The sequence below is a fragment of the Aedes aegypti genome, chromosome 3 (genome assembly GCF_002204515.2).
Source record: "Aedes aegypti strain LVP_AGWG chromosome 3, AaegL5.0 Primary Assembly, whole genome shotgun sequence".
Taxonomy (NCBI): Eukaryota; Metazoa; Arthropoda; class Insecta; order Diptera; family Culicidae; genus Aedes; species Aedes aegypti.
The window spans coordinates 204,205,095-204,277,183 of NC_035109.1; the positions used below are offsets into that span (position 1 = coordinate 204,205,095).

At 40.5% G+C, this 72,089-nt stretch overlaps 2 protein-coding genes across 2 annotated transcripts; one reads left to right on the plus strand and one right to left on the minus strand.

The window, feature by feature from the left end:
- Positions 1-12,923: 12,923 nt before the first annotated feature.
- LOC5565702 (uncharacterized protein CG16817) lies at positions 12,924-30,380 on the minus strand. The gene is made up of 4 exons (XM_001650009.2): positions 30,162-30,380; positions 29,625-29,708; positions 29,306-29,565; positions 12,924-13,455 (listed from the first exon to the last, which is right to left on the minus strand). Exons 1-4 carry the CDS (start codon positions 30,176-30,178, stop codon positions 13,292-13,294), a joined length of 525 nt encoding a protein of 174 aa, XP_001650059.1. The 5' UTR covers positions 30,179-30,380; the 3' UTR covers positions 12,924-13,291.
- Positions 30,381-49,508: 19,128 nt separating this feature from the next.
- LOC5565701 (cytochrome c oxidase subunit 5A, mitochondrial) lies at positions 49,509-50,406 on the plus strand. Its single transcript, XM_001650008.2, has 2 exons — positions 49,509-49,663; positions 49,760-50,406. Exon 2 carries the CDS (start codon positions 49,769-49,771, stop codon positions 50,225-50,227), a length of 459 nt encoding a protein of 152 aa, XP_001650058.1. The 5' UTR covers positions 49,509-49,663; positions 49,760-49,768; the 3' UTR covers positions 50,228-50,406.
- Positions 50,407-72,089: the final 21,683 nt, after the last annotated feature.

The window sequence follows — 72,089 nt, forward strand, 5'->3', positions numbered from 1 at the left end:
ACACTTCTTACATGGTGTCAGAAGTGGTGAGCTCGGAATCGTTAATAAATCGTCGCGAAAATCGTCGCGTGTTTGTTTAAATAAGTGCAATTTTGTGCTGTTCGCAAGCTTTGCGAAAAAAAGTTTCAAGCTCACAAGAACACGTTCAAGAAACTTCGAGTGAACGTTTGTGTATTGGTGAAGCAAGATTGAAGTGCACGAAAAAGCTCCAAACGTGAGAGATCGAATGTTGACTGCACGAAAGCTTTTGATCTTTACGTCAATCGACCAACTGAAGTAAACAAACGGTGAAGCGAAAGAGGAAGAGTGGAATGAGCTTTTTGTTGCTGTTTTATTGATACGGAAGCGAAAATGGATCAACGTTTACCGCAACCATTGGATTGTACGAACTTGGCCAGAGAGTGGCCGAAATGGAAGCAACAGTTCTATATATATATGATCGCAAGTAACAAGAATGCTGATGTGGAGCGTAATAAAATAGCAACATTCTTGTGGCTCATTGGTGAGCGTGGGGTGGAAATATACAACACACTCTTTCCGAACGCCGGTGATGTTGACAGTATGTTTGGTGGGGCGACCGTTGCTGCTGGAACTGTTGCTGCTGAGACTGTTGCTGCTGGGAATGCTGCTGCTGCTGTTGGTGCTACTGGGGTTTCGGCTGGTAACGTGAACGCAACTGGAACCGGACGACAAAATGTACAGCGTACATTAGCAGATGTTATCACGGCATTTGATGGCTATTGTCTACCGCGGAAGAATGTTGCCATGGAGGCATTTAAGTTTAATATGATTGTTCAAAAGGAGAAGCAATCATTTGCCGATTTTGAAACGGCTCTCCGAACTCAACTGGCGTACTGCGAATATGAATGTGCTACGTGTCATTCTTCATATGCCGATCGAATGCTTCGTGATCGTATTATAATTGGCGTTCAGGATAAGAAGCTTCAGTTGAAGCTACTGGATGGAAAAGATGAACCGTTGCGAAGTGTGGTGGAAACATGCAAGATATTTGAAGCGGCAACTGAGAATAAACAACTTCTCGATAACAAGGCGCACCATGAAATGCACGTCATCGTAGAAGAACCAGTCAAGGAAGATGTGGCAGTCGTCAAGAAAGCATTGTGTTACAACTGCGGGCAGAACTTCAACGAGAGACATCGCCTCTTTTGTCCAGCGAGAAAGGTGAACTGCGACGCTTGTGGCCGACGTGGTCATTTTAAACGATTCTGCAAGGCAACAAGATCGGGAGACAAAGGGAATCGGAACGTTCATCAGCTAGAGGAAAAGCATAAGCCCAACAGAGAGGCTGTGCACAATCTCAACTGGCGTGAATCAGGTAATTGGGAAACAAATAATGTTAATGCAAGTCAACCAAAGGTAACGTCACTTAGTACTTCTGATTTACGTTATAGAATGAATTCGAACAGTGGCAATGATAGGGTATCTCGCGTCAGGTGGACAAAGCGATATTTGATTGAAGACAATCCGGTGGATTTCAAGTTGGACACAGGAGCTGATGTGAATTGTATTCCAATGAAATGCGTAAAACGGTTGAAGGTCCCCTACATTCGCAATGCCTCTGTGTCTAACGTTGTAGATTACAGTTCGAATAAAGTTAATATTCATGGTCATATTTCTCTTCCCTGTTTCGATCCTGATAAAAAGGTTACCCATAATGCAAAATTCCTGGTTGTTGATGACTCATATGAGCCTATACTAGGTCTTGAGTCATGCATAGCTTTCGGTTTGGTTGAACGTCTAAATGCCGTGCGGTCTGATCCAGAATTCCCTGAAAGTAAAACTGATTTCGTCCAGCAAAATCGAATTGTTTTTGAAGGTCTAGGTAAGTTCCCAGGAACTTGTTCTATTGTTCTGAAAGAAAATTCCATACCTACGCTTCACTACAAGAAGAGAATTCCTTTAAGTCTTCATGATCGTTTGAAGGTTGAGCTAAAGTCTATGGTTGAACAGGAAGTTATTTGTCCAGTAGATTATCCGACTGACTGGGTAAATAATATGCAAATTGTTGAAAAGCCAAATGGTTCTCTCAGGATCTGTCTTGACCCTAAGCCTTTGAATGCCTGCATAAAACGAGAGCACTTCCTCATTCCCAAAATTGAAGATATACTATGTCGTTTGAATGGTAAGCAGGTATTCACAGTGTTGGATCTACGTAATGGATTTTGGCAAATGGAACTCGATCATCAAAGCTCAGATTTGACCGCTTTCATGACCCCATTTGGTCGTTTTCGTTGGAAGCGGGTTCCTTTTGGTATCAGCAGTGCGCCTGAGATGTTTCAAAAGCGGATGGTTCAGTTGTTTGGTGATATTCCCGGCGTTGAAGTATATTTTGATGACATGTTAATAGCCGGAAAGAATTACAAAGAACATGATGAGATTCTAGCAAAAGTCCTACAGCGAGCTCGGGATAATAATATCAGGTTTAATCCAACGAAAATTCAGTACCGAACCGATAAAGTTAAATTCATGGGCCACATTGCATCCAAGGATACGATTGCACCAGATTCATCGTATGTTCAGGCAATTATCGATATGCCTAAGCCCAGCAATAAATCAGACGTTCTTCGTATTCTTGGGCTTCTGAAATATCTCAGCAAATTTATTCCTAACTTCTCCCAGCGGACGGCGCATCTCCGGAATTTAACAAAAAATGACGTTGAATGGAACTGGACCGATGATCATGATCGAGAGCTGAAAGATGTTCTAGCATCTATCACTAAAGCACCTGTTTTGGCTATATTTGATGGTGATAAACAAGTCGTGTTACAAACAGATAGCTCAAAAGATGGTTTAGGCAGCGTGATTATGCAAGACGGAAAACCTATTGCGTATGCCTCTCGAACACTTTCAAAAAGCGAGCAGAAGTGGGCTCAAATCGAGAAAGAATTGTTAGCCATCGTCTTTGCGTGTGAGAGGTTCCACCACTACTTGTATGGTCGTCGGTTTGTTGTACAATCAGACCATAAACCATTAGAAACCTTAGTTAAGAGGGATATCGACGATGTTACTCCTCGGCTTCAGCGTATGTTTTTACATCTTTTGAAATATCCAGGCATGGAAATTGTGTACACCCCGGGTAAAAACTTACTTGTTGCTGATTGTCTTTCTAGGGCATCCCTTCCAGATGATGTTGATTTTAGTGAGGAGTTGAGTGGCATGATTCATGCAGTCTCTCAGCAAGCATGTATGTCTACTGATAATTATAATTACTACATCGAAAAGCTTGGAAATGATGATCGGTATCGTCGTATTGCTTATTATGTCGAAAATGGGTGGCAACCTTTTCATCAGTTAGATGACTTGAGCCAGGCCTTCTACAAATATCGAGACTTGTTACACTATGAAAATGGATTACTGTTTAAAGAACATCGGTTGATCATTCCGACTGCAATGCAGAGGTGTATTTCTAATTGGTTACATGCACCGCATTTGGGTATTGAAAAAACGTTGGCTCGTGCTCGATCGCAGTTTTTCTGGCCAGGTATGACAAATGACCAGGCGTTGCAGAATTCGCTCTCATTTGAGAATGAAGCACGATCAAAGCAAGCAAAGAAAAACATCCCATCTGTTGCGGTCCACGATCGTCATTGTATCGCAAGGTGTAACAAGTCTGATAAATGGAAGCAGCGAGCGAGAGCCCCAACGAGAGAGCGATGATAAAATCAATTTTTCTCGCTTGTTTACCGTTGGGGATAGGTGTTTTTCTTTACTGGCACGATAAACAATCCACAAACTTCCAATAACAACAGTGTCCCCCAGGCTTGGAGCATGTTTAGAGGGGTTTTATCATGCACTACTATCCCCCCAATCTGATCAAACTTGTAGCAGTATACGATAAACAGTCTCTCATAATGTGCAGCATGTTATGATAGTTACAGAGAGCGATACGTGAGAGATTCTCTCAATTTTCTCAGGATTCAATCCCTGCAAATGACATAACCGAACTTGTCAAAAGTTGCTCGATTTGTGAAAAGTTCACACGAAACCCGCAAAAGGAGCCATTAGTTCAACCTGTTTTGCCGGAGTATCCTTTCCATCGTGTTGGAAAAGATTTGTACGAATATGGGGGTCGTGATTATGTAGCTGTAATTGACGCGTACTCCGGATATGTATTCTCTGAAAGGCTTCGTGAAAAAACTGCTTCACATGTAATTGAGACTCTCGATCATATGTTTTGCTTGTACGGTTATCCAACCCAGGTTCGATGTGACAATGTCCCTTTTAATTCCTCAGCTTTTGACGCCTATGCCAATAAGTGCAACATTGAGTTCAAATTCTCAAGTCCAAGATATCCGCAGAGCAATGGTTTGTCAGAAAAAGGTGTGTCGATTGTTAAAAACATTTTGAAACGTTGTCACGAACTGCGTGAGGTTGAACAATTCCGATATCGTCTGCTGGAATACAACACTACTCCTTTATCGAGCATGGGTCTTTCTCCTGCACAATTGTTCTTTGGTCGTCAACTAAAAACTCGTCTACCGATAGCGAGCGAATTGCTTGTTCGTGCCAACTTAAACAATGACGATGTTAAAAGAAAGCTGATTCAGAAGCGCGCTAAACAGAAATTTTACTATGATCGATCAGCGAAAAATTTACCGTCCTTGATTCGAGGCGAAAAAGTGTTGTTTAAGAAAAATGGTAAGGAGTGGCATTATGGAGAAATAGTAAGGAGTGTGAACGGCAGGTCGTATGTTCTCAAAGATAAATTTGGTAATCATTTCCATCGGAACCGACGTTTCATCACTCAAACGATGAATGAGAATTTTGATCCAAGTGAACTGTTGTACGAAAAAGATCAACAAAGTCTGATGAACCGTTTTGAAAACCACCACAAACCTAATTTGCCATTGCAAGTAATTCCTGATTCTCCTGTGTCCCAGCCAAATGTTACGAGCTTTCCTCCCCATGCTGTAGAACAAGAACCAGTTTTGTCAGATTATGAGTCTTCTGGTTCATCGTCCTATTTTGATGCTGATCAAGGAAGTTTTGAAAGTGATTTTGAATCGGATGTGTACAACACCTCGGGCCAATCAAATCAATATTCAAATATTTTCGCCTGTCCACCGACGCAAGAAAATCCTCAGAATCTATATAAAACACGAAGTGGTCGAATTGTTCGGCCTCCACGAAGATATGATGAGTAGGTAGCAACCCGATCCTAATTATCCTTTCCTATTATTGTTGTATCCTACTAACCCCGAGTCGCCGCGGGTGTACGGCTGCCCTGTAACATTAGGTTTAACGAAAGGATTTTTTTTTAGTAACAGATGTAGCTTAAAAAGAAGAAGAAAGCGTGTAATAAGATTGTAAATATATCTAGCAACACTGTAGTATTCGGTATGAACTTCCTTCTAGAGCATTAGTCAGTAGTCATTGAGCAGTGGACGGATAATCACGTCGCAAATAAAGTCGTCGTATTGAACCGTGTAAATCCGTGTTTTATTACCGTTAAAGACACTTCTTACAAGTGCGCCTTTACGTGCCAAAGGTATTCAATTGTACCAACTGCAAACAGCTTGGTCATAGTGCTAGCTTTTGCGACAACAAGCCCCGTTGTGGCAAATGCAACCAAGCTCACTTGGAAGATGCTTGCACACAGGAAGCTGAAAAATGCAGCTACTGTCGTGAGGATCTTCATGACTTGCAGAAATGCCCGGCATACAAAAGGCGCATTCGAAATGAGAGTCGCTCCATTGTGAAGCGCTCCAAGAAGACATATGCGGAAATGGTTAAGTCTTTAAAAAAGTCTGCAGAAGAGTCTTCATCAGCCATCCCAGTTGGTAACTCTTTTCAAGAGTTGTCTTCCGATGAAGCGAACGACGACGAAACCGATGGGGGAGATTCTTCGGAGGTACACGCACCCGGAAAAAGGAAGTCTCCATCTTCTCCAGGACTGCGCCGTAAGGTAATGAAATCTTCCCTCAAAGGTTTGCCTAATCCCAAAGGAAGTGGGGCAAATTTGAAAATACCGAAAAACCAGGTCTTTGATGCTTCCGTCCCGTGTTGCAGCAAAGATCTGCCGCCCCTGCCTCCACCGACTAAATACACTTCGAAAAGAAGCTCTAGACAAGATAGCAAGAAAAAAGCTACCGAAGTCCCTCGCTCTTCCTCGAAAACCCCCCGGGCTAAGCGAGGACTGATAACATTTACGGCCCTTGTGGATCGCATATGTAATGCTCTCGGAGTTTCAGACTCATTCAGAGGCATACTCGACCTTTTTCTCCCCGCAATAGAAGAATATCTCAGGGAATTGACTATCTCGTGGCCCCTCCTTGCTTCGATCATATCTTTCGATGGCTAATTCATCAAGTGAGGTACAAGATATGATCACTGTGCTACAGTGGAACTGTCATAGTCTAAAACCTAAATTAGACACATTTAAGTTTTTGCTTCACAATTCCGATTGTGATATATTTGCACTTTGTGAAACATGGCTTTCTTCCGAAGATAATCTCAACTTCTACGATTTTAACATTATTCGCCAAGATCGAGATGATAATTACGGGGGTGTGCTTTTAGGGATCAAAAAGTGCCATTCATTCTACAGAATCCCCATCCCGACTCATCCAGGCATAGAAATCGTTGCTTGCCAAATAAACGTAAAGGGTAAAGATCTTTGCGTAGCTTCTGTTTATATTCCTCCAAGAGTTTCAATAAACCGCCGTCATCTTTGGAATACAGTCTCCAGGCTTTCATTCCCGGTTTTAATACTGGGTGATATGAACTCACATGGTACTGGATGGGGCGAATCTTATGACGATTATAGAGCGGCTATTTTCTATGACTTATGCGACGATTTCAACTTGAACATTTTGAACACAGGTGAAGTGACACGTATTTCATTCGACGGCAAAGAAAGTCGCATTGACCTATCTTTGGGTTCAAGTTCATTATCATTCGATTGCATGTGGAAGGTTATCGATGATCCCCATGGTAGTGATCACTTGCCCATAATAACCTCTATCAGAAATAATTGTGAAAGGTCAGAACAGTCAATTCAGGTTCCTTTTGACCTCACTAGGAATATCGATTGGCAAAAATTTGCATCAGCGGTAACTTTGGGTATCGAATCATTCAACACTCTCCCACCGTTGGATGAGTATCGATTCCTAACAGAATTGATTTATAAAAGTGCATTAGAATCACAAAAACAACGAGTTCCAAGTGCATCCTTCAAAAGACGACCAGCCACACCTGGTTGGGATGATGAATGCACTCAGTTGTATCGAGAAAAATCTAATGCCTTCAAAGCTTTTCGTAGATATGGTACCTCAGAACTTTATTTAGAGTACTCGAAGCTCGATAAAAGACTGAAGAATCTTATTAAAGCGAAGAAGCGTAGCTATTGGCGACGTTTCATCGATGGCCTCTCTCGAGAAACTTCAATGACGACGCTTTGGAGAGTGGCTCGCAACATGCGAAACCGCTCATCCTCAAATGAGAGTGACGAATACTCCAATCGTTGGATATTCAACTTCGCAAAAAAGGTCTGTCCAGACTCAGTTCCAGCTCATCCGCCTTTTTGGGAAACTCCAAGAGACGATTCTTTGGACAGACCATTCACTATGCTGGAATTTTCTATGGCTCTTCTTTCATCAAACAACTCCTCTCCGGGACGCGATATGATTAAGTTCAATCTTCTTAAAAATCTCCCTGATATCGCTAAAAGACGGTTGCTTGACCTGTTCAACTCATTCATGGAACACAACATTGTTCCACCTGAATGGAGACAGGTCAAAGTAATAGCTATTCAAAAGCCTGGGAAACCAGCGTCTGATCATAATTCGTACCGCCCGATTGCTATGTTATCATGTTTAAGGAAATTGTTAGAAAAAATGATCCTATCTCGACTTGACCACTGGGTCGAATCAAACAATATGCTTTCCAGTACTCAATTTGGCTTTCGCAAGGGCAAAGGAACAAATGATTGTCTAGCGTTGCTTTCATCAGATATTCAACTAGCCTTTGCTGACAAGGAGCAATTGGCTTCGGTTTTCTTGGATATTAAGGGCGCTTTTGATTCAGTTTCCATAGAAATATTGTCAGAAAACTTGCACAATAGTGGACTTCCTGGAACATTAAATAATTTCTTGTACAATCTGTTGTCAGAAAAACACATGAGCTTCACTCTCGGTCAACTGACAACTTCCAGAATTAGCTATATGGGCCTTCCCCAAGGCTCATGTTTAAGTCCCTTGCTTTATAATTTTTATGTTAAAGATATTGACAACTGTTTGGAAGAACCATGCACGCTAAGACAACTTGCAGATGATGCTGTGGTCTCTATGAAGGGCCCACGAGCGGAAATCCTGCAAAGACCATTGCAAAATTCCCTTGATAATCTATCCACTTGGGCTAGAAATTTAGGGATCGAGTTTGCGCCGCAAAAAACTCAACTGGTTGTATTTTCAAGGAAGCGGAATCCAGCCCAACTAAAGCTTAAGCTATTGGGAGCAGACATCGACCAGTCTTTGACTTCAAAATACCTTGGGGTCTGGTTTGATTCAAAAGGCACTTGGCGAACCCATATTAGGTATGTAACGGAAAAATGCCAACAAAGGATCAATTTTCTACGAACAATCACCGGAACATGGTGGGGTGCTCACCCGGATGACCTCATAAAACTCTATAAAACAACCATTCTCTCTGTTCTAGAGTATGGCTCTTTCTGTTTTCTCTCAGCAGCAAACTGCCACCTGAAAATTGGAACGAGTTCAATATCGTTGTTTGCGTATCGCCTTAGGGTGTATGCACTCGACACATAATGCGAGCCTAGAGGTTCTGGCAGGGGTTTTACCACTACAGAACCGATTCTGGGAGCTCTCGCTAAGAATACTTATTAAATGTGGTGTGAGCAACACACTCGTCATCGAAAACTTCGAAGAATTGCTTAAACTGAATACTCAGTCGAAATTCATGAGAGTTTATCTCTACTATATGTCATCTGACATTAGCCTTCCGTGTTATAACCCTCCACGTGTACGCTTCACCAATGACAGTTCCTCTGTTGAATACGATCTGACCATGAAACAAGCTATTCATGGAATTCCAGATCAACTTCGATGTATAACTATCCCACGTATTTTTAATGCAAAGTACCAGAATGTCGATTCCTACAGGAGATATTTCACTGACGGGTCCCGTATCAATGGATCCACTGGCTTCGGTGTCTTCAATGAAAACTCTTCCGCCTTCCGAAAACTTCAGGAACCTTGCACGGTTTATGTTGCTGAGCTGGCAGCAATCAACTTCGCTTTGGGGATGATCTCAAACATGCCCGCAGACCACTTCTTCATCTTCTCGGATAGTCTCAGTTCTATTGAGGCACTCCGATCGATGAAACCTGTTAAGCATGCATCTTACTTTCTTACAAAAATAAGAGAGCAGATGTGTGCACTGGTCGAAAGATCATATAAGATTACCTTTGTATGGGTCCCCTCACATTGCCTAATTTATGGCAATGAGAAGGCGGACTCTCTCGCAAAGGTGGGCGCTGAGGAAGATGAGATTTATGATAGACGAATTTCACGAGATGAATTTTTCCATTTAGTACGTCAAAGTTCTCTTCACGGTTGGCAAAGCGATTGGCTAAATGGCCAACTGGGACGGTGGTTACATTCCATAATTCCTAGAGTTTCCTTGCGAGCCTGGTGGAAAGGTTTGGACGTAAGTCGAGATTTCATTCGCGTGATGTCAAGACTTATGTCCAACCATTACTCGCTAGATGCACATCTACACAGGATTAACCTCGCGCTGAGCAATATTTGTAATAGGTGTGGTTCCGGTTATGATGACATCGACCACGTAGTTTGGCAGTGCCCGGATATGGACGCCTCCAGAGCGCAACTTTTGGATACCCTTGCGGCCCGAGGTAGACAACCCTATGTTTCAGTTAGAGATGTGTTGGGCACCCGCGATTTCATTTATATGGTCGCAATTTACGATTTCCTTCGCCTATCGTGTATAAAAGTTTAATTCTCTTGTCTTCTCTTCTCCAGTTTTTTTTTTTTTTTTGTGTGTTGTCCCCTTTGTGTTGGATTGAGGATCCTGGCCATCCGGCAGACGAAGACCGGCAAGAATTTGGTACCAACGCCATGATACGTTAATCGAGCTACCACAATATACCTCCCGGATGAGCAGCAGAGAACCCTGATCCCAATCCCTACCTTGTCCTTCCTCCAAAATTGTGACCACTAACCTCGAGTTGCCACGAGTACCCTGGCTCCATCCCGTACTAATTTTGGTACTAAAAAGTGAATAAATTGTAAATAGTACAAAAAATGAGTTTCGGCTCCGTAGAGCGTTAAACGCGATTGAGCCTCAAATAAATGAACTAGATAAAAAAAAAGCAATGTTGCTCAAATGGTCACTGTGTACGCTAGCAGCAATCAGCCCTTGCCGTAGTTTTGCAGTCTAGTAGTTAAAAATACTATCAAACTATGATAAGGCCTGAAATGCTACTAGAGTGGTTAAAGTGAAGAACGAAATAGTTTTATTAAAAGGTCCTCATTCCCCATTTCATTTCATCACTCACTATCGTCACTTTTATTTTCGACACTATCACGTATATCACCGATTATCACTCATCAACTTTCGTAATACACTTCAGATATACTTTCTATTATATCACTTTTCACATCACACCATTTTCATATAAATCTGTTAGCATTACTAAGTAATTTAAAAATATTCAATTTAAATGTGTCATTATTTTTGTTGCTGTAGAGTCATTACTATTCAAACTACGATTTAGCACTATTATCAAGAATGTTACATTTAGTAGAGTTCACATCATTATTATTATATTTTTAACAAAACTATCAGAATCACTTCACCTTAATTTTCAAATTTTCATCACTATAGATTTAATTATAAAATCACTATTAGCACCTTCACAATCACTAAATTTAATAACGACGAGTGTAACGCACAGTTCCACCAAACACCCATTCTTATGTTGCATTATAAAACGATTGATCACACGTTGGCTTCGAAACTTAACCACCATTGCTGATTAGTACAAAGGATGCTACAGCTCGTGTAAACGAATTGAAACATCAAACAACCAACACTGGTTTATAAGTAACTAATGAGCCCTGGCGGTCCCTCCGTTCGAAGAGGACCTGATAATATGCCGAAACATATTAACAGATCCTCCGCCTGAATGCAGCCGTTTCATGATAAATCATGAACCGTTGGAGGTGTGCCAAAGTATTGGGAAGGTGATATGTTTCACAGACGGGTATTATTATGGTGCATCTTCTACTTTGGCACCGTCAAACCCTGTGATCGTGGCCAGGGAGACCTCTTGAGCCCTTTTCAAATGTTTATTCAGATATACTCTATTTGGAAACTATGAATATAACTAGCAAAGCCCTGAATTTCCTCCATTTCCTGATTTCGCTTTTGTCCACTTTGGAATCGTAGATTTTGACGTAGGACGTTTGAATGTTTTTAAAGGGAAGTTTTGCCACTCCACTCCAATTTCCTCTTGGAGCAATATAAACGACCCTGAGGCCCAGGACAAAGCCTGGTTGGGAACAACAGTGGTTCCCAACCTATAACATTCTAATACACTCACTTTCACCGGTTGCACCAATCGTCGCATCTGGTTGAAGACTGTCTTCTTCACTGTTTCGATGGCTTTCTTGTGCCCTATTTTTCAACACCGGAAACACCTTAACCACAGACTCGAGTCTAGTACAGGACACTGAAGACGGCCTTACAGTTGAGGTCGAAACACGCTTATCTGTTAAAGCTTAGCTTAGCTTAGACTGACTACACATATCAATGGTTGCTATTCCGTGATTGACCGAAGTCAGTGAAAATGCACAAAGAATCAACTAGAAGTTCGGCTGGGATTGGCCATTATCTTCTTCAGTGTGCATAATTCAGTGCCTCTATTTTTACATGGTCAATAGCGGCGCCGGCCACGTCCTTGCAGTCAGGTGGGATTGGGGGAAGGAATGTTGTGTGTAACCTTTGCTATTTGGAGACCGTGTTTGCCTCTGCATCTCCACAAAGGTTACTGGGAGGGATGTTTGTTAATGGGGAGGATCGTTGGGTCACAGGATTCACTTTGATAAGCGATTAGACCATGATAAATATTTTTTTGTGAGATATAAACACTCTTATATGTAAATATAATATTTTCATTTGATATGAACAATATCTATGTAGAGAAAAAATATGCCGACACTTGAGGTGACGAACCTTTCAAAGTTTTTTATCAATTACAAAAAAAGGTAAAAATAAAGGTGTTTTGGAAAAAAAATTAGACATAAATAATTTATGAATCAGCGTTTATGTCGACACTCACAGGGACGAACCTTTCATAGTTTGTTGAAAAATCATATTTACGTCTCACCGTTGTAACGATTAAAGTTGCAGTCATACATATTTTATAGATCAGGAATAGTAGCATGAAACGAGCTCACCAGTTGATCCGTCATCCTTGAGCAGCAACAATCCACTTTCAGCTTCACTCGTTTGCTCGGCTATATAAAAGCACTCATAGAAAATAGGCGCGGGACCCGAGAGGGAAAACAACTGACGACTGCTCGGGCTTTCTTGACGCACTGCTCAGGAGCAAGCGTCAACGTCGAAAGATCAAAAAGGATCAATCGAAGGCGGCACTTTTTCACTTTATTCGACCGATGCGCGACATGTTTGATCCTGCCCTCATCGCCGGCCCCCGCAGGAGATAGCGTCAAGGTCGAAGGATCAAACACAACTCTCGAAATACGCGTATCTGTTAAAGGATACAAACTCTAGTGGAATCAAATGGTACAGTACTGAATTCTTTTTAATTTATTTATTTATAGGTATTCCACCAAACAGCTCAAAGATTTATTATCAAAGTAAAATATATTTCTTTCACATCAAGTGGTAATAGATAGCGATGAAATTGTAATGTATGTGTTTATTTCCTTATTAAGAATAAAACAGAAAACTAAACCAATGCAAATGAGAGAACGATTAAATGTAAGGTTCGAAAGAATCCCTCGTTCTTGTTATCTATTGTGTTTGTTAGAGACTTGCAATCTCTTAGTTTGTTACTTATTTGAAAATATTCCTTTCTACGAATTTCAATGGATGAACGCAACGCTCTCAAACATCACTTAACGGTCTAATTTTAGCTTTTATGTGTTCATACCTCCTTACATCTTAAATAAAATTACACACTTCAATGGTTATTTTTGACTGCTTGGCATTTTCCGAACGGTCCCGAGCGCTATCCTCTCTTGGAAGCTTGCAAAAAGAGTTTCCATTACTTCTTCTCTTCCTCTTCCTTGTCGTCCTTATCCTCGGTTAGACCAGGCATTGCTTCGTCGTCCGAATCTTCCTGGTCATCGTCGAGGTCGTCGAAGGAAAGCTTGCTGTCGTTCTTCATCCGCAACATGTCTTCCAATGACATGGCATTATCTCCTTCGTCTGAAAGTACAGATAAAAACGATAGTTAATTTTAGCGATTAGGAGATTTAAACAGGAGATAAATGCTAATATGGTTATCCCGGGATTTGCCAATTCAAGGATGGTACAGATATTATATTACGCTAAATTTGGGTCTTTTGGACCACCTGAATGTTCAAAGAATCCCCACGAAAATCAACTTAAGAAATCTGCTACAGTGTAAAACCCTGGATAGAGGCTAGTATTCAGTTGGAGCTGTCTGACAGCTTTACTTGTCAATGCTGAACCCTCGGTCTGGCTTTTGCCAAGTTTCTCCTCTACCAGGACCAATACTCAGACGAACTAGGCAATGGCGCCCTCATGAACACTGTTTTTTTTAGTATTGTGACGTAGTAGTTTTTGAAAAGCACCCATATTACCTTGCTTCTGCAAAAGAAAGCATTTTGAAAGTCAGCAACTCCAGCAAAATTTGTTTGAAAAAATAGTGTAGTAGTGTCATTACTAATACTGTCTAGTTGAAATGATTTTGAATAATTTGTCATTTAAGTGTCCTTTGTAGTCATGCTATTGTGATTACTTCTGTCTTTTATGTAAGATTCTAATCTTACATAAAAAACAGAAGTAATCACAATAGCATGACTTAAATGTCAATTGTCTTCAAGTCTCAACAAAATTATGCTGTTTAGTAGTAATAGTTAATTTCGTTGTTGAAAGTATTTATAGATCATTACGTTCATAAGTCCTTAAAGAAATGTGTCACTTTCCTTGTCTGTTCAACAATTTCTCGAAATTAGCATGGTTATCCCAATGACCGATCTCAGCGTTTTACTTTCCATAGTCATTATTCTAATATTGCAGAGTAAATTTAACTTTTTTTTTTTTTTTTGTATGGTATTCAGTTGGAGCTGCCTGACAGCTTAACTTGTCAAGGCTGAACCCTCGGTCTGGCTTTTGCCAAGTTTCCCCTCTACCAGGACCAATACTCAGACGGACTAGGCAATGGCGCCCACATGAACACTGTTTTTTTTTATTAATATTGTGACGTGGTAGTTTTTGAAAAGTACCCATATTTCCTTGCTTCTGAGAAAAGGAAGCATTGTGAAAATCAGCAGCTCCATCAGAATTTGTTTGAAATAGTAGTGTAGTAGTGTCATTACAATACTGTCTAGTCGAAATAGTTTTGAATAATTTGTCATTCAAGTGCTATTCTGATTACTCCTGTCTTTTACGTAAGATTAGAGTCTTAAATGTCAATTGTCGTCAAATCTTAACAAAATTAGGCTGTTTAGTAGTAGTTCTAGTTAATTTAATTTGTTGATGTTAAAAGTATTTATTGGTCATTACGTTCATATATCCTTGAAGAAAAAAGTCGCTTTCCTTGTCTGTTCAACAATTTATCGAAACTAGCAAGTGTACCCTAATGATCGATCTCAGCGTCTTACTTTCCATAGTCATTTTTATAGTGAATATTGAAGAGTAAAGTTACCTTAAGCTTCTATTACAGTCTCCTACAAGATTAACTTTGCGGTGGCAAATGCAATGCTTCACAACGCCTACTTTCTACTTGTAAATTTTGCGAAAATGAAGCTTGAGTTAGATTATTTATACCGCTGTTACAAAAGAGGTATTTCTTATTATGGCAATGTAAAAACCATATCAAAATAAGATTGTCGCCACTTATTTCTACTCAGTGAATCTACTAGTCATTTTCCTTAGAGTTCCTAAGTATTCTCTACGTCGTATATGATAACGATGTATCTAGCTAGCTAATAGTAAGAGTGGCTACGGATCATTCTGGTTAGCAAAAGGCAAACTGAACGTCACCAATAGTATTAATGCCCACTTCGAATAGATTAATTATTTGAAATGGGCATCAATTCTATCAATGACGCAGAATGTCCGTTGGATCACATCCGAGATATTATTGCGTCTATGCCATATAAATTATGACGCGGCTTTAAGCAAAAAATGCCAAAATGTGATACCACCACTACAGGTTACGCCTTTGGTTTCCATCATATGGGCTAATGGATTATGCCCTCCCATCGCGGCAAGGTCGCATAACCAAGGGGAGGGAATATTGCAGAGTAAATTTAACTTAGGCTTATATTACAGTCAAGGGGCGGGACAGCCTACTGATCTTGAGGTGGATCATGAGTTGCTTTTGAGCAACTCAGAGTAACTCGATTTCCCCGGTTTCATGTGGACATAGCAACCATAAGCGTTTAGTTGTTTGTTTCACAGAAAAAAAGAATCATATCATGTCATAGGTATGCGGAAGGCATTCCTTATCAGAGATCCAGTTTTGAATTAAAAACTGGAATCAAACACATTCTTTAAGTTTTGGGTGTGAAGTTAGCAACATCAAATTGGAACTGGGGCAAAAGTGAAGAAGCTTATAATTGTCCTAGCTCAATGGGCAATTTTTGCATTACATCTTCCTCAATCTGAAACGAACCTCTTAATGTTTACGTGTGGGGCGGCTTCGCCTGTCATGTACTGCAAGGACCATTTTTATACCATCGCGTTAAATAAAAACTACTGTAAGAAACATATAAGCAGATAATTAATTCTAAAATGGATCAAAAATTGCCTTCGATTTTGAGGAGTGTTCAATCAATAATTTGATTTAAGAGAGTATCGCTTTATTCCCTCTTAAAATGTAATGCATAGTTTGTTATTTTTACGAAGGCCACGATTCTCAGGAGTAGGTTAAAACTAGTAAAAGGTTAAGGTGAGAAAATTACAGCCACACTCCAGATCTTCCAGAGCACAAATCTGGAAAACCAGAGAGGCAGTCCTCTCAAGCTGAAAATTTAATCGATTGATTATCACCCGCAAGTGACTAACGATCGAAAATTCTGCTTGAACATTTGTGCTTCTGAAATTTCGAGGTTTGATTCATGTTTACTTTAAATTAGGCAAAAATATCTTCCAGTCCTAATATTTTCCATCCCCCGGACTTTTTCACAATTGGTATGACGGCGTTTTCTTCGTAACATTCTGAACTTCCAACATCGCAGAAAAACACTGTCCTATCCTACATTTGATAAACTTGATCACAGCAAAACTTACATCTGACTGAATTTTCTGCTTTCTGAGCAAAAGTGAGTAACTCAACGAGTTGCTCGATGCGCATAGCCTGCTCAGAGCAAAGCTGTCCTCCCCCTAGATTACAGTCTCCTACAAGATTCACTTTTCGGTGGCAAATGCAATGCATCACAACGCCTACTTTCTACTTGTAAATTTTGTGGAAATGTAGCTGGAATTAGATTTTTTTTATATCATTGTTATAAAAGAGGTATTCCTTATTATGGCAATCTAAAACCATATTGAAATAAGATTGTTGCCACTTATTTCCACTCAGTGAATATACTAGTCATTTTCCCTACGTCGTATATGATAACGATGTGTCTAGCTAATAGTAAGTGTGGCTACGGGTCATTCTGGTTAGCAGCATGCAAACTGATCGTCGCCAATAGTATTAATGTCCACTTCGAATAGATTCATTATTTAAAATGGGCATCAATGTTATCAACGACGCAGAACGTCCGTATGATCACATCCGAGATATTAGTGCCATATCTATGCCATATAAATTATGACGCGGCTTCAATCTCCACCTTAAAAAAGTTAGAGCAAAGGTAAAAAAAAATGTTAGCATTGACCACCGTGCTTCTAACGCTGGTTGTGAAAAGCAAGGTTTTTTTCACCTGTGTTGTACAAAAAAAAACTGCGTGGCGCGATTACTGAAGTGTTAAGTGTTGCAGAGAAAAAATTAAATCATGAATATATAATACATTCCAATAAAAGTATTTTTTCTCAAATCATAGATACTTGATGACAATACAGTGACCGGCGAAAATAAGATCATTTTACTGTTTTGTAATTTGTAATTGTAATTGCTCAATCCACACCCTGGCAGACAATTATCCGCCCATCTAGACACGGGCTGGGTGAGGACCTACCAAGCCTCCCCCGTTAACATGTCCTATACCGTTTAGCACACCGGGATCTTCCACAAGCAGGCGCCGGAATTAAAGCGGTCCCACAAGCTTCAGATACATTAAATAGATATAGTCCCTCTGGCACTAAACCGAATAGCGGCCTTCATATCATCACTAGCACTGCCTATCCCGCACGCCAAACAAAATGCCGGAAGTAGCGTGCCGTGTAGAACATCCGATGTTCTACACAGCACATCACCTCCGACACCATGCTCAACGTACAGCAAAGACATCGCTAATAAAAAGCGGAATGCGTCATTCGATTCAGTGCCAGAGGGACTATAAATGTAACGAAGAGGAAATGAAAAGATAGTAGAGATGGGTTGGTTGTTGGATTGCTGAAACGAGAAGAAATAAAGTCATTACGTTAAAACGTGGTTTTTATAGTTGAATAAATGTATCGATAGTTTCTCATCTGTTTCTTTTCCGTGTCGTAGTTGCGTCGATTCTATCCACCTCGAGTTTTGTCGTCTCCGCTCGAGCAATGAGGACCGCGATGAAATGAAAATATAAAAATATGACCATTAGTGTTTATGTATTATTTAATGTGGTTCTCATTTGCTTTTAAATACCTAAGTAACATGTGAACTCTGCCTCTATCAGAAAATTCTAATGAATTATATTTTATTCTCCTGCACTTTCCCTAACACAAAGTATTCCTATTTAGTAAGACATTTACAAGTGCAAAAGCGCAAATAAAAGTGTGGGACCTAATCGAATCATGTTGATGCCCTCAGAGCACTCATTCTTCGATTTGCGAAAAATGAGTCCGCTGAAAACACCGACCCGACTCGACGCAATCGCGCACCTCTACCAACGCCTCCGCACATGTAAAAACTTCTGCGATAAACCTGTGGTGTGAAAGAAATGCGCAATATTATTTTAATTTCAATCCTAACTGCATGACCCGTAGGCTCTATGCGTATGATTGTTCATTATTTTAGCTAAATATACCAGTTATTCGTGTACATCAGAAGAAAAGAAAAACGATTAAGAATATCTTGCAGCGTAAAGTTTAAGTGATCAAATTTTAATCCTTTCTTCGAACCTAATTTCATTATACATTGGGTTATGCTATGCTTCGCGTGTGATACGAACAATTAGATTTATCAATATAATGCATTAGCATCCAAACATATACCCTAGAAAATTTTCTTATTGTCCGACAAACATTTCAAAACAATTACGAACTGCAAAAATGAAACGGTAACTTTACTCAACAAAGCTTTCATTCGATCACCCTTAAAATACACAGTCATCAGTAGACCATGCACTATAATATCCTCCCAATATAACGCAGAGCTAAAAATCCTCTCTTGCGTTACCCAATCTGAACAAGAAAACATTTTCAAATACTTCCCATAATTTGTGCACGGCAAAACAGATTCCACTTTCTACGTAATGTAACCTAGTATGAACAGCTGCCCAACTCTCCAGACCTGCGCCCTCCAAGATCCAAGGTGCTGCTGCCTTACGTTCAAAACTTCTTTCCTCAAAGTCTGTCTATCAATTCCGAACTCTATTGCATACTACCATACCAATCAGACCCTATTCCTGACAAGACACAGAGTCATAACCCCAATGTGATGGATTTACCCAGTAAATCCACAACCTTGTCCTAACCCCTCTTACGTTTCGCTATCCTCGAAAGTCACCCATATTGATGCTTGGCAAAAAATATCAGTATTCAATCCACAAATCCCAAATTACACCACATTACGTTGGTCCGTTTGGCGTCGCCGGTGGATACCTGTTCTGACATTCGTTTCTTTTAAACTCCATTTCAACCATGTCCCTCCACTTTAACAATACGAATGTTGACGAATCACGATAATCTGAAGATCGTGACCAGAACGGAGGTAGGATAAATCACTAGGGACCAACTACCACCAATAAGATCATTTTACTGTTTTCCATACAAAACGACCAAGTTTGGTGATTTGGATTTTGACTCCTAGAGCTCCGATAGGGCTTAAATTTTTACCGCAACTAGGAAATAACTTGAATTTGTGCAGTGAAAAATTCATAGCATTTTGATCACCCACTTTAAAGTTATGGCAAATGCCCCATTTTGTAAAAATTGCTAAATTTTTCATGTTGAACTATTTTTGAAACGGAAGGATTTAGAGCAATATGTTTGATTTAACAAGAGAAATAAGTATGTAGAACATTTTTTTTCTGTTAGATTCATACTTTTCAAAATATATCAAATCATTTTGACCATATTGACATTTCTTTCATGTGCGATAACTTCAAAGTGTGTGATCAAACTGGTGTGAGTTTTTTACTGCACAAATTTCAAGTTATTTCCTAGTGGCGGTAGAAATTTCAGATCAATCGATGCTTTAAAAGTCAAGATCCAAGTTTCCAAACTTGGCCATTTTGTATGAAGAGCGGCAAAAACATCTTTTTTTTTCACCGGTCACTGTATATTGAAAAAAATCTACTTTCTGCAACTTAAGTTTGATGATTTGTAAATTCAGAGCTTGAAAATATTCGTTCAAAACGATTTTCCCGGCGGGCATATCAAATTCCAGGATTTTTCCGACTTTTTCCCGGTTCGGTGGTCACCCTGGAAATTACTTTGGAGATTCCATTCAGATTGTTTTGGAGAACATTGTTAAAAAAAAAACGCGAAGAATTGCGAAAGAATATCCTAGACAGAGTAACCTCAGATGAAACTTGTGTGAGTTCTAAGTATGCCTTGATGCATTTCTACAAAGATCTCTGTAAGAACTCCTATATTGTTCATAAATTTCTTCCTAGAACTTTCTTGATAAAATACCAAGATACTGAAAAAAATACAATCTCTGAATAATATCCTACATGAAGTTTTGTTGAAATTCGGATGGAATCCGTGAAAAAAAAACTATCTATAAATGATCTGAGCAATGACTGTAATAATTCGCTCCCAATACGACAATTCGTCCGGTGGGGTGTGCTGCTGTCGTCATGATGATGGTTGACGAGAGCAATGTCAAACTCATTCATAGTTTCAAAACATTCGGAACAAAATATTTATTTTCACCGCTTACTTCACTTATGTATGAAATTGAATGAGATCCAATTTTAGAGAATTCATTTATCTACCCGATGGTATTTTTAGGGGCAGCGGAGAATGTCCCGAAGCGTGTTTTATTCAAGCGCAAAAATCGCTAAGGCGAAAGTTCCAATGAAACTAACCTCACATATTCTGGTTTTCCAACCTCAAACTGGTGCTCCTACCAGCCGGATCTCAATTTTTATGAAAGTAGTGCAATAATACAAAAAACAAACGTATGTAGAACATAGAGAATGGATATTCCTACATTTTCCGCCTAACTGTTTCACTGTGAACCGTCTTATATCAGGAAAATAAAACATTTTTCCCCACAGCGGCATGTGATGGTGCGTGAAAAATGAAATCTCCCATCATCTGACTAGTTGCGCTACCAAAGTATAGATGGCTAACAGTATGTTGCGTTTTGCGATTGGAAGCGTGTTTTTTTTTTTTTTTTTTTTTTTGTATGGTATTCAGTTGGAGATGCCTGACAGCTTAACTTGTCAAGGCTGAACCCTCGGTCTGGCTTTTGCCAAGTTTCCCCTCTACCAGGACCAATACTCAGACGGACTAGGCAATGGCGCCCACATGAACACTGTTTTTTTATTAGTATTGTGACGTGGTAGTTTTTGAAAAGTGCCCATATTCCCTTGCTTCTGAGAAAAGGAAGCATTGTGAAAATCAACAGCTCCATCAGAATTTGTTTGAAATATTTGTGTAGTAGTGTCATTACTAATACTGTCTAGTCGAAATGGTTTTGAATAATTTGTCATTCAAGTGCTATTCTGATTACTCCTGTCTTTTACGTAAGATTAGAGTCTTAAATGTCAATTGTCGTCAAGTTTTTACAAAATTAGGCTGTTTAGTAGTAGTTCTAGTTAATTTTATTTTTTGTTGTTAAAAGTGTTTATTGGTCATTACGTTCATATATCCTTAAAGAAAAAAAGTCGCTTTCCTTGTCTGTTCGACAATTTTTCGAAACTAGCAAGTGTACCCTAATGATCGATCTCAGCGTCTTACTTTCCATAGTCATTTTATAGTGAATATTGAACAGTAAAGTTACCTTAGGCTTCTATTACAGTCTCCTACATGATTCACTTTTCGGTGGCAAATGCAATGCTTCACAACGCCTACTTTCTACTTGTAAATTTTGCGAAAATGAAGCTGGAATTAGATTATTTATACCGCTGTTACAAAAGAGGTATTTCTTATTATGGAAATGTAAAAACCATATTAGAATAAGATTGTCGCCACTTATTTCTACTCAGTGAATCTACTAGTTATTTTCCTAAGAGTTCCTATGTATTCCCTACGTCGTATATGATAACGATGTATCTAACTAGCTAATAGTAAGAGTGGCTACGGATCATTCTGGTTAGCAAAAGGCAAACTGAACGTCACCAATAGTATTAATGTCCACTTCGAATAGATTAATTATTTGAAATGGGCATCAATTCTATCAATGACGCAGAATGTCCGTTGGATCACATCCGAGATATTATTGCGTCTATGCCATATGAATTATGACGCGGCTTTAAGCAAAAAGTGCCAAAATGTGATACCACCACTACAGGTTACGCCTTTGGTTTCCATCATATGGGCTAATGGATTATGCCCTCCCATCGCGGCAAGGTCACATAACCAAGGGGAGGGAATATTGCAGAGTAAATTTAACTTAGGCTTATATTACAGTCAAGGGGCGGGACAGCCTACTGATCTTGAGGTGGATCATGAGTTGCTTTTGAGCAACTCAGAGTAACTCGATTTCCCCGGTTTCATGTGGACATAGCAACCATAAGCGTTTAGTTGTTTGTTTCACAGAAAAAAAAGAATCATATCGTGTCATAGGTATGCGGAAGGCATTCCTTATCAGAGATCCAGTTTTGAATTAAAAACTGGAATCAAACACATTCTTTAAGTTTTGGGTGTGAAGTTAGCAACATCAAATTGGAACTGGGGCAAAAGTGAAGAAGCTTATAATTGTCCTAGCTCAATGGGCAATTTTTGCATTACATCTTCCTCAATCTGAAACGAACCTCTTAATGTTTACGTGTGGGGCGGCTTCGCCTGTCATGTACTGCAAGGACCATTTTTATACCATCGCGTTAAATAAAAACTACTGTAAGAAACATATAAGCAGATAATTAATTCTAAAATGGATCAAAAATTGCCTTCGATTTTGAGGAGTGTTCAATCAATAATTTGATTTAAGAGAGTATCGCTTTATTCCCTCTTAAAATGTAATGCATAGTTTGTTATTTTTACGAAGGCCACGATTCTCAGGAGTAGGTTAAAACTAGTAAAAGGTTAAGGTGAGAAAATTACAGCCACACTCCAGATCTTCCAGAGCACAAATCTGGAAAACCAGAGAGGCAGTCCTCTCAAGCTGAAAATTTAATCGATTGATTATCACCCGCAAGTGACTAACGATCGAAAATTCTGCTTGAACATTTGTGCTTCTGAAATTTCGAGGTTTGATTCATGTTTACTTTAAATTAGGCAAAAATATCTTCCAGTCCTAATATTTTCCATCCCCCGGACTTTTTCACAATTGGTATGACGGCGTTTTCTTCGTAACATTCTGAACTTCCAACATCGCAGAAAAACACTGTCCTATCCTACATTTGATAAACTTGATCACAGCAAAACTTACATCTGACTGAATTTTCTGCTTTCTGAGCAAAAGTGAGTAACTCAACGAGTTGCTCGATGCGCATAGCCTGCTCAGAGCAAAGCTGTCCTCCCCCTAGATTACAGTCTCCTACAAGATTCACTTTTCGGTGGCAAATGCAATGCATCACAACGCCTACTTTCTACTTGTAAATTTTGTGGAAATGTAGCTGGAATTAGATTTTTTTTATATCATTGTTATAAAAGAGGTATTCCTTATTATGGCAATCTAAAACCATATTGAAATAAGATTGTCGCCACTTATTTCCACTCAGTGAATATACTAGTCATTTTCCCTACGTCGTATATGATAACGATGTGTCTAGCTAATAGTAAGTGTGGCTACGGGTCATTCTGGTTAGCAGCATGCAAACTGATCGTCGCCAATAGTATTAATGTCCACTTCGAATAGATTCATTATTTAAAATGGGCATCAATGTTATCAACGACGCAGAACGTCCGTATGATCACATCCGAGATATTAGTGCCATATCTATGCCATATAAATTATGACGCGGCTTCAATCTCCACCTTAAAAAAGTTAGAGCAAAGGTAAAAAAAAATGTTAGCATTGACCACCGTGCTTCTAACGCTGGTTGTGAAAAGCAAGGTTTTTTTCACCTGTGTTGTACAAAAAAAAACTGCGTGGCGCGATTACTGAAGTGTTAAGTGTTGCAGAGAAAAAATTAAATCATGAATATATAATACATTCCAATAAAAGTATTTTTTCTCAAATCATAGATACTTGATGACAATACAGTGACCGGCGAAAATAAGATCATTTTACTGTTTTGTAATTTGTAATTGTAATTGCTCAATCCACACCCTGGCAGACAATTATCCGCCCATCTAGACACGGGCTGGGTGAGGACCTACCAAGCCTCCCCCGTTAACATGTCCTATACCGTTTAGCACACCGGGATCTTCCACAAGCAGGCGCCGGAATTAAAGCGGTCCCACAAGCTTCAGATACATTAAATAGATATAGTCCCTCTGGCACTAAACCGAATAGCGGCCTTCATATCATCACTAGCACTGCCTATCCCGCACGCCAAACAAAATGCCGGAAGTAGCGTGCCGTGTAGAACATCCGATGTTCTACACAGCACATCACCTCCGACACCATGCTCAACGTACAGCAAAGACATCGCTAATAAAAAGCGGAATGCGTCATTCGATTCAGTGCCAGAGGGACTATAAATGTAACGAAGAGGAAATGAAAAGATAGTAGAGATGGTTTGGTTGTTGGATTGCTGAAACGAGAAGAAATAAAGTCATTACGTTAAAACGTGGTTTTTATAGTTGAATAAATGTATCGATAGTTTCTCATCTGTTTCTTTTCCGTGTCGTAGTTGCGTCGATTCTATCCACCTCGAGTTTTGTCGTCTCCGCTCGAGCAATGAGGACCGCGATGAAATGAAAATATAAAAATATGACCATTAGTGTTTATGTATTATTTAATGTGGTTCTCATTTGCTTTTAAATACCTAAGTAACATGTGAACTCTGCCTCTATCAGAAAATTCTAATGAATTATATTTTATTCTCCTGCACTTTCCCTAACACAAAGTATTCCTATTTAGTAAGACATTTACAAGTGCAAAAGCGCAAATAAAAGTGTGGGACCTAATCGAATCATGTTGATGCCCTCAGAGCACTCATTCTTCGATTTGCGAAAAATGAGTCCGCTGAAAACACCGACCCGACTCGACGCAATCGCGCACCTCTACCAACGCCTCCGCACATGTAAAAACTTCTGCGATAAACCTGTGGTGTGAAAGAAATGCGCAATATTATTTTAATTTCAATCCTAACTGCATGACCCGTAGGCTCTATGCGTATGATTGTTCATTATTTTAGCTAAATATACCAGTTATTCGTGTACATCAGAAGAAAAGAAAAACGATTAAGAATATCTTGCAGCGTAAAGTTTAAGTGATCAAATTTTAATCCTTTCTTCGAACCTAATTTCATTATACATTGGGTTATGCTATGCTTCGCGTGTGATACGAACAATTAGATTTATCAATATAATGCATTAGCATCCAAACATATACCCTAGAAAATTTTCTTATTGTCCGACAAACATTTCAAAACAATTACGAACTGCAAAAATGAAACGGTAACTTTACTCAACAAAGCTTTCATTCGATCACCCTTAAAATACACAGTCATCAGTAGACCATGCACTATAATATCCTCCCAATATAACGCAGAGCTAAAAATCCTCTCTTGCGTTACCCAATCTGAACAAGAAAACATTTTCAAATACTTCCCATAATTTGTGCACGGCAAAACAGATTCCACTTTCTACGTAATGTAACCTAGTATGAACAGCTGCCCAACTCTCCAGACCTGCGCCCTCCAAGATCCAAGGTGCTGCTGCCTTACGTTCAAAACTTCTTTCCTCAAAGTCTGTCTATCAATTCCGAACTCTATTGCATACTACCATACCAATCAGACCCTATTCCTGACAAGACACAGAGTCATAACCCCAATGTGATGGATTTACCCAGTAAATCCACAACCTTGTCCTAACCCCTCTTACGTTTCGCTATCCTCGAAAGTCACCCATATTGATGCTTGGCAAAAAATATCAGTATTCAATCCACAAATCCCAAATTACACCACATTACGTTGGTCCGTTTGGCGTCGCCGGTGGATACCTGTTCTGACATTCGTTTCTTTTAAACTCCATTTCAACCATGTCCCTCCACTTTAACAATACGAATGTTGACGAATCACGATAATCTGAAGATCGTGACCAGAACGGAGGTAGGATAAATCACTAGGGACCAACTACCACCAATAAGATCATTTTACTGTTTTCCATACAAAACGACCAAGTTTGGTGATTTGGATTTTGATTCCTAGAGCTCCGATAGGGCTTAAATTTTTACCGCAACTAGGAAATAACTTGAATTTGTGCAGTGAAAAATTCATAGCATTTTGATCACCCACTTTAAAGTTATGGCAAATGCCCCATTTTGTAAAAATTGCTAAATTTTTCATGTTGAACTATTTTTGAAACGGAAGGATTTAGAGCAATATGTTTGATTTAACAAGAGAAATAAGTATGTAGAACATTTTTTTTCTGTTAGATTCATACTTTTCAAAATATATCAAATCATTTTGACCATATTGACATTTCTTTCATGTGCGATAACTTCAAAGTGTGTGATCAAACTGGTGTGAGTTTTTTACTGCACAAATTTCAAGTTATTTCCTAGTGGCGGTAGAAATTTCAGATCAATCGATGCTTTAAAAGTCAAGATCCAAGTTTCCAAACTTGGCCATTTTGTATGAAGAGCGGCAAAAACATCTTTTTTTTTCACCGGTCACTGTATATTGAAAAAAATCTACTTTCTGCAACTTAAGTTTGATGATTTGTAAATTCAGAGCTTGAAAATATTCGTTCAAAACGATTTTCCCGGCGGGCATATCAAATTCCAGGATTTTTCCGACTTTTTCCCGGTTCGGTGGTCACCCTGGAAATTACTTTGGAGATTCCATTCAGATTGTTTTGGAGAACATTGTTAAAAAAACGCGAAGAATTGCGAAAGAATATCCTAGACAGAGTAACCTCAGATGAAACTTGTGTGAGTTCTAAGTATGCCTTGATGCATTTCTACAAAGATCTCTGTAAGAACTCCTATATTGTTCATAAATTTCTTCCTAGAACTTTCTTGATAAAATACCAAGATACTGAAAAAAATACAATCTCTGAATAATATCCTACATGAAGTTTTGTTGAAATTCGGATGGAATCCGTGAAAAAAAAACTATCTATAAATGATCTGAGCAATGACTGTAATAATTCGCTCCCAATACGACAATTCGTCCGGTGGGGTGTGCTGCTGTCGTCATGATGATGGTTGACGAGAGCAATGTCAAACTCATTCATAGTTTCAAAACATTCGGAACAAAATATTTATTTTCACCGCTTACTTCACTTATGTATGAAATTGAATGAGATCCAATTTTAGAGAATTCATTTATCTACCCGATGGTATTTTTAGGGGCAGCGGAGAATGTCCCGAAGCGTGTTTTATTCAAGCGCAAAAATCGCTAAGGCGAAAGTTCCAATGAAACTAACCTCACATATTCTGGTTTTCCAACCTCAAACTGGTGCTCCTACCAGCCGGATCTCAATTTTTATGAAAGTAGTGCAATAATACAAAAAACAAACGTATGTAGAACATAGAGAATGGATATTCCTACATTTTCCGCCTAACTGTTTCACTGTGAACCGTCTTATATCAGGAAAATAAAACATTTTTCCCCACAGCGGCATGTGATGGTGCGTGAAAAATGAAATCTCCCATCATCTGACTAGTTGCGCTACCAAAGTATAGATGGCTAACAGTATGTTGCGTTTTGCGATTGGAAGCGTGTTTTTTTTTTTTTTTTTTTTTGTATGGTATTCAGTTGGAGATGCCTGACAGCTTAACTTGTCAAGGCTGAACCCTCGGTCTGGCTTTTGCCAAGTTTCCCCTCTACCAGGACCAATACTCAGACGGACTAGGCAATGGCGCCCACATGAACACTGTTTTTTTATTAGTATTGTGACGTGGTAGTTTTTGAAAAGTGCCCATATTCCCTTGCTTCTGAGAAAAGGAAGCATTGTGAAAATCAACAGCTCCATCAGAATTTGTTTGAAATATTTGTGTAGTAGTGTCATTACTAATACTGTCTAGTCGAAATGGTTTTGAATAATTTGTCATTCAAGTGCTATTCTGATTACTCCTGTCTTTTACGTAAGATTAGAGTCTTAAATGTCAATTGTCGTCAAGTTTTTACAAAATTAGGCTGTTTAGTAGTAGTTCTAGTTAATTTTATTTTTTGTTGTTAAAAGTGTTTATTGGTCATTACGTTCATATATCCTTAAAGAAAAAAAGTCGCTTTCCTTGTCTGTTCGACAATTTTTCGAAACTAGCAAGTGTACCCTAATGATCGATCTCAGCGTCTTACTTTCCATAGTCATTTTATAGTGAATATTGAACAGTAAAGTTACCTTAGGCTTCTATTACAGTCTCCTACATGATTCACTTTTCGGTGGCAAATGCAATGCTTCACAACGCCTACTTTCTACTTGTAAATTTTGCGAAAATGAAGCTGGAATTAGATTATTTATACCGCTGTTACAAAAGAGGTATTTCTTATTATGGAAATGTAAAAACCATATTAGAATAAGATTGTCGCCACTTATTTCTACTCAGTGAATCTACTAGTTATTTTCCTAAGAGTTCCTATGTATTCCCTACGTCGTATATGATAACGATGTATCTAACTAGCTAATAGTAAGAGTGGCTACGGATCATTCTGGTTAGCAAAAGGCAAACTGAACGTCACCAATAGTATTAATGTCCACTTCGAATAGATTAATTATTTGAAATGGGCATCAATTCTATCAATGACGCAGAATGTCCGTTGGATCACATCCGAGATATTATTGCGTCTATGCCATATGAATTATGACGCGGCTTTAAGCAAAAAGTGCCAAAATGTGATACCACCACTACAGGTTACGCCTTTGGTTTCCATCATATGGGCTAATGGATTATGCCCTCCCATCGCGGCAAGGTCACATAACCAAGGGGAGGGACGTTTTGTGATTGGAAGCGTATTGCTTCAAAATAATTTCCCGAAATTCCTTGAGAATTCCAAGTTTTTGCAGATTGAATAAAAATTCCCTCAAAATTCCAGGTCTTTTCAGGTAGTAGACATCCTGTGATAGCTGCCGCAACACTCTTACACGACTTTGTCTGTACCGAAAACGTGTTTTAAGAAGGAATGCTTAAATAAACAAATATTTTTTTTTTAATGAATGTTCGAACCCTCTGAGCAGAATCTCAAATAGAGAAACTTAAAAGTAGATGGAGTACCGTGTACCTTTTAATTCCGCTCCTAAAGTGGATCCTAAAGTGGATACGAGTAACTGACACTGAAGAAGACTGCAAGTGGTAGTCGAAATACGCATATCTGTCAAAGATAAGCATTTAGGAGCGGAATTAAAAGGTACACGGTACTCCATCTACTTTTAAATAAATTTTGGTAAGTTTTCTCGATCGGATAAACCAGAGGCCTACTTTGCAGCACCACTACCGCAAGAAAAAGCTAGCAGTACGTAGGTAAATGTAAGGAAAGCTACTCACTCATTTCGTCGTCCGAGCCCTCATCCTTCCATCGGTTGAAGTCCACTTTGAGCCAGTGCGGTTTGGTCTTGTCATTGGTCAGCTTTGGCCAGTAGGGAGCTTTCGTGTCCGCTTTCGTGATCACAAACTCGATGCACCGGTTGATGTTTTTACTGACCACTTTGTCCGGGTTGATTTTGCTGTAGAAGTTGATGGTGACTTCGAGGTTCTTCTTCTCCGGTAGGCCCACTCCTTTGAAGTACATGGTGTCCTCTGTAAACCTATGGAAAGAGGACTCGATTTAGTAAAACAGAAGCAAATCTACGGCGCTATTACTTACTTGAAGGTAGGATCCGGACATTCAACGTTTATCGTCAGATACAGGACATCGTTTCGCTGGGCCCAAACGGCCGGGGGAGGAACACTGAAATTGAAGCAAATTATTATTATTCCGCATTTCAACGAAAAGAATTACATTGAATTTCGCCAGGAAAGCTACAATTAACTTTTTCGAGATCTTTCTATAGACACTATGGTGATTTATGTAAATAAAGGTTATGAACAGTGTCATGGATACGGAGCGAAAGGCGCACCCTACTGCATACACACTTTTTCAGCCAATTTCACGTTTCCATGATATTTAAACCAGGATTTTGATTTCCTTGGAAGTATACGCAAATAGTCAATCATATTTTTCTGTAAATGGAACGAGAGGAAAACTTCCGCAAATCCCTTTTTGACGGAAAACAGCGATATGACCGACAGATCGATAAAAATGGACGCCGGGAAACACGCGAATCGTTATTTCCTCAGAACCACCCGAACAAGGCATTAATTCCATGTCCATCACAAACTTCCACCTTGTCCCGATACTTACGCAACTTCTGTAGACATTTTTGATTCAATTTTCCACGAATTAACAACTCAACGGGTCAGAAGTCAAGGGCCGCACTTTTCTGCTCCAGGTCCACCGGGTTAACAAAAGGCGTAACGAAAAACGAGTTTTCTTCACTGCGTCTTTCCTTTGACGCAGTCATCCGACGATGATTTTCTCGTGTTCGCTTTTTGACTGTTTTCTTCCCGTCAGCGTCTCGACAGTTTGACAGCTTGAATGAACGTCACGTCACAGGGATGAAATTTGTACTGGTTCGAAATAATCGTGTGGAAAAGGGATTTTCCCTCCTGGTGAGAGTGAGCCTCTGTACGTGCCATAAATTCTTTTGTTCTCATGACTTTTACTGTGCGCCGTGTGTAGGTGCTGTCTCGCTCTCTCTCACAGGAATTTCGAAAACGCACAGTAAAAGTCAAACGTTTTATAGCATGCATAGGCTAGTTATGAGCCAATGAGAATGAGCCTATGCATGCTATAAAACGTTTGACTTTTACTGTGCGCCCTGTTTTCAAGTTGCCCGTGAGAGAGAACGAGACAGCACCAACACACGGCGCACAGTAAAAGTCAAACGAACAAAAGAATTTATAGCACGTACAGAGGCTCATATATACCGAGGTGAGGAAGAAGACATTTAGTGTGAGTGACATCCGTGTACGGTGCAAAATGTTTCACTACTACAAGCAAGCGAGCTCTCATAAGAAGCAATGTAAATTAGTGACGTAGTTATTTTTGTTTACGTTTTTTGTCTTTACTAATACATAGCCTTTGCTTCTTCTTCCACACCTTAGTATATATTAGCTGTGTTCAATGACTTTGATCGAACTTGCTCGGGGTTGGTTGTACTAGCTCGTATTTTTTGTCAACAAATAACTGTCAAAGCTACTTCGAGCAACTCCAAGCTGCTTTCTCAATGAACGCTCTTTTTACTCTTTTTACTAATTTACCGGAATTCCACGTGAAAAAAAATTCGCGCACTTAACAATCCGTATCGCTTCGGAATTTTGCTTTTTTTTCTCAATGTTTACGTTTTTAAACGTCAAAAACACGAGCTACTGCGAGCTGGTTGAACTAGCTCGGACTCTAGCTTCCAACCTGTTTCGAGCGACTCGGAGTTGGTTGGACTCGGCTCAATGAACACAAACCCGAGCGACTCGAAGTAGGTTGGAGTGGCTCAATGAACACCAAAAGCTGACTCGCAAGTGGTTGCAACCAAGTTCGAGCAGCTCGTTGAACACAGCTATTCTCATTGGTTATGAGCCTATGTATGCTATAAAACATTTGACATTTAAACTTGGAAACCTTTTGCACTACCGAGGGACCAAATGTGGTACTAGAAGTGGTACCCAATCTGAGCCCGAGTGTGACGGACCTGCTTTGTACTTGCTATAAATTCTTTTGTTCTTTTGAGGGTCTGTCTCAATTGGGTTGTTTAGTGATGAAAAATTCGCAGTTTTTTGTAGCTTGATCGAAAGAGCACAGTTTTTCAAGTGAAACACGATTTTATTGCGCTTTAATATCTTAATTTTGATATAGTAAATGATTAAAATAGATTTAATTCCGTCGACTCAATGACATTTCCATTTACATAATGACAGCTCATCCCGGAGTAAAATTTGACGAGGGGTGATTCAAACGCGATTTCCATACTAAATTCAAACGTGTTTTAAAAATAGTTCCAGGGCACGGAAAATTATGAAACTTTGGATTCTGGCTCAGTTTTTAACGTAGAATCAGAATATGTAAAAAACAGGATACCCTTAAACAAGCCAATTGCGATATTAAAATTAGTCCGAACTTAAATTTGACAGTTCGTAAATTATTTTTCCTCCAATTAATCAATGAACTGTCAAATTTGATTTTTGTCTGGTCCAATTCGAAAACGTTGTCGATTCAGGAAATTTTAACCCCAGCGCAAGCAAGTTAACACAACATACCATCAAAATGTTATTTGAGGATTAATTTCTAATTCTTGCATTTACTTGTTTTTATTTTCTGCTCTAAATGTTTATAGCTGCTGTTCCTCTTCTATTGGGTTATAGTTATTACTGATTTACATGATGCGTAATGGGCAAATATGCCATGAATGTCACGTCAGCATAAAACAAAATCTGCACGTATTCGATCCGTACTGATATTCCATAGTGCCATTCCATAGTGAGAAACCAAAGAAGAGACCACGAATTGAGGTTTTCTACATTTTATGCTGCATTATTGCGTAGTCAGCGTGAGCGCAAAATTCTTGAGAGGGCAAACATTATCTCCTCTCCGAACACATCAACGATTCTAGTTAGTGCTTTTGTAGGTGTTTATGTCCTATTGGTATAAGATACTGCACTATTCGTTTCTCATGAAACACTTTTTGGACAGAAATTTGAATCCATGATCATAACTGCACATTTCCACGAAGATTCATAAATTTTAGGATAGGGCAAGAAATGCATGGTATTGAAAGCCCAACACTTGGGACCCCCATAAATCACTTTCTCTTTCTGTGTTTATCCTGTAGCAAAATATCAGCATTTTAGATTTGTATCCCTAAGAATGAAGATAAACTTGAGGTTTACACAACATATTTAAAGAGATATTAATCATTTGTAATCACAAAGCGAAATTGTCACATCTCAATTTAAATTCTAAGGTTTCAAAAAATATATATTTTTATCGTTGCTCAAAAATCTGTATAAATCTGTACAATTTTGAAAGAATTCTGTTTACAGAATCGGTATAGCAGTATTTAAAAAAATATGAACTGTATGTACAGATTCTTGATCACAAAATATACGAACAATTCTGTAAAATAAAGATAAATCTGTATATGTAGCAACCCTGCTGAGGTCTAGCCAAAGACACATTAAAGACCTCCATGTCCCTTGCAGTTGTCCAAAATTTTATGGCTCATAAGGTAATCTAGAATGCCGTGCAAAGTGTACTGCGATCTGTCAAACTTGGGTACCTTTTGCACTACCGAGGGACCAAATGCAGTACTAGAAGTGGTACCAAATCTGAGCCCGAGTGGGACGGACCTGGTCTAGCTGTTCTAGCGAACAACTAGCCTTGCAGTTAAGTGACTAAAATGATCAAAATAGAGACTAATAAGTGACTTCAGAACTACAAGTATTTATCCAAAAAATGCCTAGTAATAAAAGTGGATGTTAAAATTGAAGATAACACCCAAGAAACCATGGAGCATTATATAATTGCATATATAATGCAGCTGCATTGCCGTAAGCCTACCATTAAAGTAGTTTAAAAGTGAAAAAGGGCACTTTTACAGTTAAATTAATGCAAAAAGGACGATAAAGCAATGAAGCAACTTATGAAATAATATTAATGCAGCAGTACAATTTATAAAGTGATGTTAGTGCATTGATACATTTGTAATGTAGGGTTAATGCTTTATTGCTTGACAGCTCTTGAAATTTGTCGAATAAAAGCAATGTTGCATCAATGGTGTTGATATGCAGTAGAATACATGCAATGTTATAATGCTTGTGGTTACTTGGGCAGTAAACAGTTGCTATAGTAATTTGAAATATGTCTATTCAACAGGAATAAAAGTTGAGAGTCAACAATTGTTTTTAATTAATCAGATCACCTTATTTGGCGAATTTTTCGTTTCTGACAAATTCTTCGGCAAAAGTTTATAGGTGATTTTTCAAATTGCAAAACGAATTACTTAGGGCATTCTTGAATATATTAATGGAGGTGTTGGAGGGTAAATATTCAATGGTGATTGTGGACGGATTTCTTTCAATGTGTGTGGATACATTTTATCTTCTAAATGGCGGAATTTATTGCAAAATAAAAAAAACGGAATCTATTGTAAAACTTGTAGCAAAATTCCAGTAATATTAAACTAATTCAACAATTCGATCAAACTCGTGAGAAAGAGAGAATAGACCATTTCCGTCAGACCTTACCCACTATTTTTATATTTTTCTTCGAAAGACGATTATTTTTAATGATTTTTGACGCTTTCAGATCTAATTTATATACACTCCTGATTTTATTATAAATTTTTGAAAACTTGAGAATTCACCACATTTTGAATAGTGCGGCACAGTTGTTTCAACCCTGTGGGTAAACAACGTGGAGATTTTCCACAACTTTCTATCTCACCCCTGCGTTAAGTGTTTGTAGACAAAACGAAATGTCAATGTCAAATCAAGCACACGACGACACGACAAGGGTTTGTTCATAAATTTTATAACGGCAAAAATGAACATTTTCGACACCCACCCACCTCTTGTAACGCATTTTGCACGAATGTTTTTCATCTCATAGACACCCACCCACCCCCTTCAGGGGTATGAAATTTGTGAATGGGCCCTAACATGGAAAAATCTGAGACTCACTACGGATAGCATTTACCGTTTGATATCTGCTGCTTATGTGGTCAAACTATTCCGGATCCATATGGCCAATGGAGTATACATACTTCTCCGTTTTACCACTCGCATAGATCTCCCCGAAAAGTCCCCGATTATATCAAATATCCCTTCTTCTTCCCGCCGTAAATCTCTGTCGTGCTCCGCGATAGTCCTCGAAAAGGGTTCTGATGCTCCTCTACGGCCCTGTGTCCGGTGGCCAGCTGGGGACGAATATTTTACCGTGCCTCAGCATACTGTTTCGATCACTCGATTCCAAAGGAAGCTGCGGGAATCCGAACAGAATGATAAACAATCTCGAAAGATGCGATCTTCCGGATTTCAGCGGAATTTGCTTCGCCACCTTCAGCCAACCAGGCTTCAAATTTATCCCTATCATTTATCATTATCACGTCTATCTTTTGATACTATCAAATGATACTATCCCTATGGGTAGTGATAGGGATACTATCACTTCTTGAAAAATGATGGATAGAAGATAGTCTATATTATCTCTATCAATTGATAGACGGATGGAGATACTATCAGCATTTTTCCATCACTGATGGATCAAGCATATCTTTATCATCTATCTTTGGGGAAAAAGATACTATCAGCAAATTTCCATAGCTATCCCTATCTATCCTATCATTGAAACAAACAGCGAAACCAAAATCTTGCGCATAATGGGAAAAAGCTAATAGAAATAACTCAAAGTATGTTCTCATGGGTATTTTCGGAACGGGCACGACGAGGGGATGACGGAAATCGATGTCCGACGCCATTTTGAAATCCAAGATGGCGGCCTCCGAATTAGTGAAATCATTTTAAACCCATGCAATATGGGTATTTTCGGAACGGGCACTTTGAGGGGATGACGAAAATCGATGTCCGACGCCATTTTGAAATCCAAGATGGCGGCCTCCGGATTAGTGAAATCATTGGAAACCCATGCAATATGGGTATTTTCGGAACAGGCACGATGAGGGGATGACGAAAATCGATGTCCGGCGCCATTTTGAAATACAAGATGGCGGCCTCCGGATTAGTGAAATCATTGGAAACCCATGCAATATGGGTATTTTCGGAACGGGCACGATGAGGGGATGATGAAAATCGATGTCCGACGCCATTTTGAAATCCAAGATGGCGGCCTGCGGATTAGTGAAATCATTGGAAACCAATGCAATATGGGTATTTTCGGAACGGGCACGATGAGGGGATGACGAAAATTGATGTCCGACGCCATTTTGAAATCCAAGATGGCGGCCTCCGGATTAGTGAAATCATTGGAAACCCATGCAATATGGGTATTTTCGGAACGGGCACGATGAGGGGATGACGAAAATCGATGTCCGGCGCCATTTTGAAATCCAAGATGGCGGCCTCCGGATAAGTGAAATCATTGCAAACCCATGCAATATGAGTATTTTCGGAACGGGCACGATGAGGGGATGACGAAAATCGATGTCCGACGCCATTTTGAAATCCAAGATGGCGGCCTGCGGATTAGTGAAATCATTGGAAACCCATGCAATATGGGTATTTTCGGAACGGGCACGATGAGGGGATGACGAAAATCGATGTCCGGCGCCATTTTGAAATCCAAGATGGCGGCCTCCGGATTAGTGAAATCATTGGAAACCCATGCAATATGGGTATTTTCGGAACGGGCACGATGAGGGGATGACGAAAATCGATGTCCGACGCCATTTTGAAATCCAAGATGGCGGCCTCCGGATTAGTGAAATCATTGGAAACCCATGCAATATGGGTATTTTCGGAACGGGCACGATGAGGGGATGACGAAAATCGATGTCCGACGCCATTTTGAAATCCAAGATGGCGGCCTGCGGATTAGTGAAATCATTGGAAACCCATGCAATATGGGTATTTTCGGAACGGGCACGACGAGGGGATGACGAAAATCGATGTCCGACGCCATTTTGAAATCCAAGATGGCGGCCTCCGGATTAGTGAAATCATTGGAAACCCATGCAATATGGGTATTTTCGGAACAGGCACGATGAGGGGATGACGAAAATCGATGTCCGGCGCCATTTTGAAATCCAAGATGGCGGCCTCCGGATAAGTGAAATCATTGCAAACCCATGCAATATGGGTATTTTCGGAACGGGCACGATGAGGGGATGACGAAAATCGATGTCCGGCGCCATTTTGAAATCCAAGATGGCGGCCTCCGGATTAGTGAAATCATTGGAAACCCATGCAATATGGGTATTTTCGGAACGGGCACGATGAGGGGATGATGAAAATCGATGTCCGACGCCATTTTGAAATCCAAGATGGCGGCCTGCGGATTAGTGAAATCATTGGAAACCCATGCAATATGGGTATTTTCGGAACGGGCACGACGAGGGGATGACGAAAATCGATGTCCGACGCCATTTTGAAATCCAAGATGGCGGCCTCCGGATTAGTGAAATCATTGGAAACCCATGCAATATGGGTATTTTCGGAACAGGCACGATGAGGGGATGACGAAAATCGATGTCCGGCGCCATTTTGAAATCCAAGATGGCGGCCTCCGGATAAGTGAAATCATTGCAAACCCATGCAATATGGGTATTTTCGGAACGGGCACGATGAGGGGATGACGAAAATCGATGTCCGGCGCCATTTTGAAATCCAAGATGGCGGCCTCCGGATTAGTGAAATCATTGCAAACCCATGCAATATGGGTATTTTCGGAACGGGCACAACGAGGGGATGACGAAAATCGATGCCCTACGCCATTATGAAATCAACGATAATCCACAGAATCCTGCTATGAAACCTGAAGAGCCTGATAAGAATCTTCGGGTGCTCGTTAGGAATCTACAGGATCACGTTTGAACTTTGAAGCATCTTGCGAGGAATCCGCATGATTCCGCCTAGAATTCTCAGGATCTCGCTTAAGATTTTAATGCTATATTGCTGAAAATTCTTAAATTCTCTGATTGAAAATTTTGAAAGCGTATAATTTTAGCAATTGCACTGTCCAAATTTCTCTGGAAACCTTTTAAAAATCCTCAAAATTTCGCGATAAATACTCAAAATGCCACTAGAAATCCACATTATCGTACTAGGAATTCACAGGAAGCTTTAGAAATCTTAAGAGTTTGTTAGGAATCACCATATTTTGGACATTATATCCAATAATCATTTATACAATCTCAAGATCCTGCAAGAAACCCTCAGTTTCCGATAAGAATTTGCAGAAATCCTCAAGAATACGTTGAAATATCTGAGAAGTCCCCTAAAACCACGAATCTCCGGATTCTTCGGAGTATAGTTACGAAACTTATTGACCCAGCTCGTAAAAACATAATGATTATCTTATAAGGCCCATATCCTTGATCAAAAAAACTTGTATACAATGTTGGATCGTCTTTTAACCAATCTAACGTCTTACAGAATTCCTAACAAAGCGGGAAAGTAGTTCTAGATAGCTGACGCAGAGAGATCAATTTACACACTAATACCACAGACAAAGTTTAAACAATCTCAAGCGTATTTATCGCACGGTTTAGTGATAATACAGTGAAACCTCCATGATTCGATATCTGTAGGGACTATCGACTCATGGAAATATCGAGAAGTAGAAACAAATGCTTTGGAAAGCTGATTGAGGGGCCCATCATAGTAACCATGAAATTTTGTTTTCAGTATGGTTCCATGAGTCGATATCGAGTCATGGAGCATCGACTCATGGAGGTTTCACTGTATTCAGAATAAAGTGTTGTTTGCACTGTGGTCGCATTTGTCATCATGGCAATGGTATTGCTGTTTGAATTTGAGATGCAAATCCTGACTAAACGTCCTCCAAATGCGGTAACACGAAACAATCAAAGGACACCCAGCAACGATTGTATAAATCACCACCGCCCAAGCAAGAAAAATATATCTTTGACATCGCATTTCTTGTGAAAAATCTTACCGCATTTGGTGTTCCCGCATTTGATATTTGCATTTCAAACGCACACAGCAATATTAAAAGGCACATTGTAATTCTTGAAAAATAAAATACAATTTAGTAAAATATGTAGACGGTTTTTTGGATTTTATGTTGACACTTTGGCTTTAGAATAACGCAATTTATTTCATGAAATTCCTTGAAACTTATGATACACGACATTTTGTTTTATTTGTTTCTCTTACAGTGGTGTTTTTATTTACGCAATGTATGCAATTCCATAATAATAACAATAGTGAACTAGGAAGGTGAGACGAAATTTATAGCTCTGTATGAGTCATAGACTTTCTGTGGCTCTTTTGTCAGTGCTTGTGCTTTGTTCAAACAAGTTGATCCAAAACTGAAGCAAAGCGGTTTTAATAAGTGTATGACTTACTGGCAGACTCAAGTAGGCTGGTCACTCAGTATAAATGCCTAAGAAAAAATAACTGTTCTCTAGTTGAGATACTTGTGGAGATTTATGGCCTCATAAAACGCTGCGAATACATGACCAATGACCATCCTGAAGTAAATAGGCGCGTACGAGAGCCCTTAGTGGTTAGTAAGATTTGGGGGAATATCGAGAAAATTGAGCTCTGGAATGTAGTCAGTGAGTAGTTGACTTGCTTTTCAAATGACTAAAGCAACAGACACAATGATATTTACAAAAAAATATAAATTTCAGTGGTATTTAAAAATGTTGCCAAAAACGGATCCATTTTGTTGCACAAATCGGGGGGAGCATAAAATGGAGCATGCTAAAAACGGAATCCCACTGTACTCATATTGCATGGGTTTCCAATGATTTCACTTATCCAGAGGCCACCATCTTGGATTTCAAAATGGCGTCGGACATCGATTTTCGTCATCCCCTCGTCGTGCCCGTTCCGAAAATACCCATATTGCATGGGTTTCCAATGATTTAACTTATCCGGAGGCCGCCATCTTGGATTTCAAAATGGCGTCGGACATCGGTTTTCGTCATCCCCTCGTCGTGTCCGTTCCGAAAATACCCATATTGCATGGGTTTCCAATGATTTCACTAATCCGGAGGCCGCCATCTTGGATTTCAAAATGGCGTCGGACATCGATTTTCGTCATCCCCTCGTCGCGCCCGTTCCGAAAATACCCATATTGCATGGGTTTCCAATGATTTAACTTATCCGGAGGCCGCCATCTTGGATTTCAAAATGGCGTCGGACATCGGTTTTCGTCATCCCCTCGTCGTGTCCGTTCCGAAAATACCCATATTGCATGGTTTTCCAATGATTTCACTAATCTTCAGGCCGCCATCTTGGATTTCAAAATGGCGTCGGACATAGGTTTTCGTTATCCCCTCGTCGTGTCCGTTCCGAAAATACCCATATTGCATGGGTTTCCAATGATTTAACTTATCCGGAGGCCGCCATCTTGGATTTCAAAATGGCGTCGGACATCGGTTTTCGTCATCCCCTCGTCGTGTCCGTTCCGAAAATACCCATATTGCATGGGTTTCCAATGATTTCACTAATCCGGAGGCCGCCATCTTGGATTTCAAAATGGCGTCGGACATCGATTTTCGTCATCCCCTCGTCGCGCCCGTTCCCGAAAATACCCATATTGCATGGGTTTCCAATGATTTCACTAATCCGGAGGCCGCCATCTTGTATTTCAAAATGGCGTCGGACATCGGTTTTCGTCATCCCCTCGTCGTGCCCGTTCCAAAAATACCCATATTGCATGGGTTTCCAATGATTTCACTAATCCGGAGGCCGCCATCTTGTATTTCAAAATGGCGTCGGACATCGGTTTTCGTCATCCCCTCGTCGTGCCCGTTTAAAAAATACCCATATTGCATGGGTTTCCAATGATTTCACTAATCCGCAGGCCGCCATCTTGTATTTCAAAATGGCGTCGGACATCGATTTTCGTCATCCCCTCGTCGCGCCCGTTCCGAAAATACCCATATTGCATGGGTTTCCAATGATTTAACTTATCCGGAGGCCGCCATCTTGGATTTCAAAATGGCGTCGGACATCGGTTTTCGTCATCCCCTCGTCGTGTCCGTTCCGAAAATACCCATATTGCATGGTTTTCCAATGATTTCACTAATCTTCAGGCCGCCATCTTGGATTTCAAAATGGCGTCGGACATAGGTTTTCGTTATCCCCTCGTCGTGTCCGTTCCGAAAATACCCATATTGCATGGGTTTCCAATGATTTAACTTATCCGGAGGCCGCCATCTTGGATTTCAAAATGGCGTCGGACATCGGTTTTCGTCATCCCCTCGTCGTGTCCGTTCCGAAAATACCCATATTGCATGGGTTTCCAATGATTTCACTAATCCGGAGGCCGCCATCTTGGATTTCAAAATGGCGTCGGACATCGATTTTCGTCATCCCCTCGTCGCGCCCGTTCCCGAAAATACCCTTATTGCATGGGTTTCCAATGATTTCACTAATCCGCATGCCGCCATCTTGGATTTCAAAATGGCGTCGGACATCGATTTTCGTCATCCCCTCGTTGTGCCCGTTCCAAAAATACCCATATTGCATGGGTTTCCAATGATTTCACTTATCCGCAGGCCGCCATCTTGGATTTCAAAATGGCGTCGGACATCGATTTTCGTCATCCCCTCGTCGTGCCCGTTCCGAAAATACCCATATTGCATGGGTTTCCAATGATTTCACTAATCCGCAGGCCGCCATCTTGGATTTCAAAATGGCGTCGGACATCGATTTTCGTCATCCCCTCGTTGTGCCCGTTTCAAAAATACCCATATTGCATGGGTTTCCAATGATTTCACTAATCCGGAGGCCGCCATCTTGTATTTCAAAATGGCGTCGGACATCGGTTTTCGTCATCCCCTCGTCGTGTCCGTTCCGAAAATACCCATATTGCATGGGTTTCCAATGATTTCACTAATCCGGAGGCCGCCATCTTGGATTTCAAAATGGCGTCGGACATCGATTTTCGTCATCCCCTCGTCGCGCCCGTTCCCGAAAATACCCTTATTGCATGGGTTTCCAATGATTTCACTAATCCGCATGCCGCCATCTTGGATTTCAAAATGGCGTCGGACATCGATTTTCGTCATCCCCTCGTTGTGCCCGTTCCAAAAATACCCATATTGCATGGGTTTCCAATGATTTCACTTATCCGCAGGCCGCCATCTTGGATTTCAAAATGGCGTCGGACATCGATTTTCGTCATCCCCTCGTCGTGCCCGTTCCGAAAATACCCATATTGCATGGGTTTCCAATGATTTCACTAATCCGCAGGCCGCCATCTTGGATTTCAAAATGGCGTCGGACATCGATTTTCGTCATCCCCTCGTTGTGCCCGTTTCAAAAATACCCATATTGCATGGGTTTCCAATGATTTCACTAATCCGGAGGCCGCCATCTTGTATTTCAAAATGGCGTCGGACATCGGTTTTCGTCATCCCCTCGTCGTGCCCGTTTAAAAAATACCCATATTGCATGGGTTTCCAATGATTTCACTAATCCGCAGGCCGCCATCTTGTATTTCAAAATGGCGTCGGACATCGATTTTCGTCATCCCCTCGTCGTGCCCGTTCCGAAAATACCCATATTGCATGGGTTTCCAATGATTTCACTAATCCGGAGCCCGCCATCTTGGATTTCAAAATGGCGTCGGACATCGATTTTCGTCATCCCCTCGTTGTGCCCGTTCCAAAAATACCCATATTGCATGGGTTTCCAATGATTTCACTAATCCGGAGGCCGCCATCTTGGATTTCAAAATGGCGTCGGACATCGATTTTCGTCATCCCCTCGTTGTGCCCGTTCCAAAAATACCCATATTGCATGGGTTTCCAATGATTTCACTTATCCGCAGGCCGCCATCTTGGATTTTAAAATGGCGTCGGACATCGATTTTCGTCATCCCCTCGTCGTACCCGTTCCGAAAATACCCATATTGCATGGGTTTCCAATGATTTCACTAATCCGCAGGCCGCCATCTTGGATTTCAAAATGGCGTCGGACATCGATTTTCGTCATCCCCTCGTCGTACCCGTTCCGAAAATACCCATATTGCAGGGGGGACGGACCTGGTGTAGTGGTTAGAACACTCGCTTCTCACGCCGAGGACCTGGGATCGAATCCCATCCCCGACATAGTCACTTATGACGTAAAAAGTTATAGTGACGACTTCCTTCGGAAGGGAAGTAAAGCCGTTGGTCCCGAGATGAACTAGCCCAGGGCTAAAAATCTCGTTAATAAAGTCAAATCAAACCAACCAACCCATATTGCATGGGTTTCCAATGATTTCACTAATCCGGAGGCCGCCATCTTGTATTTCAAAATGGCGTCGGACATCGGTTTTCGTCATCCCCTCGTTGTGCCCGTTCCAATAATACCCATATTGCATGGGTTTCCAATGATTTCACTAATCCGCAGGCCGCCATCTTGGATTTCAAAATGGCGTCGGACATCGATTTTCGTCATCCCCTCGTTGTGCCCGTTCCAAAAATACCCATATTGCATGGGTTTCCAATGATATCACTTATCCGCAGGCCGCCATCTTGGATTTTAAAATGGCGTCGGACATCGATTTTCGTCATCCCCTCGTCGTACCCGTTCCGAAAATACCCATATTGCATGGGTTTCCAATGATTTCACTAATCCGCAGGCCGCCATCTTGGATTTCAAAATGGCGTCGGACATCGATTTTCGTCATCCCCTCGTTGTGCCCGTTCCAAAAATACCCATATTGCATGGGTTTCCAATGATTTCACTTATCCGCAGGCCGCCATCTTGGATTTTAAAATGGCGTCGGACATCGATTTTCGTCATCCCCTCGTCGTACCCGTTCCGAAAATACCCATATTGCATGGGTTTCCAATGATTTCACTAATCCGCAGGCCGCCATCTTGGATTTTAAAATGGCGTCGGACATCGATTTTCGTCATCCCCTCGTCGTACCCGTTCCGAAAATACCCATATTGCATGGGTTTCCAATGATTTCACTAATCCGGAGGCCGCCATCTTGTATTTCAAAATGGCGTCGGACATCGGTTTTCGTCATCCCCTCGTCGTGCCCGTTCCGAAAATACCCATATTGCATGGGTTTCCAATGATTTCACTAATCCGCATGCCGCCATCTTGGATTTCAAAATGGCGTCGGACATCGATTTTCATCATCCCCTCGTTGTGCCCGTTCCAAAAATACCCATATTGCATGGGTTTCCAATGATTTCACTAATCCGGAGGCCGCCATCTTGTATTTCAAAATGGCGTCGGACATCGATTTTCGTCATCCTCTCGTCGCGCCTGTTCCGAAAATACTCATATTGCATGGGATTCCAACAATTCTTACACTCCTGAAGCCGCTAAATATGGAATTTAGTTAATTTTCTATGCCCATAGTCCAACAATTTTTGTTCTATAATATTATCAATTGATAGAGATAGAACCTCTATCATTATTAATTGAGAGATGTTTTACTGATAGTATCATGATGAGAAATTTTTGGGATAGGGATACTATCTCTCTATCCTCTATCTCTGATAGAAACCGTTCTCTCAGTGATACTATCAGAGATAGACCAGAAGTGATAGTATCATCTGGCTGAACTGATAGTATCAGTTGTCTATCAGATAGATGATAGTATCATCGTTTATCTGATAATTTTGATGCCTGCAGCCAACCACAAAACCGGAAGAGAGCAGGACCATTTTCATATCCAAGCGGAGCACCACAGCAGCCAAAGGCTATGGAGGTGGAAATTCCGGTGGTGGAACCGAACAGCAGCAGCACCAAGATGATTTCCGGGATGGTTTTGTTGATTCCAGTCACGGTAGAAATAGCAGATGAAAACATGGTATCTGTCATGATTGACCCCAATCAGCTGATCAAATATTCACCACAACGTGGAGACAAAAATTATAGGAGAAAAAGGGGTCTAATAAAAATCGGAGAGATAAAAATTGTATGGGACCGTGGGGCGTACTGCCGTGACGCCAATTTTTCATTGTTTTTCAATAGTTAGAAGCTTCAAAACATATGGGTTCCTTGGGAAAGTTGGTTCAGTAAAATAACAGAAAGCATATAAACCATTAAAAAAATTTCACGGAAATGGTCTATTGTAACTTAGTCAGCGAATATCTGATATAATCAATGCAAAAGTTTATGAAACGGAAAAGTTTATGAAAAGTTATTTTAATATTGTTTGGTTTGAGGGTTTGCCTTACATTCCTAAGTTGTTTTCAAAAGTTTGTTCAAAAGGCTGGTTGGAGATTTCTTTTGATTTACAACGGAATGTAATTCTATAAACTTCTCTAGCTATTAATTCTGAACATCAATCAAAAATTCGTCCTGGTTCTCGTTAAAGAAAATCTCGGCCAGAACGATCAGCTAAGAATGGTTTCTAAAATTTGTCCGGATTATCTCCAAAAATTCCTCAAAGAGCGCAACTAAACATTCAAACTATTCGTAAGAAATCTCTGAGGAATATTCACCTGAAACTTTCCAGGAAGAGCCAGAGATCCCTACCTTTCCATTATTTCAAATTCAACAAAGTTGATGTTTTTAAAACTGTGAAACATTATTGTTTGCAGTTCTAGTTTGAGGAACTAGACAAATAGTGACTTTTTGGTTACCAGGTTGAAAATAGCGAAGAAGTCACTAAAAAGTGATTCGCTACCAGCACTGCAACTGTAATTTTGGACAACACATTTCTGTGTGACTATCCGGATTGAATGAACCTACCCCACCATACACGGGAGCTTTATAGTTCCTTGGAACCGATCTGTGATGTACTGCAGTGACAGCAATCGGTAGACCACTGGATACCAGAGCGTTCCATTGGCATACATACACTGTTTAGCCAGCCTACCGGGGGAAAAACTTACCCATTCACTGAGCAGCAATTTATCATCCCTCTTGATGTGCCGTCCGGAAGCCGCTGGACGATCATACCGATGTCCATATAGGTAATCCACCGAAGCTAAAGTGACCAGACGTCCCGGATTGTGCGGGACAGTCCCGGATTTGAGCAACCTGTCCCGCATCACCAAGCGTCCCGGAAAACGTCCCGGATTGTATAAATAGCTGAAAATCATAAAATTTGTACTCTAAATATAAACAATGAAATGCAATTTATTTTCATATGCAAATTGAAAATTAAAATTCACATACTAGTCGTTTTTCTCCATTAACCAACAAACTTCTAATCCGGATTCATACAGGATCCATACAGATTTCTGTAACTATTTGCTTTCTGATAGGAATTTATGAAATCTACAGATTAAGCTATAGTTAGAGTTCTAACACAATCCTTGTGAAAATCAGAATCTTTACAGTAAGTGTTCATGGATAGACATTCGCACAATATTTTAGCCCAAGTTGATCAAAATACCGGAAATTCGGGTGAAATTGATCAGTATGGTGGAATTGATCACAGTGTCACACGATTTTATTTCCCTCTAATAGAGCACAGAAATCAATACAACCATTGTAAATGAACGTTGTTTGTCTTAACTATTCTCGAATGGCATGTTGTGAAGCTTTTTGTGTTAAGGAATGTTTATTTCTATGAAAATAATAGAAAATTCCATAATCGTATTCTGTGTGGTATTGGCAGACATCAATAAACTTATAGTTTTGAACAAGGATTTGGACATGGTGTCAACCTGAAAATTTGTACGGATGCTTGAAATATATCCCCAAAACGATTTTTAAAATTCAAAATTCGTACCAATTTGTTCATTTTGTTGTAATAATTGAATTTTTTTTATAGATATCAGAAGTTTCCTTCGGAAATTGTCTACATTTAGGCGTTTTCTGCGGTATTGTTGAAAATTAATTGTTTATTATTTCCATAAATTTTGCATTGTTAAGAATTTGGCAAGCATATTTAAATTCAGGAGGCCCAAATTAAATAAGTAAAGTTGTTTTCAAATCTAACAATAATTATTTTGACAAGTGATCAATTTCACCCCGAAATGGAAATTCTTGATTTTTTATTTTAGAGATGATTTTCAGCACTAAAATCACAACTGTATGAACATTTTAGTGGCAATGAGGCTCACCGTCGTTCTTGTTTTCCTGCATTAAGTTGTTTGGAATTGGCAACATCATAGAAAACAGACATGGAAAACAGTGAAAAGTGATCAATTTCACCCGAAATTACGGTACTTACAGGATACGGAACAACATTTATCATATTTTCAGCTCATGATTTAATTCAGGATTTTCTCTTGGCACTGTTGAAAACTTTCTCTTGATTCTGTTCAAAAGCTTCCAATAGTTTGTGTTTGTTCTGTTCTCAAGATATTTTTTTTCAATTCCTGCAAAGATTTTGCCCATAATCAATTCTAGATTCTGAGAATTTTGTTTAGCATACTAACCGAATCTAAATATGAACCATTATAGACTTAGATTCTTTCTTTAAGAATATTAAGTCCAGAACCTTAAAAGGATCCAGTTTAAAATAACATACATTTTTGCCTCATTGTCTTTGAAACTGATTTAAAAAGCTAACAAATCCTATACATTGATTTTTTTGTTTATTTTAAAAATTAATAATAAGAAAATGAGTAATGTTCAATGTTATCTATTTATATAAATAAAAATGGAATGGTGTTTGTACGTCACGAAATGACTCATGAACGGGTCAATTGATTTAAATGATTCTTTCTCCGTTTTGTTTATCAAGGCTTCCGACGTGTTTGTGTGTATAAAATTCCCAGGATATTCACCGGGAAATTTGGAAAAACGAGCGTGAATTTTGGGCGGCATTTTGTATGGAACGATCCATAGCGTTTTTCAATAGCCTGCTTGATGGCAAGACGAAGTTTGCCGGGACAACTAGTTTACACTGACTTTCAAAAGTTTATAAATCTCGCATAACTTGAGATCTCGCCCTTAAAGCCATTCGTAACCGAGTGTGTTGCTCCATGTTTCTAAGCAAATGAATGACCCAGGATGAAAACTATCACCACTGCGAGATAGAGGAGGAATTTTTCTTTATCGTAGCATTGTTGAATGACATGTAAATCCATCCGTTTGCTCGATAACAACAAGCTACACACACGGTTACCAATGGCTTTTAGGGCGAGATCACAGGTTATGCGAGAATTGGTGTCCCGCATTGAAGTCTAAAATATCTGGTCACAGCAGGACCAAAAAATAAAACGACATCCAAACAGCTAACACGAACTAGCGAAATAATTCTCGATCTGTCAAAAATAAGTCTCCTCTGGAGCAGACTTATTTTTGACAGATCGAAATCAGAGGGGAAATAATTTCCGAACTGTCAAATTTAAGTTCGGACTCGTTTTAATAGCCCAAGACAGACCAAGGGTGGAGGGCGGCTGTCAACTGGGAGTAAAATTGAAAAGCCGCCAACCTAAGTCCAGAACCAGTTTTAAGCCTTAACGCGGAAAAGTGAAAAATATAATTCGCAAAATTACGTTAATCAATGTGCTTGAAGGATAATGTTTGCAAGCAGTTATTTGCTACGTGCTACTGCAGTGCGCTGTTGGCAATTTAGTCAGCAAATTGACTTAATTCCCAAAATAGATGTTTTCTGGAAAATTGATTACGTCTTCATCATTGTTTGGTCGGAATTTTGTATGGTTGTTTACTTTTTAGTACCAGCGACACTTTGGGGTAGCAGTAAAGAGCCGCCAGTTCCACCCTTGAGACAGACCCTTAGAGCATCTTTAACGGGGGCGACTATTTGGGTGATTAAAATGATCACCTCCAGAGTTGTCATTTTAGTTTAGTCACTCATTCTCACACCGGTGGCTACCATATTTAGTAACTCGTTTCCGTACCGGTCGTTGCTTTTTGGGTTAACATATGAGTTGTGAAAATAATGATGATCAATTCAGGTTGGAATTTTTTGTAACTCTGCTGCAATATCTATTCATATATTCTGGTGCGGAATTATTAGAATTCCATCGGAAATTTTTGAGATTGTTTATGAATCCGACTGGATGCTAATTTGATTGGAACCCTTGCCAATTCTACCGGAATCCTTGTAAATCCTACAAGAAATATTGCAAATTTGACCGTAATTATTGTGAATCCGACTGGAATCCTTGGGATTCCGACTGTAATCCTTGGGATTCCGACTAGAATCCTTGGGATTCCGACTAGAATCCTTGGGATTCCGACTGGAATCCTTGGGATTCCGACTGGAATTATAAGAATTTTGGAACTGGAATACCAGTCAGAATCCCGAGGATTCTAGTCTGAATCCCGAGGATTCCAGACGATATCCCAAGGATTCCAGTCGGAATCCCAAGGATTCCAGTCGGAATCCCAAGGATTTCAGTCGGAATCCCAAGGATTCCAGTTGGAATCCCAAAGATTCCAGTCGAAATCCCAAAGATTCCAGTCGGAATCCCGTGGATTCCAGTCGGAATCCCGTGGATTCCAGTCGGAATCCCGTGGATTCCAGTCGGAATCCCGTGGATTCCAGTCGGAATCCCGTGGATTCCAGTCGGAATCCCGTGAATTCCAGTCGGAATCCCGTGGATTCCAGTCGGAATCCCGTGGATTCCATTCGGAATTCTAAGGATTCCATTCGGAATCCCAAAATCCCATAATTCTCCGAAATCGATAAATTCTTACGAGAATTTCGAATATTTCATAAACTTCTATCGGATTTCCAATAATTGCATCAGATTCCTAGTATTCTTATCAAAATTTTGAAAGTTTACCCGAATTCCCAAAATTTTGAAATTTCTACTTCATGCGCATCATGCATCAGATTTCCAAAACTCCAACCAGAATTTCATATCCCACACCGTATGCTTGAATTCAAATCGAATAGCAGCGCAACTATCGCGCTGCTAAATTTGCTCACCCGATGCTTTCCGAAAGCAGCGCTGTCATTTTGCTACCCTGGTTAGCAGCGCCCGGTACGGATCAGCGTAATGATACTGCGCTATGTAATTTAGTTTAGTCGCGCACCGTTACGGTTGCTCTTAGTCGGCTGTTGAACTGTCAAATGTTTAGGGGGAGATAATTTTCTTCGCGTGCTATAAAAAGGGATATTTCCTCACAGCTGGTACCCCTTATTTCTGGATCTGTCAAAGTCAACTCCGATCCGATCTGACAAGGATCTGAAATTTCAGATTTGCCCATCTGTTTCTGTCACACTTTTTCCATCGTGAGTGTTTCGCAAGTGCTCTTGGAAAAGCCAGAAAGGTATTATTACTTAACAGTTTCCAAGTGCATGGAAATATTAAATTCCAGTCAAACGGACATCCAGTATTTGATATTCTTGTTTTTGTGCTATTTTAGAAACCAACCATGCTCCGCTCTGCCGCTGGTCAATTGTTTGGAGTGCTCCGGGGAACCGTCGGTTTGACCACTTCCCGTCTGGGTGCCGCTGGAGCTGTCCGCCATTCTCACAGCAACGAGAGCGCCGAGGAGTTCGATGCCCGCTATGAGGCCTACTTCGGCCGGTCTGACATTGACCACTGGGAGGCCCGCAAGGGAATGAATGACCTGCTCGGAATGGATCTGATTCCGGAACCAAAGGTTATCGTGGCCGCTTTGAAGGCTTGTCGTCGGTTGAATGACTACGCCCTGGCCATCCGGTTCCTGGAGGGATGCAAGGACAAATGCGGCAACAAGGTCAACGAAATCTATCCCTATCTGCTGCAGGAAATCCGCCCAACTCTGACCGAACTCGGAATCGAAACCCCGGAAGAACTGGGCTATGATCAGCCGGAATTGGCGCTGAAATCGGTGTATGATATGCACTAGAATGGGTTGTTTTGGCCAGTGGTGCTTTTCCTCCCCATTTGCAGCATTAGTTCAAATAAGTGAATAAAGTGGACGGAACTATTCCGACAAGAAAAAAACGTTCTAAGAATGGTTATGTAATCAATGGCGATTGTTCGTCACAGTGAAAGAAATGTGAAATAAAATTGGTAAAAATGAAAGCTGATTTTTCTGTTGGAGTGAAAAGCCTATAGAAAATCAATCGAAAGTGAAGCTCCCATTTCTTATACGTATGAAACTCGCAAGTAAGATTTTTGTTATGATAATGCAGGGCTGGTAGGGATTTAGTGTCAAGAACATAGGTTACCAAAGTTTTATGTTGCACGACCCACCTAGTCATAAAAAAATTGTTGAAAAGATCATCCATTTTTTTTTTTTAAAGTTTCAATGTTCGACAGAAATAATTGCCCCATTAAACATTTGACAGTTCAACAGCCAACTAAATTGGTTGAAAAATCGGTCGATTGTTGCACCGACGCTTATGGAAGATTAACACAGGGATCAACCGAATATCACCCGATTTAATAGGGTGGGCCGACGCAATCCTACACTGAAATAAGTAGCTCAGGCAAATTTATCGGAAATTGCATATAACTCCTACTCGCTGCTTTACACACATGGTTCAATAACAGTCATATACTTATCATCAATAAAGCCATTCAGATTTACACGGGGGACGGACCTGGTGTAGTGGTTAGAACACTCGCCTCTCACGCCGAGGACCTGGGATCGAATCCCATCCCCGACATAGTCACTTATGACGTAAAAAGTTATAGTGACGACTTCCTTCGGAAGGGAAGTAAAGCCGTTGGTCCCGAGATGAACTAGCCCAGGGCTAAAAATCTCGTTAATAAAGTCAAATCAATCAATCAATCAGATTTACAATGCCTCAAATAAACATTGAAGTTTTGAGTCCATACCAAACTCATTTGTTCCTAGCATATAACCGGTGTGTACTTTGCATTTAACTTTTACGAATGGTCAACACAGTTCAATGAATGTATTATCAAGTACCCTATTCACATCACAGCAGTATTCCATTGGGATTAGACATGGAGTTTATTGCTTCAATTTCTTTATAAAGGTAAGTGAATAATCAAAATAATAAAACTCAATGAATATAAGGATGTTTTTCTTCTAGATTCGAGGTTTCGTAGTAAAAGACGAGAAGACACAGTTTAAAAAAAAATAGGGTGGGTAATGTCTATTACATTACCGCGGGGTTGACGTAGAACTACGATGATTAATAATTTGATTTGTCATGTGTATGAATTTGTAAGTGTACTAGTTTTGTGTTGTTATTGATCGGATGAAGTTTTCAGAAGTTAACTCTTTTTGGACTCATTTTGGTAGTCCTAAAAAGAATCATTTGTCGTTCTGTGATTCCGAGAACCAGTGTTTGGTGTTCCAGTTGGTCTGTAGCAATATCCATTGCATGAGCATTTAGGCTCTGTACATTGATATGTACTCATCAATATGCAGGCTTGGCCGCTATGATCCAGTATTTCACGCAGTTCGTCTCAAAGCGTCACTAATCAATGATTGCCTAAGTCCTGCAGCTCATTCCTCAAGTCAACCCTCTTGAGAGAATTGCTGCCTTTGGCGTGATGGAACTTAAAAAAATTGGAAGAGTTTGTCAAATATAGTCCTTGCAGTGAAGTAACCCGCGACAAACCAACATATACCAATTGCTGATCCTGGCTTTTGTCGTGTACGACTGACCTCGGGGAAAGTTCCACCTCGCGACTTATGAACAGTAAAAGCACAGGCACTAACCATCGGGAACTGAATGCGTTTGCATTTCATTATGCCGCACAGTTTGAAAGTAAAATAAAAATTCTCTATACTGGAGTGTGTAGGGAATATAATTAATGGCTATTGAACAATTTATAATTGATCACAGCAATCGCTGAAAAGAAAGATGATCTTAGGAGTCGAGTATAGGAAACGAAATTTAATACAGTCGCCTCTCCACATCTCGATATCGAAGGGACCATCGAGATAGGGAGAGATCGAGACAAAGAACAAATTTTTGATGCATACTAGATTGAAAAACACTCCGTTGCCAAGAAAGTAATACACAAACAAACGTCATTTTGCGCTCCAAATTTGTTTTGAATCCCAAAACTTTGGTCTAGTTACCTTCGATATTGGTCATATCGACATACGGAGAGAAAATTGAGAACGGAAAATCAACAGAAATATATCGAGATATGGAGATATCGAGATAAGGAGGATATCGAGATATGGAGAGTGAAAATGTATGCAGACTGAAGGGACTTATAAAATCATCGACATAGGGAGATATATCGAGATGTAGAACATCGAGATGTGGAGAGTCGACTGTAAATCAGTCTTAACAGAGATCTTGGAGAGAAAGCACGAAAACTCGTTGTTCTCATTTTATAATTTTGTCCGTTTGTCCCGTCATCAAGATTCATTTCAGTTCCTGTTTGTCGTCTGAAGTTCGTTCCTGTCGCTACCTGCCGTCTGAAGTCCGATCAGTCCTGTCGTTGTACAACCGTTAATCAAGTTCCGTCTATGTTGCTGACGAGCATCTGAAGTTTGGTAAAATCTCACCGTAGTCCAGTCAAACAGTTTGCCTGTCCGTTTGTCAAGATCCGTCGTAGTTGCAGTTCGTCGTTTAAGTTCCACTTATCCTGTCCGCTAGCTCATCGAGTCTATTTGTTGGCCGTTTGCCAGTAATACCATGGGAGGTCACCACAATGGCGCAGTCAAAGTTAAAAAAAAGTGAGTAAAACTGATTTTTCTTCACGCGAGTGTAAGGTAACTGCAAAATATTGTTTTAAAGAAATTTTCGATTTTTTTTTTCAATTTTGTTTTGAAAAGATGCAAAATTAGTGATCAGTTGTCATGGAAAACATGTTTGGGTGGAAGCCAACTGTTTGTAGTTACTATAGTAGCGTGGTTGCACGATTTTTTTTCAACCAAGTTATGATTATTGGAACGACATTCAAACGAAAGAAAAGTTAAAGTAATTAAAGATTTACAATAATTTCGTTTAAAATTTGCAAAGAAAAAATGAAAAAGTTTGTCATTGTGATAAAAAGTATTATTATGTTAAAGCAAGTGGTATCATAATACACTGGGCAGTGATACGTTTGTGGAACATTTTAAATTTGGAAAGGAGCTTAGACATATATTTAGACATACATATATATATATATATATATATATATATATATATATATATATATATATATATTATATGTATATATATATATATATATATATATATATATATATATATATATATATATATATATATATATATATATATATATATATATATATATATATATATATATATATATATATATATATATATATATATATATATATATATATATATATATATATATATATATATAATATATATATATATATATATATATATATATATATATATATATATATATATATATATATATATATATATATATATAAATGTAGTTTTTCATATTTAACTTATTGAATTGCTCTTGGTAAAATCTCAAATATTCATTCGTGATTATGTTTTCAACCTATGGGTGGGTTCATTAGATAAAGCTAGAACTCAATTAATGTTTCGTTATCTCTGCGTGGCGCGGTAAATGGCTGGGCATGGCGTACCATTGGTACCTCGCGTACCTGCAGGAATAAAATAGACCCCTTTGTGCGGTCCTTAGCCTCTTGCCCAGCAACTCCTATCCCTACCTCCTCGTGGTACTGGCCGGGGTACGAGTAACCTTGGGGAAGATCGGGTAACCAACCCCCGGTGGGAACTTTGGTCGTATGCTGACAGGGAAGGGGGGGTTTGCTTTTGCAAACCTGGAGCGTCTGTACTCCACGTTAGGAGCGGCTCACAACAGCGTCTGTTCCCCATGTCAGGGGCGGCTGATCATCGTCCGAGTGCCAGAGAAGGACTCTAAGCTAAACTGCGCACTATGGCCCTCCGAACATTTAGGGGGAATTGTCCTCCGGAAATCTAGGGGGTTGGTGTCAGGCCCTGCGAGCCAGCCGTAAAAACACATCAGCACAGGAGCGTCAACGAGAGAATGCGGACCGGAACAATCGGCAAAGACCACAGCGACGAAAATGGACTAGCGATTGGAAACTCGGTACGTGGAACTGCAAATCTCTCAACTTCATTGGAAGTACTCGCATACTCTCCGATGTACTGAAGACCCGCGGTTTCGACATCGTAGCGCTGCAGGAGGTGTGCTGGACAGGAGCATTGATGCGAACGTTTAGAGGTAATCATACCATCTACCAGAGCTGCGGCAACACACGCGAGCTGGGAACAGCTTTTATAGTGATGGGTGATATGCAAAGGCGCGTGATCGGGTGGTGGCCGATCAATGAACGAATGTGCAAGTTAAGAATCAAAGGCCGATTCTTTAACTTCAGCATAATTAACGTGCATAGCCCACACTCCGGAAGCACTGATGATGACAAGGACGCATTTTACGCGCAGCTCGAACGCGAGTACGACCGCTGCCCAAGCCACGACGTCAAGATCATCATAGGAGATTTGAACGCTCAGGTTGGCCAGGAGGAGGAGTTCAGACCAACGATTGGAAAGTTCAGCGCCCACCGGCTGACGAACGAGAACGGCCTACGACTGATAGATTTTGCCGCCTCCAAGAACATGGCCATTCGTAGCACCTATTTCCAGCACAGCCTCCCGTATCGGTACACCTGGAGATCACCTTAGCAGACAGAATCGCAAATCGACCACGTTTTGATCGATGGACGGCACTTCTCCGACATAACCGACGTCAGAACCTATCGTGGCGCCAACATTGACTCCGACCACTACCTGGTGATGGTAAAACTGTTAAGAGTGTATTTGGGTTCATTCCAATTAATAATTACCCAGTACGAAATAACAGTGTATAACGAAACGTCAGAATAAATCTTTCTCTTTTGTATCGAACGTACATCGAACCAGACGTGTTCTGAATTCGCTCTCCGAAACGCCTGAATTAAAAGGTTATGTGCCCAGTTTACCGCGTGTGAAAATTTTTCGATTCGGAACCGCAAAAAGAAATCGGTCGGTAGTGCGCGATGGAGGACGAGGCAAAAATCCTCCGGTTCAAGGCCCAAACGCAATGATAGCGGAACGGCAACGGAATGCGGAACCGGTTCGCCAGCATGAATCACAACATCTCGACTGAGCTGACACCGAATGAAATTGGATCAACACTGAGTCGACAAGCTGATTATAGTTCATGCTGGCGAACCGGTTCCGCATTCCGTTGCCGTTCCGCTATCATTGCGTTTGGGCCTTCAGGCCCTTTGACGGAACGGGGTTCAATAATTGGAGCTTCCGGATGCGAGTATATCTCCAGCAGCTGGAGGTGCTGCATTGTGTTGAAAAGGCAGCTGAAGAAGAAGATTTTTGGGAGAGTCCCACCAGTGCGTCGGCTGAGGTTAGGGCGGAGGCCGAAGTGAAAAAGGCTGCGCGGATAAAGCAGGATAATAAGTGTCGATCTGTGTTGATTCAAGCAGTGGCGGACAGCCATCTTGAATATGTGAAAGACAAAGTGAGTCCCAAAGAGATTTGGGATGGACTGCATGACGTGTTTGAGCGAAAAAGCATTACGAATCGTTTTTTGCTAAAACGTCAGTTGTTGTCGATGCGATTCAGTGAGGGTGAAAAGCTGCAGGAGCACTTTTTGCGCTTTGACCAGCTTGTGCGTGAAATCAAGGGCGCTGGTGCGAAAATGGAAGAAGAAGACGTTATCTGCCATCTCATGTTGACGATGCCGCAATCGTACGACGCCGTTACCACTGCTATGGAAGCGGTGTCAGAGAGGCTTACTATGGATTTAGTGCGACGTAAGTATTTGGATGTGGAAGCTAAGCGCAAGGGTCAGCGGCTGGAAGCGGAAACAGAAGAGGCTGCGTTCGCGGGAAAATCCAAAGGCAAGTGGAAGTGTTTTGGTTGTGGCGAATTTGGCCATAAGAAAGCTCAGTGTCCGAGATTCGGAGAAAACAAGAGCGGTGGCTCGAGTGGTGGTGGTCAGCAAAAGCACGGAAAGAAAACTGCAGTGCAGAAGGCAAATCTTGGTGCCAAAACGGTTTCGTTCGTGGCTGCCATGGAAACAGCTATTACTGGCAGTGTAGTTGAGGCGAAATGGTTTTTAGACAGTGGTGCCTCCGAACATATGGCAAATGATAAGTCGCTGTTCGAAAACTTGGAGAGATTGAATCAGCCGGTGATCATTCAAACGGCGAAAAGTGGTGTCAATTTGCTCGCGCATTTCAAGGGTCGTGTTGTTGCTAGTGCTCTGGTGGGCGATGAGAAGATCCGGGTAAATATGGAAGATGTTCTGTTTATTCCGGAGCTATCGTTAAATCTCCTGTCGCTGCGGCGGTTGGAAAATACCGGCAAACGTGTAACATTTTTCAATGGCTCTGTGACCGTTGAAGATGGTGATGATGTAGTGGCCACCGGCAGGCAGCTGGGTCGGCTGTACTGCATGAATCTAGATTCTGTGAAGCGAGGAGGAAACGGAAAAGCACTAGTGACGGGAAAAGTGAGTAAGAAGATGGAGCTGTGGCATCATCGGTTCGGCCATCTTGGAAATGATAATTTGATGAAGCTTGTGAAGAAAAATATGGTTGATGGAATGTCGTTGGACAGCGCTTGTGAAAAATCGGACGAGATTTTGTGTGAACCGTGTATCAGTGGAAAGCAAACGCGAGAACCGTTCCACTCTCGAACGGAAAAGCGTGCTACTCGTCCGCTGGAAATCGTCCATAGTGACGTTTGTGGCCCGGTGACCCCAGTATCGTGGGACGGGAGTGAGTATTTTGTAACGTTCACGGACGATTTCACACACGTGTCAGTAGTGTTCTTGCTGAAGTCCAAGGACGAAGTGCTTGATCGATTAGTGGAATACGAGGCGATGGCCACATCGCATTTTGGCACGAAAATCGCACGTCTTCGATGCGATAACGGTGGTGAATACACCGGCGGTGCAGTGAAGCGATTTTGCAAGCGAAAAGGTATTCGTTTGGAGTACACAGTGCCGTATACTCCCGAACAGAACGGAGTGAGTGAGAGACTAAATCGTACGATCGTTGAAAAAGTGCGCGCGATGTTGGAAACAAGTGGTTTGCCGAAGAAAATGTGGGGTGAAGCGGTATATACCGCAGTTTACCTTCTGAATCGGAGCCCAAGTGTTTCGGTCGATGGTGACATCACGCCGTACGAAGCGTGGAACGGTCGAAAACCAGATGTCTCAAAACTGCGTGTCTTCGGGAGTGAATGTTTCGTGCACGTGCCGAAACCATTGCGTAAGGAACTTGACGCTAAAAGTCAAAAGGTTGTTTTCGTCGGATATGCGCCGAATGGCTACCGTTGCTGGAACGGGAAGAAAGTGTTTGTATCACGTGACGTTATTTTTAATGAGTGTGAGTTCGGCGGATTGCGAAAAGTGGAGAATGTGGATGATACCGATATGGTGGTGATCAAAGATCGACCATCAAAGCCCTGTGCACCGGCTGATAGGCCAGGTGATCTTGAGGAGAACGGTAGTGAGCCAGATGGTGCAGTGGCTGAAGCATCGGATTCCGATGAAATGCATTCCCTTTCGGAAGATGAAGAAGAACCAGGACTGATTAGTGGCGCTAGAAGAAGCCATCGGGTAATAAACCCGCCGGCTTGGCATAACGACTATGAAGTGGACATTACAGCGTTTGCACTCAGTGCGGAAGAGTTTGTCGAGGACATACCGTCTAGCGTAGAAGAGTTGAAGAAGCGTAACGATTGGCCAGTGTGGGAAAAAGCCATTGAAGAAGAACTGCAGTCGTTGGAGAAAAACGGAACGTGGAGCCTGGTGGAGTTACCCAAAGGAAGAAGATTGGTTGACAACAAATGGGTATTTAAAATTAAAAGAAACAGTGATGGTTCGATTGATCGGTACAAGGCAAGGCTTGTTGCCCGTGGTTTTTCTCAGCGACACGGATTCGATTACTCGGATACGTACTCTCCGGTTGTGAAAATGTCTACGTTGCGTGTTCTCTTGTCACTTGCCAATCAAGAGTGTTGGCTGGTACACCAGATGGACGTTAAGTGTGCGTTTCTTAACGGTGTGTTGGACGAGGAAGTGTTCATGCGCCAACCGTCTGGCTTTGAGCGGGGAGGATCACTAGTGTGTAAACTAAACAAAGCCATATACGGTCTCAAGCAAGCCTCGCGAAAGTGGAACGAACGTTTTCATGAGTTTATGAGCCGTATGCAGTTTAGAAGAAGTGAACAGGACTATTGCTTGTACTTTTGGTCTGTGAATGGCATAGTGTTGTACGTAGTGATATACGTCGATGACATTCTTATCATCGGGAATTCCGAGAAGGCTATTTGTGAGCTAAAGCGGAAGCTATCGTCTGAGTTTGATATGCGGGACCTACAGGAAGTCCGAAGCTTCCTTGGTCTAAACATTCAACGTGATCGGAAGAAAGGTGTGATGGTCATCGAACAGAAGGCGTATGTGAAAAGTGTTCTTGAGCGGTTCGGGATGATAAATTGCAAACCATCTATGATTCCGATGGAGCCGCACTTGAAGCTCGAGAAGGGGACAGACGCCAAGCAGTTCACCGACAAGCCATATAGGGAACTGATTGGTTGCCTCATGTACCTGATGGTGACGTCTAGACCAGACATCTGCGCGGCGGTGAACTATTTTGCCGGGTTCCAATGCTGCGCGACTGATGAACACTGGGTGCACCTGAAGCGGGTGCTACGATACCTAAGGGGTACTATGGATTACCAACTCGTTTATCGCCGGCAAGATTCGCCAGAAGGACTTCTGGCATTTGCGGATGCGGATTGGGGTAACGACCCCAATGACCGGCGTTCTGTGTCGGGATTCATCATCAAGCTTTTTGGATCAACTATTGCATGGGCAACGAAAAAGCAATCTTCGGTAGCTCTCTCTACTACCGAGGCGGAATTGATGGCACTTTGTTTAGCAAGCTGCGAGCTGATCTGGGTATCTAACCTGCTTCGGTCGATTGGTTGTGAAATTGAAGAGCCGTTGACGGTCTACGAGGACAACCAGCCGTGTATTGCGTTGACTACAGAACCTCGAAAACAAAAGCGGATGAAACACGTGGAAATCCAACATTTCTTCGTAAGGGAACTCATCGAAAAGGGTAAGTTGCGTCTTGAGTACGTGCCAACCGAGCACCAACTGGCTGACGTGATGACCAAAGGATTGGCTTCACCAAGATTCCGCACACTTCGAGATCAACTGGGATTATTAAATTGAGGGGGGATGTTAAGAGTGTATTTGGGTTCATTCCAATTAATAATTACCCAGTACGAAATAACAGTGTATAACGAAACGTCAGAATAAATCTTTCTCTTTTGTATCGAACGTACATCGAACCAGACGTGTTCTGAATTCGCTCTCCGAAACGCCTGAATTAAAAAAAACTGCGCCCAAAACTATCCGTCATCAACAATGTACGGTACCGACGCCCGCCCCGGTACAATCTCGAGCGGCTGAAACAACCGGATGTCGCCAATGCGTACGCGCAGCATCTTGAGGCAGCGTTGCCGGATGAGGGCGAGCTCGATAGGGCCCCTCTTGAGGACTGCTGGAGGACAGTCAAAGCAGCCATTAACGACGCTGCCGAAAGCGTTGTCGGATATGTGGAACGGAGCTCAAGAAACGATTGGTTTGACGAAGAGTGCCAAGAGGTTTTAGAGGAGAAGAATGCAGCGCGGGCTGCAATGCTGCAGCATGGTACGCGGCAAAACGTGGAACGATACAAACTGAAGCGGAAACAGCAAACCCGCCTATTCCAGGACAAAAAGCGCCGCCTGGAAGAGGTGGAATGCCAAGAGATGGAGTTGCTGTACCGTTCTCGAGAAACGCGGAAGTTCTATCAGAAGCTCAACACATCCCGCAAAGGCTTCGTGCCGCGAGCTGAGATGTGCCGGGATAAGGATGGGAGCATCTTGACGGACGGACGCGAGGTGATCGAAAGGTGGAAGCAGCACTACGATGAACACTTGAATGGCGCAGAGAACACAGGCACAGAAGGTCAGGACAGCGAAGGCGATGGCTACGTCAGCACAGCGGACAGCGGAAATCAACCAGCTCCCACGATGGGGGAAGTTAAGGATGCCATTCAACAGCTCAAGAACAACAAAGCCGCTGGCAAGGATGGTATCGGAGCCGAACTCATCAAGATGGGCCCGGACAGGTTGGCCGCTTGTCTGCATCGGCTGATAGTCAGAATCTGGGAAACGGAACAGCTACCGGAGGAGTGGAAGCAAGGCGTTATATGCCCTATCTACAAAAAGGGCGACAAACTGGAGTGTGAAAATTATCGTGCAATCACCATCCTAAACGCCGCCTATAAAGTGCTATCCCAGATTCTCTTCCGTCGTCTATCAACGAGTTCGTGGGAAGTTATCAAGCAGGTTTCATCGACGGCCGCTCGACAACGGACCAGATCTTTCACCCAGTTAAAGAAGCCATAAACCTTTTGGAAGAATGGCTACTTAACCAACACAATGAGTCAAATTGGAAAAACAAAGTTCGGTATTACATCAAATTAACCCGACTTTGTATGGAAGAGAACTATTTTAGCTTCCGTGGTAATTTTTATAAACAGACAAAAGGTGCACCTATGGGTAATCCATTGTCTCCGTTTTTGAGCGAGTTGTTTATGGCCAATTTTGAAAGCATTTTGAAAAAGAAAGATTTGTTACCACAGCGGTGGTGGAGATATGTAGATGATGTGTTTAGCATTATCAAAAAGGATTATTTGCCAACAATTTTAGAAGCAATTAACAGTATCCACAAAGATATTAGATTTACTCATGAAGAGGAAAAGGATAATAAACTACCTTTTTTGGATTTGCTAATTACTAGGGAATCGTCTCACTTTGAATTTGAAATTCACCGGAAACCAACTAATACTATGCGAGTTATTCCGAGTACTTCCAACCACACTTATCAGCATAAAATGGCGGCTTTCCATCATATGATACATAGAATGCAAACCCTTCCTTTAAGTGAAACTGGAAAATCAAAAGAACTGGATTATATTTTTGAGACGGCTAGGCTTAACGGATATAGGAATAGTACAATACAAGCAGTAGTAGATATGAGAGCAAGGGATAAATATAGGAAAAGTATGACAACACTTACTGCCGAAAAAGAGGATTTAAAAAGAGTAGCGGTGAATTTTGATACCAAGATTACACAGCCTTTGGCTAAGAAATTTCGAAAATATGGAGTAGATTTGGTTTTCAGATTCTGCTCAGAGGATTCGAAAATTCATTAAAGAACTTAAAACGGCTTAAGACGGCTTGAAACGGTTAAAATGGCTCAAATTAGCTTAAAACGGCTCAAAACAGCTTAAAACGGCTTAAAACAGCTCAAAACATCTTAATACGGCTTAAAACGGCTAAAAATGGCTCAAAACAGCTTAAAAAGGCTTAAAACGGCTTAAAACAGCTTAAAACAGCTTAAAACTGTTTAAAACAAAATGGCTTAAACGGCTATAAACAGCTTCAAACAGCTTAAAACGACTTAAAACGGCTTAAAACAGCATAAGACGGCTTGAAACGGTTAAAATGGCTCAAAATAGCTTAAAACGGCTCAAAACAGCTTTAAACGGCTTCAAACAGCTCAAAACATCTTAATACGGCTTAAAGCGGCTAAAAATGGCTCAAAACAGCTTAAAACGGCTAAAACTGGCTCAAAACAGCTTAAAACGGCTTATCGTCCCCTTAATGCTACAACTAGATAACTCGAAAATCAAAATTTTGAGATGTGCAACTTTGAAAGTATGACCGTTTAACAAGGTGATGGTTAATCGCAGAGATTATGATTGAAAAGTAATCTTTAACTTGTGTATTTTGAATCACACGCTTAAGACCTGTGGATATTTTGCCAGGGGGGGTATACGCAACGAGGTTCGCCTACCGTACATGTTTTGTGGGTGTATTCGTCTGGCTCACAACGCTGCTAGGCATCCCGCTGTTTGAGTGTTGAAATGCATCAGCATTTGCTGTCTGGCATGGCCCGCGTTCAACCTGTGCTGTTTGGGTCGCCCCGTGTGAGAGATGATGCTGTTTGGGACGGCCCGCCCGAGAGATGATTGTTAGGCGAGCTTTGTTTGTAGTTGACAGCCGTACACCCACCCTGTATTTTGCAGATCTAATTGAGAAAAATGTTTTGACATATTGAAGTCAAAAATTTCAAATTTCGAGTTATCTAGTTGTAGCATCAAGGGGACGTTATAACAGCTTGAAACTGCTTAAAACAAAATGGCTAAAAATTGCTTAAAACGGCTTAAACGGCTATAAACAGCTTCAAACAGCTTAAAACAGCTTAAAACGACTTAAAATGGCTCAAAACAGCTTACAACGGCTAAAAATGGCTCAAAACAGCTTAAAACAGCTTAAAACGGCTTAAAACAGCTTAAAACGGCTTAAGACGGCTTGAAACGGTTAAAATGGCTTAAAATAGCTTAAAACGGCTCAAAACAGCTTTAAACGGCTTAAAACAGCTCAAAACATCTTAATACGGTTTAAAACGGCTGAAAATGGCTCAAAACAGCTTAAAACGGTTAAAAATGGCTCAAAACAGCTTAACAAGGCTTAAAACAGCTTAAAACGGCTTAAAACTGCTTAAAACTGCTTAAAACAAAATGGCTAAAAATGGCTCAAAACAGCTTAATACGGCTAAAAATGGCTCAAAACAGCTTAATACGGCTTAAAACAGCTTAAAACGGCTTAAAACAGCTTAAAACGGCTTAAAACATCTTAAAACGGCTTAAGACGGCTTGAAACGGTTAAAAATGGCTCAAAACAGCTTAATACGGCTTAAAACAGCTTAAAACTGCTTAAAACTTTTAAAAACAAAATGGCCTAAAACAGCTTAAAACGGCTTAAAACTGTTGGAGTATGCAATGATTGTGCCTCGTATGCAAAGCGGCAACACTGAATGTGTAGAATTTGGAGAATGAGGCTGCGACGCATGCGCCAGTAGGGCAGGCGGCGAGAGCGCCAAATAGAAGGAAGAAAGGGAGAATGGAAAGTTTTGCCATTCATCCGTAATGTGATGTTCAATCCGACCAGACGTGTGTTTATTAAAGTTCTCTTACGTACAGTATAGTTGATTTGTAGTTGTGTTTCTTTCCTACCGAAATCCTGGTTCCGCGTTCCGCTTCGGTGACCCTGTTCTGCGTTGTGGTGTGTCCACCTCTGCCCAACAGGTTATGGGCCCAGCAGTGCCGAAGGGAAGGTTCTGGATTGCGTAGGAAAAAGGTTCCGAGAGAACGAAAGTGATCACGCCGTGTGTGAGTGTGTGTGTTTCTCCGCGGTGGTGATTTTAGTAGGACAAAATGGCGGATGTGAACAAGTTTGCGTTTGCTAGACTGAACAATCAGAACTGGCAAATATGGAAGTTCCGGATGGAGATGCTCCTGACCAGGGAGGAGCTGTGGTATGTGGTCGGTGATGCGAGGCCGGCTGTAGTGACCGATCAGTGGACGAAATACGACCGGAAAGCTCGTGCCACTATCGGATTGTGTATTGATGATAACCAGTTTGCACTGGTGAAGGAAGCAAACAGTGCAAAAGCGTTTTGGGATCAGTTGCGTGCTTATCACGAGAAGAACACGGTAACGTCACGTGTATCTTTGCTGAAGAAACTGTGCTCGTTAAATCTCGCGGAAGAAGGTGACCTTGAGAGTCATCTGGTGGTGTTGGACGATTTGTTCGACCGTTTGACGAATGCAGGCCAACAGCTGGAGGAATCGCTGCGGATTGCGATGATCCTGCGTAGCTTGCCTGATTCGTACGGTGGTTTGGTCACGGCGTTGGAGAGTCGTGCCGATGCCGATATCACGATGCAGCTAGTGAAGTCGAAGCTGATCGAAGAGTTTGAACGTCGGAAGGAGCGTTCCGGCGAAACGTGTGAGACGAAGGCGATGAAAAGTGTTGTTGTGCGAAACGAAGTGCAAAGCGTGGGTGGACTCGGCAATAGAGCACCAGTGAGAAGATGCTACTTTTGCGACAAGCCCGGTCATTTGCGTCGCAACTGTCGATCATTTTTGCTAGCGAAGCAGGAGCTAGAACGAGAGTGCGAAGATAAGAAGAAGCCGGACGACAGAGTGCGTGTGCGGCAAAACGCGAAACAAGCGAAGGACGAAAATTGTGGTGCTAGTAGTGTGTGCTTCATGGCTGGAATTGATCAGCAAAAGTGCTGGTACATTGACAGTGGAGCAAGTCGGCACATGACGAGCGACAGGAACTTTTTCAAGTCGCTGAAAGAAGAGAATGGCCCGAGTGTAGTGTTAGCGAACGGAAAAGTGGTTACCGCCGCTGGTTGTGGCGATGGTATTGTGCATGGCGTGGACGGAAACGGAAGCGAAGTGGAGATAAAGCTTACCGATGTGTTGTACGTTCCGTCGTTAAAGAGTGGACTTGTGTCAGTGGACAAATTGACGGCGAAAGAGTTCTCGGTGACATTTAAGAAGGATGGTTGCGATATTTGCGATGCATCCGGGAAGAAAGTAGTGATTGGTGAAAAGTCGGGGTCGTTGTATCGGCTGAAGTTGGCGATAGTAAAGAAGAAAGTAGAGGGCCAGCGGCCGATAATCGGCGAGAAGAAGACGACGACGCTAAGAAGTTCACCAGTCAGTGTGGTGAGCTGGTATTCGGAGAAGAAGCCGAATAGAGCCGAAGAACGTGAAGAAGAAGAATACTTCGATGCGAACACTTCAAGCGAGGAAGTGGAGCCGCTGCATGTGGCGGAGTCCAACAGTGGAAGCCCAGATTCGGATGCTGATAACTGGAGGGAAGTTCGGCGATCCAGGAGGAGCAATCGAGGAGTACGACCCAGCCGGTTGGTAGATTACGTTTTCGATGCTTGAAGCAGGAGGAGATCAACTCGGCATGGAAGGCAGAGATGAGAAGGACGAGTACGAGGACAACATTGAGGAGGAGTGTTGGAGTATGCAATGATTGTGCCTCGTATGCAAAGCGGCAACACTGAATGTGTAGAATTTGGAGAATGAGGCTGCGACGCATGCGCCAGTAGGGCAGGCGGCGAGAGCGCCAAATAGAAGGAAGAAAGGGAGAATGGAAAGTTTTGCCATTCATCCGTAATGTGATGTTCAATCCGACCAGACGTGTGTTTATTAAAGTTCTCTTACGTACAGTATAGTTGATTTGTAGTTGTGTTTCTTTCCTACCGAAATCCTGGTTCCGCGTTCCGCTTCGGTGACCCTGTTCTGCGTTGTGGTGTGTCCACCTCTGCCCAACAAAAACAGCCTAAAACTGCTTAAAACAAAATGGCTTAAAACAGCTTAAAACGTCTTAAAACGGCTTAAAACAGCTTAAAACGGCTTAAAACAGCTTAAAACGGCTTAAGACGGCTTGAAACGGTTAAAAAAAAACTTAAAACGTCTCAAAACAGCTTTAAACGGCTTAAAACAGCTCAAAACATCTTAATACGGCTTAAAACGGCTAAAATTGGCTCAAAACAGCTTAAAACGGTAGAAAATGGCTCAAAACAGCTTAATACGGCTAAAAAATGGCTCAAAACAGCTTAAAACAGCTTAAAACAGCTTAAAACAGCTTAAAACGACTTAAAACGGCTTAAAAAAGCTTAAAACGGCTTAAAACAGCTTAAAACGGCTTAAAACATCTTAAAACGGCTTAAGACGGCTTGAAACGGTTAAAAATGGCTCAAAACAGCTTAAAACTGCTTAAAACTTTTAAAAACAAAATGGCTTAAAACAGCTTAAAACGGCTTAAAACAGCTAAAAACGGCTTGAAACGGTTAAAATGGCTAAAAAAAACTTAAAACGGCTCAAAACAGCTTTAAACGGCTTAAAACAGCTCATAACATCTTAATACGGCTTAAAACGGCTAAAAATGGCTCAAAACAGCTTAAAACGGTTAAAAATGGCTCAAAACAGCTTAATACGGCTCAAAACAGCTTAAAAGGCTTAAAACAGCTTAAAACTGCTTAAAACTTCTTAAAACAAAATGGCTTAAAACAGCTTAAAACGGCTTAAAACAGCTTAAAACTGCTTAAAACAATATGGCTAAAAATGGCTTAAAACAGCTTAAAATGTCTTAAAACGGCTTAAAACAGCTTCAAACAGCTTAAAACGGCTTAAAACGACTTAAAATGGCTCAAAACAGCTTACAACGGCTAAAAATAGCTCAAACCAGCTTAAAACGGCTTAAAACGGCTTAAAACAGCTTAAAACGACTTAAAACGGCTTAAAACAGCTAAAACGGCTTAAGACGGCTTGAAACGGTTAAAATGGCTCAAAAGAGCTTAAAACGGCTTAAAAACAGCTTAAAACAAAATGGCTTAAAACGGCTCAATCGGCTATAAACACCTTCAAACAGCTTAAAACAGCTTAAAACAGCTTAAAACAGCTTAAAACGACTTAAAACGGCTTAAAACAGCTTAAAACGGCTTAAGACGGCTTGAAACGGTTAAAATGGCTCAAAAGAGCTTAAAACGGCTTAAAACGGCTTAAAACAGCTTAAAACAAAATGGCTTAAAACGGCTCAATCGGCTATAAACACCTTCAAACAGCTTAAAACAGCTTAAAACAGCTTAAAACAGCTTAAAACGACTTAAAACGGCTTAAAACAGCTAAAACGGCTTAAGACGGCTTGAAACGGTTAAAATGGCTAAAAAAAAACTTAAAACGGCTCAAAACAGCTTTAAACGGCTTTAAAACAGCTCATAACATCTTAATACGGCTTAAAACGGCTAAAAATGGCTCAAAACAGCTTAAAACGGTTAAAAATGGCTCAAAACAGCTTAATACGGCTTAAAACATTTTAAAACGGCTTAAAACAGCTTAAAACTGCTTAAAACAATATGGCTAAAAATGGCTTAAAACGGCTCAAACGGCTATAAACAGCTTCAAACAGCTTAAAACAGCTTAAAACGACTTAAAACGGCTTAAAACAGCTTAAAACGGCTTAAGACGGCTTGAAACGGTTAAAATGGCTAAAAAAAAAGCTAAAAACGGCTCAAAACAGCTTTAAACGGCTTAAAACAGCTCAAAACATCTTAATACGGCTTAAAACGGCTAAAAATGGCTCAAAACAGCTTAAAACGGCTAAAAATGGCTCAAAACAGCTTAAAACGGCTTAAAACAGCTTAAAACGGCTTGAAACTGCTTAAAACAGCTTAAAACAATATGGTTAAAAATTGCTTAAAACGGCTATAAACAGCTTCAAACAGCTTAAAACAGCTTAAAACGACTTAAAATGGCTCAAAACAGCTTACAACGGCTAAAAATGGCTCAAAACAGCTTAAAACGGCTTAAAACAGCTTAAAACGGCTTGAAACTGCTTAAAACAGCTTAAAACAATATGGTTAAAAATTGCTTAAAACGGCTATAAACAGCTTCAAACAGCTTAAAACGGCTTAAAACGACTTAAAATGGCTCAAAACAGCTTACAACGGCTAAAAATAGCTCAAACCAGCTTAAAACGGCTTAAAACGGCTTAAAACAGCTTAAAACGACTTAAAACGGCTTAAAACAGCTAAAACGGCTTAAGACGGCTTGAAACGGTTAAAATGGCTCAAAAGAGCTTAAAACGGCTTAAAACGGCTTAAAACAGCTTAAAACAAAATGGCTTAAAACGGCTCAATCGGCTATAAACACCTTCAAACAGCTTAAAACAGCTTAAAACAGCTTAAAACAGCTTAAAACGACTTAAAACGGCTTAAAACAGCTAAAACGGCTTAAGACGGCTTGAAACGGTTAAAATGGCTAAAAAAAACTTAAAACGGCTCAAAACAGCTTTAAACGGCTTAAAACAGCTCATAACATCTTAATACGGCTTAAAACGGCTAAAAATGGCTCAAAACAGCTTAAAACGGTTAAAAATGGCTCAAAACAGCTTAATACGGCTTAAAACATTTTAAAACGGCTTAAAACAGCTTAAAACTGCTTAAAACAATATGGCTAAAAATGGCTTAAAACGGCTCAAACGGCTATAAACAGCTTCAAACAGCTTAAAACAGCTTAAAACGACTTAAAACGGCTTAAAACAGCTTAAAACGGCTTAAGACGGCTTGAAACGGTTAAAATGGCTAAAAAAAAGCTAAAAACGGCTCAAAACAGCTTTAAACGGCTTAAAACAGCTCAAAACATCTTAATACGGCTTAAAACGGCTAAAAATGGCTCAAAACAGCTTAAAACGGCTAAAAATGGCTCAAAACAGCTTAAAACGGCTAAAAATGGCTCAAAACAGCTTAAAACGGCTTAAAACAGCTTAAAACGGCTTGAAACTGCTTAAAACAGCTTAAAACAATATGGTTAAAAATTGCTTAAAACGGCTATAAACAGCTTCAAACAGCTTAAAACAGCTTAAAACGACTTAAAATGGCTCAAAACAGCTTACAACGGCTAAAAATGGCACAAAACAGCTTAAAACGGCTTAAAATGGCTCAAAACAGCTTAAAACGGCTTAAAACGGCTTGAAACGGCTTAAAACAGCTTAAAACAATATGGCTAAAAATTGCTTAAAACGGCTTAAACGGCTATAAACAGCTTCAAACAGCTTAAAACAGCTTAAAACGACTTAAAATCGCTCAAAACAGCTTATAACGGCTAAAAATGGCTCAAAACAGCTTAAAACAGCATAAAACGGCTTAAAACAGCTTAAAACGGCTTAAGTCGGCTTGAAACGGTTAAAATGGCTCAAAAAAGCTTAAAACGGCTCAAAACAGCTTTAAACGGCTTAAAACAGCTCAAAACATCTTAATACGGCTTAAAACAGCTAAAAATGGCTCAAAACAGCTTAAAACGGCTAAAAATGGCTCAAAACAGCTCAAAACGGCTAAAAATGGCTCAAAACAGCTTAAAACGGCTTAAAACAGCTTAAAACGGCTTAAAACTGCTTAAAACAGCTTAAAACAAAATGGCTAAAAATGGCTTAAAACGGCTTAAACGGCTATAAACAACTTCAAACAGCTTAAAACAGCTTAAAACGACTTAAAATGGCTCAAAACAGCTTACAACGGCTTAAAACAGCTTAAAACGGCTCAAAACAGCTTAAAACAAAATGGTTTAAAATTGCTTAAAACGGCTTAAACGGCTATAAACAGCCTCAAACAGCTTAAAACAGCTTAAAACGACTTAAAATGGCTCAAAACAGCTTAAAACGGCTTAAAACAACTTAAAACGGCTTAAAACAGCTTAAAACGGCTTTAAACGGCCTAAAACAGCTTAAAATGGCCTAAAACAGCTTGAAACGGTTAAAAATGGCTCAAAACAGCTTAAAACGGCTTAAAACAGCTTAAAACGGCTTTAAACAGCTTTAAACAGCTTAAAACTGCTTAAAACTTCTTAAAACAAAATGGCCTAAAACAGCTTAAAACGGCTTAAAACTGCTTAAAACAAAATGGCTAAAAATGGCTTAAAACAGCTTAAAACGTCTTAAAACGGCTTAAAACAGCTTAAAACGGCTTAAAACAGCTTAAAACGGCTTAAGACGGTTTGAAACGGTTAAAATGGCTAAAAATAGCTTAAAACGGCTCAAAACAGCTTTAAACGGTTAAAAACAGCTCAAAACATCTTAATACGGCTTAAAACGGCTAAAAATGGCTCAAAACAGCTTAAAACGGTTAAAAATGGCTCAAAACAGCTTAATACGGCTCAAAACAGCTTAAAACGGCTTAAAACAGCTTAAAACTGCTTAAAACTTCTTAAAACAAAATGGCTTAAAACAGCTTAAAACGGCTTAAAACAGCTTAAAACTGCTTAAAACAATATGGCTAAAAATGGCTTAAAACAGCTTAAAATGTCTTAAAACGGCTTAAAACAGCTTCAAACAGCTTAAATAGCTTAAAACGACTTAAAATGGCTCAAAACAGCTTACAACGGCTAAAAATAGCTCAAACCAGCTTAAAACGGCTTAAAACGGCTTAAAACAGCTTAAAACAAAATGGCTTAAAACGGCTCAATCGGCTATAAACACCTTCAAACAGCTTAAACAGCTTAAAACAGCTTAAAACAGCTTAAAACAGCTTAAAACAGCTTAAAACGACTTAAAACGGCTTAAAACAGCTTTAAACGGCTTAAAACAGCTCAAAACATCTTAATACGGCTTAAAACGACTAAAAATGGCTAAAAATGGCTCAAAACAGCTTAAAACGGCTAAAAATTTCTCAAAACAGCTTAAAACGGCTAAAAATGGCTCAAAACAGCTTAAAACGGCTAAAAATGGCTCAAAACGGCTTAAAACGGCTAAAAATGGCTCAAAACAGCTTAAAACGGCTTAAAACAGCTTAAAACAGCTTAAAACGGCTTGAAACTGCTTTAAACAGCTTAAAACAGCTTAAAACAAAATGGCTAATAATTGCTTAAAACGACTTAAAATGGCTCAAAACAGCTTACAACGGCTAAAAATGGCTCAAAACAGCTTAAAACAGCTTAAAACGGCTTAAAACAGCCTAAAACGTCTTAAAACGGCTTAAAACAGCTTAAAACGGCTTAAGACGGCTTGAAACGGTTAAAATGGCTCAAAAGAGCTTAAAACGGCTCAAAACAGCTTAAAACGGCTTAAAACAGCTCAAAACATCTTAATACGGCTTAAAACGGCTAAAAATGGCTCAAAACAGCTTAAAACGGCTAAAAATTGCTCAAAACGGCTAAAAATGGCTCAAAACAGCTTAAAACGGCTTAAAACAGCTTAAAACAGCTTAAAACGGCTTGAAACTGCTTTAAACAGCTTAAAACAGCTTAAAACAAAATGGCTAATAATTGCTTAAAACGACTTAAAATGGCTCAAAACAGCTTACAACGGCTAAAAATGGCTCAAAACAGCTTAAAACAGCTTAAAACGGCTTAAAACAGCTTAAAATGGCTACAAACAGCTCAAAACATCTTAATACGGCTTAAAACGGCTAAAAATGGCTCAAAACAGCTTAAAACGGCTAAAAACGGCTTAAAACAGCTTAAAACGTCTTAAAACAGCTTAAAACAGCTTAAAACGGCTTGAAACTGCTTTAAACAGCTTAAAACAAAATGGCTAAAAATTGCTTAAACACGACTTAAAATGGCTCAAAACAGCTTACAACGGCTAAAAATGGCTCAAAACAGCTTAAAACAGCTTTAAACGGCTTTAAAACAGCTTAAAACGGCTTAAGACGGCTTGAAACGGTTAAAATGGCTCAAAACAGCTTAAAACGACCTAATACAGCTTAAAACGGCCTAAAACAGCTTGAAACGGCTTAAAATGGCTCAAAATAGCTTAAAATGGCTTAAAAGAGTTTAAAACGGCTTAAAACAGCTTAAAACGGCTTAAAACAGCTTAAAACGGCTTAAAACATCTTAAAACATCTTAATACGGTTTAAAACGGCTAAAAAATGGCTCAAAACGGCTTAAACAGGCTTAAAACAGCTTAAAACGGCTTAACACGGTTTAAAACAGCTTAAAACAGCTGAAACAGGCTTAAAACGGCTTAAAACAGCTCATAACAGCCTAAAACAGCTCAAACGCCTTAAAACAGCTTAAAACGGCTTGAAACGGTTAAAAATGGCTCAAAACAGCTTTAAACGTCTTAAACAGGCTTGAAACGGCTTTAAACGGCTTAAAACAGCTTAAAACAGCTTAAAATGCTTGTTTTAATTATGAATCGTGGTTTACGGCCAACCAGCCGAGTGGAAGTTTAACAACTACCGAAAAGCTAAACATTACATATAATTTGCAATTGGATTAGATGGACAAATTGATGTGAAGATTTGCGAAAAAGTTACACGTCTTCTCAGTGAGAATCGAACTCACGACTCCCCGATCTCTAGTTGGGGCGCGTTA

Coding starts and splice junctions, on each gene's coding strand:
- LOC5565702 (XM_001650009.2), bottom strand. Junction 29,566..29,624: donor TGTCCGGATCCTACCTTCAA/GTAAGTAATAGC, acceptor CTCTTTCCATAG/GTTTACAGAGGACACCATGT. Junction 13,456..29,305: donor GGGCTCGGACGACGAAATGA/GTGAGTAGCTTT, acceptor CTGTACTTTCAG/ACGAAGGAGATAATGCCATG.
- LOC5565701 (XM_001650008.2), top strand. CDS start 49,769: ATGCTCCGCTCTGCCGCTGGTCAATTGTTTGGAGTGCTCCGGGGAACC.